The 70595-nt window shown below is 36.9% G+C and overlaps 5 protein-coding genes and 4 non-coding genes across 18 annotated transcripts in view; 2 read left to right on the top strand and 7 right to left on the bottom strand.

The window, feature by feature from the left end:
• LOC145044910 (uncharacterized) overlaps window positions 1–1583 on the top strand; it is a 4606-nt gene extending 3023 nt beyond the window's left edge. For all 4 annotated transcript variants that reach the window (XM_078993265.1, XM_078993264.1, XM_078993261.1 and 1 more), the window contains 4 exons: window positions 1–637; window positions 727–837; window positions 939–1073; window positions 1150–1583. The exon at window positions 1–637 is cut by the window's left edge and continues 185 nt beyond it. In XM_078993265.1, coding sequence (XP_078849391.1) covers window positions 506–637; window positions 727–837; window positions 939–1073; window positions 1150–1155 — 384 coding nt within the window. In that variant the 5' untranslated portion in view covers window positions 1–505 and the 3' untranslated portion in view covers window positions 1156–1583. The remainder of the gene's footprint in view (window positions 638–726; window positions 838–938; window positions 1074–1149) is intronic.
• A 1439-nt stretch (window positions 1584–3022) lies between these two features.
• Window positions 3023–12884, bottom strand: LOC145045319 (protein FAR1-RELATED SEQUENCE 5-like). The gene is made up of 5 exons (XM_078993656.1): window positions 12728–12884; window positions 11461–12295; window positions 11133–11356; window positions 10540–10958; window positions 3023–3148 (listed from the first exon to the last, which is right to left on the bottom strand). The coding sequence occupies exons 1-5, from the start codon at window positions 12882–12884 to the stop codon at window positions 3023–3025; spliced, it is 1761 nt and encodes a 586-aa protein (XP_078849782.1).
• Window positions 12885–15231: 2347 nt separating this feature from the next.
• On the bottom strand, window positions 15232–15338 carry LOC144999255 (small nucleolar RNA R71). The gene has a single exon (XR_013660772.1). It is a non-coding gene; the product is annotated as a small nucleolar RNA R71 (small nucleolar RNA).
• Window positions 15339–19034: 3696 nt separating this feature from the next.
• On the top strand, window positions 19035–26503 carry LOC144997817 (homeobox-leucine zipper protein ATHB-8-like). 2 transcript variants are annotated; one of them, XM_078957682.1, is made up of 19 exons: window positions 19035–19438; window positions 20271–20489; window positions 20897–21056; window positions 21206–21306; window positions 21381–21471; window positions 22251–22346; window positions 22597–22710; window positions 23152–23235; window positions 23345–23500; window positions 23652–23726; window positions 23873–23979; window positions 24084–24279; window positions 24385–24570; window positions 24656–24739; window positions 24860–24994; window positions 25156–25457; window positions 25574–25679; window positions 25826–25975; window positions 26058–26503. In XM_078957682.1, the coding sequence occupies exons 2-19, from the start codon at window positions 20275–20277 to the stop codon at window positions 26202–26204; spliced, it is 2505 nt and encodes an 834-aa protein (XP_078813808.1). In that variant the 5' UTR covers window positions 19035–19438; window positions 20271–20274; the 3' UTR covers window positions 26205–26503. The 2 variants fall into 2 exon arrangements, with proteins under 2 accessions (XP_078813808.1, XP_078813809.1); XM_078957683.1 differs by lacking the exons at window positions 19035–19438; window positions 20271–20489 and adding an exon at window positions 20629–20647.
• Window positions 26504–26766: 263 nt separating this feature from the next.
• On the bottom strand, window positions 26767–26876 carry LOC144999310 (small nucleolar RNA snoR97). Its single transcript, XR_013660823.1, has one exon. It is a non-coding gene; the product is annotated as a small nucleolar RNA snoR97 (small nucleolar RNA).
• Window positions 26877–27007: 131 nt separating this feature from the next.
• On the bottom strand, window positions 27008–27123 carry LOC144999287 (small nucleolar RNA Z278). Its single transcript, XR_013660800.1, has one exon. It is a non-coding gene; the product is annotated as a small nucleolar RNA Z278 (small nucleolar RNA).
• Window positions 27124–27168: 45 nt separating this feature from the next.
• LOC144999278 (small nucleolar RNA Z223) lies at window positions 27169–27259 on the bottom strand. The gene has a single exon (XR_013660792.1). It is a non-coding gene; the product is annotated as a small nucleolar RNA Z223 (small nucleolar RNA).
• A 5862-nt stretch (window positions 27260–33121) lies between these two features.
• On the bottom strand, window positions 33122–38663 carry LOC145047228 (casein kinase 1-like protein HD16). 2 transcript variants are annotated; one of them, XM_078995471.1, is made up of 17 exons: window positions 38535–38663; window positions 37850–38442; window positions 37174–37305; window positions 37010–37083; window positions 36843–36912; window positions 36708–36763; window positions 36440–36511; window positions 36245–36339; window positions 36084–36150; window positions 35873–36002; window positions 35567–35785; window positions 35312–35454; window positions 35054–35228; window positions 34872–34962; window positions 34636–34793; window positions 34291–34479; window positions 33122–33474 (listed from the first exon to the last, which is right to left on the bottom strand). In XM_078995471.1, the coding sequence occupies exons 2-17, from the start codon at window positions 38267–38269 to the stop codon at window positions 33415–33417; spliced, it is 2151 nt and encodes a 716-aa protein (XP_078851597.1). In that variant the 5' UTR covers window positions 38270–38442; window positions 38535–38663; the 3' UTR covers window positions 33122–33414. The 2 variants fall into 2 exon arrangements, with proteins under 2 accessions (XP_078851597.1, XP_078851596.1); XM_078995470.1 differs by having other exon boundaries at window positions 37850–38662.
• A 23184-nt stretch (window positions 38664–61847) lies between these two features.
• On the bottom strand, window positions 61848–68057 carry LOC144997358 (NADP-dependent malic enzyme-like). Of its 5 annotated transcripts, none has more exons than XM_078957246.1 (21): window positions 67954–68040; window positions 66829–66876; window positions 65504–65655; window positions 65274–65394; window positions 65114–65188; window positions 64892–65043; window positions 64705–64810; window positions 64517–64582; window positions 64312–64407; window positions 64115–64186; window positions 63958–64041; window positions 63782–63880; window positions 63617–63664; window positions 63470–63523; window positions 63273–63371; window positions 63050–63139; window positions 62859–62936; window positions 62664–62738; window positions 62454–62544; window positions 62206–62334; window positions 61848–62117 (listed from the first exon to the last, which is right to left on the bottom strand). In XM_078957246.1, exons 1-21 carry the CDS (start codon window positions 67996–67998, stop codon window positions 62029–62031), a joined length of 1869 nt encoding a protein of 622 aa, XP_078813372.1. In that variant the 5' UTR covers window positions 67999–68040; the 3' UTR covers window positions 61848–62028. The 5 variants fall into 5 exon arrangements, with proteins under 5 accessions (XP_078813372.1, XP_078813371.1, XP_078813374.1 ...); XM_078957245.1 differs by having other exon boundaries at window positions 65504–65697; window positions 67954–68036; XM_078957248.1 differs by lacking the exon at window positions 66829–66876 and having other exon boundaries at window positions 67954–68057.
• Window positions 68058–70595: the final 2538 nt, after the last annotated feature.

Below are 70595 nucleotides of genomic sequence, written 5' to 3'. Positions count from 1 at the left end.
GTGGTATGATAATGCGGCTGAAATTGAACGTACGCTGATTCTAGCAACATCTCACAAACAGTTTGACAACTCCCCGATAACAAAATGTAGTATTCAGATGTCACAGGAATATGCAAACTTCGTGAATAGATCTGGAAGAAAATCTTTTCAGACTACACCACCATCTAAAATGAAAATGCCAACTCATTTGTCTGTAGTATCATTCAACAATGATGAAAAGGGGTCTAATAGAAGAGGGTATAGGCGTAGCATGAAATCCGAATATCTGAAATCTCCTTACATTATACGGGCTGTTGATATCATCAAAGGAGTTCCACGACAAGAAAAATGTGTAGCAGAATGGATATTCTCTCTCCATGGAGAGCCAAAATAAGTTGCATTTAAAACATGTTTAAAATAACTTATTTTTGTTGGTTTCTTGTTAAAAATAGTATTAATTGGTCACATCTTTTGCAGTGATATAGTTTTCCACACTTTGGATGGTTTTTCTACTGAGAGGTTTCACATGGAAAGTTTTTTTCCAGCATGTGAAATATTTGGTCATGTGATTGATTGTTCGAGTCAAGTGTTGAATCTTGATGAAAGTAAGCGTGCACCTAAATCGCCTCTGAGAGTTTATTGCAAGACAGATGTGACGGTATAATTTAATATTGTTCAATGTTGATTATACTACTTTTTAAATACAAAATACAAATAAGCTAATGAGTTTTTAAAAATGGATTACAGAATTCGTATCTTGAAAGTGATTTAACAGAAAGTCAAAGTAAAGATAAATTAATTGAGAATCTGGTGCTTTCTATTGAAGATATAGATGCAAGCCTACATTACGTTGGATTGGTAAGATATATATCTGAACAGTTTACTTGTGTGTTTATTTATCATTAATCAAATATAAATATTAAATAAAGTGAATACATGTAAATGAATAAACGTTGCAGCTTTTCCTACCGGTCATCCGTTCCTTCCACATTTTCCTTTTTGTGATCAATCTACAACACCTAGAGTTTGTAATCATTGACAACAACAAAGTTGATCATATTGATGAGAGATATGGTCGGTTGCCCCAAATCATAGTAAGTGATTAATAAAAGTTACATTACATAGTTAATAAAATTTCATATGTGTTGACAATCTTTTTTACATTTTCAGAAATAGTACATAGTTGATTACTTAAAATCTCAGAATCATCCAAAAGCTGAGATGTTTCACCTGTGATGCCACATAGACTGGAAATACCTTGGAGAACAATAAACAACCACATTGATTCTGGTGTGTTTACGATGCGTCACATGAAAACGTATATGGGTGGAAGTATGAATGAGTTTAAAGCTGGGTTCAAGAACGAGTCTTCTACACAAGATGATCAACTTGTTAAACCGAGGACAAAGTATTTATACAAAATTATCACTCATGAATATAATGTGCAAAAAGTTTATATGCTCCAAAAGGTTGATGAATTCCACAAGATTCCTTAAACACAATGTTCTCAACTGTTGGCCATTGCAAAGGAACAAATTCACACGAGTTTGGATGATTTTAGTTAATTATGTTAAAAAAGTTATTTTAGTTGTGACTTCGATGTTTTCTTTTGGATAGTTTTAAAACAATGGTTTTGTATGCTAAGGATATTTACTTGGGTTGCAAAACGTACAATAGCTCCTTTTGGTTTGCTAATACAAGTAATGGAATGGTGATATTTTAATAGTTATAATTTTACATTAACTTTTGAAAAATGAAATTATGTAAAAAATGATGATTAACATGACTGGTATAATTTTAATATATATTCATCAATGATTCTTACTAACAAACATTTGTTAATATGCTATACTACTATGACCATACAATCAAAAGTTTTAATAATTTAAATGAATATATCTATAGTCTATAATGATTGTTGTTGTTTTTATATCTTAAAGTATGTTGTAATTCAATATTGAATAATAGCATAAAAAGCATGAATTATTCATAACATATTATACTTTAAATGCAAATTGTTTTAACTTAACAGAGGAGTATTTCACAATTTTCATATCATTAATATGTTGAAAGTAATTAATGTATTTATGACATTATTCATTATTGACTATAACAAAGGGTTTAAAGTCTACTATGGTTAAACTTATGACTAAAATATACCCAAAAGCAAACATAAATCAATATATGATGTATAGGTGTTTTAAAAGTTAATCGTACAAACATTTGTTATTATGATATACCACTAACAACATACAATAAACTATGAATACTGCTTGAATTGTATATGACTATAGTCTATAATGATTGATGTTTTTATAATTTCAACAAAAGAAAAATATATCTATTCAAAGTGCAAACTGTTTTAACAAATAACAGAGGTTTAAATGCCTGTTAATATCATTAATTTGTTAGGATTACCATATTTGTTTATGCTATTATTCATTGTTGAATAAAACAAAATGCTTAAAATAATGAAGATGTTTTAAGATAAAATAACATACTAAATCATAGAAACATATTCTTATTCATAAATCTAATAGAAAAGTAAAATCTATTGGGCAAACGAATGGGCCATTTTAAGGTTGTTTTGACTCTCGTGCAAGTCTGACTTTGCAAGTCCTCCAATTATGGTTAACATACTGATTGCAACCTGTGCAAATTTTGGTTTTTTTCTTTGCAGTCGCAACAGCTTTCTCAATAGCACTAACCATTCTTTTCTTAGTTCCACTACCTTTGGTACGTATAGATGAAGGTGAATGGATGTTTATTTCATCAGGAATGTTGCGTATTCCAAGCATCCGAATAATTTCTTCTTCATCATTATCAGATGATGTTTGGTTTGAACTGCCAAACTCCATTGCTGCCTGCTTCAAGTTACGTGCAATTTCTCCTTGCTGCTTTTGAAATGATCCAAGCAGTATTCAATATTGTTGTATGCCTTTGTTAGAAGTTTAAAGGTGTCATCTTCTGTTTCCATGGCAACATGTTTCATGGCAAGCAAATGGCCGGAAAATGTATCCCTTCTCCATCTTCTAAGAATATACTACTCTGGAATCTCTTCAACATGGTTGTTTTTCAATACATCAAAAATATGACGACACAAAATGCCAGTACGTATGAAGTGATTGCATGAACATTTAACTTCTTTTTCAGGCAACTTTAGTTCAACCTACATTGTATAATAAAAATTATATATGTTAGTAACTGATTGAATTAACATATTAGTTGGTGGTTATTGCATAATATTGAAACAAGTATATGTAATTTAAAAATAATGATATAATTACTTGTATGATCACTAATGAATAGCGTTTAAACGATGAATATAACCTTGCATTTTATCTTCAACTGTTTGCTCTTATCCGTTTGTGTAATCATAACAACTTGCCACCCATCAATCATTTCAACATTGTCAATAGAACAGTACCAGGTTGCTTTAAATATTTCCTTTTTGACCTCATAGAAAACGGTTTTAGTGTAACACCCCAAATTCCAGAGGTATTTTTGAAGGGCTTAAATTGTAAATTAAGGAAAGGGACTCGATGAGTAGGCATGCTTACTTGCCGAGTCGGAGTGGGATTTGTCACGGGTTTAAGTGGCCAACTCACCGAGTCGGGGCTTGTACTCGATGAGTTGGTGCTGAAGGGAGAAAACCCTAATCTCGGGGTTGTGCCCTATATAAAACACATTATAACCCACCCTCAACCTATTTGCTACCCTTTTGAGATCTAGATTCCCTAATTTCGTTTGTGAAGGAATCTTGAAGATCAAGAAGCTTGGATCAATGAGACTTAAAGAGATACAGATTATACTTCAGTGGGAGATCACTTCGGAGGTAAGGAATCGTTATCCTTGGCCTTCTCCTTTCTAGTTTCATTTTCATGGAGTTTTAGGGTTTGGTTGGAGAAATATTGATGAGATCTTGAAGCATGATTTGGATCTAGAGTTGAAACTCTAGATCTAAGTTCTATATGTATCATTGATGCATAAAGCCTTTCTAGTTGTTATGCAAAAGCCCTTCCCCAAGAGTTAAGTCCCTTTCTAGCTTGTTTTTTTTGGTATTTTGGGGCAAGAAGCACATAATGGTGGAAACTTTATGTTGCTAATGGACCCTAGAGACCCAGATCTATTGTTTGGAGAAAAGGAGTAGCTCGGTGACTCGAGATTATGAGAATGCACGTATGGACTCGCCGAGTCTAGGAGATGACTCGGCGAGTCGTCCTAAATATCAGACATTGAGTCGCATAGTAACTCGACAAGTCGCATGGGCGACTCAGTGAGTCGTAAGATGATGAGCTTGGACTCGACGAGTTGGAAGAACAACTCGGTGAGTCTATTGAAGATTGTCTTGAACTCGACATGTCTGTTCTTGGACTTGGCGAGTTTGCTCGTAGAACCTAACCTCTTTCAGTTAAAGCCTTGGATTAGTGATTCGGTTGGGGACTCAGTGAGTTGGTCAGGATGGAACTCAGAGATCGTTGGACTCGATGAGTCTTGGGGCGACTCAGCGAGTTAAGTCGTGCTATGAGAGTTTTGTGGATATGAGAACTCGGCGAGTAGACGGGTTGACTCAGTGAGTAGAGTTAACCAGGAAGGTTGACTTTAACCGATGACTTTGAATTTGACCTTAAGGGGTATTATGGTAATTTGGATATTCATGTCAATGGTTATTGATAGATATAGGTATTGGAGTTTGAGGCGGTGCTTCGGGATTGTGCTCTTGTGATTCAGTTCGACAGTTGCAAGGTGAGTTATCCTCACTATACTAAGGGGTCTAAGGCACCAAGGCTGGCCCATTGGATTTGATATCCCAGTAGTTATTGATATGATAAGTTGAGTCAGTAATGTATGCCAATTAATATGCTAGTCGGGTAGATCTATAGGACTACCTGTGACATTGATTGATTATCTGTATGTGCATTTATCTGTTACATGTCGACATGTTATGTGGGATGGATTGAGGTTGTACTGCTCCGTGCGGTAGCCAACAAACCCTAGAGTATTCTAGATATGAGCTGAGGGCCCGGTAGGCATTCCAGGCTCATACTGAGGACTCGGGAGCATTCCAGATACGAGATGAGGGCCCGGTAGGCATTCCAGACTCATACTGAGGGCTCGATAGCATTCCAAATATGAGCCAAGGGCCCAGTAGGCATTCCAAACTCAAACCGAGGGCCCATGGGGTTGTCCATCTTGAAGAGTTGTGGACCCAGTGCATGTTGTTCTATTCAGTTTGTAATGTTATGATATTGTTGATTTTGTTATGTGGACTGTATGTGTATCGGTATTTTAGGGGTAACTCACTAAGCTTTCGGGCTTACAGTTTCAGTTTATTGTTTCAGGTACTTCAAGGGATCGTGATAAGGCAAAGGCGTGATCGTGCAGCTCCTCACTTTTTATGACTTTGTTTCTGGGATACTCTGATATGATACATTTTGAAAACAAGTTCGTAATGGTTAATGGATTTGAAATGTTTTTAAAAGTTTAAATTGGCTTAAATTTTTGGGTGTTACAAGTTGGTATCAAAGCCTTGGTTTGAGTGAATTGGAGGAACACTCGTATGAATCCAGTCTCAAATCAAGGAAAAAGATTTTAAAAGGTTTTCAAAATAAGTAAAGGAGGATGCAGAGTGTACGATAAGCCGGAGCCAGTAAGTAGACCCCAAATTACCATACCGTTATTTGATATTGTGATATGTTAGGACAAAATGCTAGTACTAAGATAGGGAACCTCAGGAACCATATGATAGGATTTCCTGATCTTTGATGCCTTATCTTATGTAGAGTACCTCATTGATTGTTGTATGACTCTTTCACTGTCACCAGCCAGGTCATTTCAGGCCTAGTTGTCCTGCATTGAGGATGGAAGGAATTCAGATTCCAGTAGTCATTGTTCTTTAGGAGTTCAAGGTCGAGCCACAAAAGGTCGCTGGTATGTAGTTGGAAAGCCCCCATTCTGTAATAATATTATGGTCAAATTGTCCATGATCGGTTTTTATTTTGTCTTGGAATATTGTTGAATGTGGACAAGCTGTAATTTCGGGTTAGTTTCCTGTTCTGTTTGATTTATGTGCCGCGAAGTTTAATGAGTGGTTAGGCCATTGGAGGTGTTAGGAGAAATTTATTATCAAAGGATTGTAGGTGATTAGAGATCAGGGATTCAAAAAAAAAAAGGGTATTATGTGGGAGGTTTGTGGATAGGGTTCCACAAGATGGTTATTCGACATTGTCAGGATTCAATGGTTTTTACTAATCATTATTAATTGGCGTATGAGATCGCCAAGGGAAATAGCTTGTTGCTGAAGTATTAGTAGAGCATCTATCTTTGGACTTGAAGATTTGAGAGTGGGATCATTCAAGCATCAGGGATTGTCAACTTAACTATGTTGGGCTTCACACCAGTGGGTGGTGGTTAGTGTTCTAAGTGGGGGAGAATTGGTAATTCTCAGGTTGAGCATCAGCCATTGAAGGTTTTGTTTGTTACTGCTCAGATTATGTTTTCCAGAATGGTCGGACAGATTTTAAGTTGTGAACCCTCAGGGAGCAGGAATTCGCCGAATGGGATTCAATAGGCGACAGTTGCGATGCTAGGATCGTTCCACCCATTCCCTTATGCAGTGTGTTTATGTTCCCAAAGTCTTTGGGGTATGTTTCTCCCCAATGGTGAAATAGAATTTTGATTTGTATTAGACTCGTGTTGCGGTAACCTTCGGGATAATTGTGGAAGTCTTCTCGGGCTAGTTCTGTATTGGTAGAATCGGATCAGTATCGATCCAGTATGGGCTTTGTGTCGAGTGAATGTAAAGTTAAGGACTCCTAATTATGTTCATGGTAGTGGTTCTTCATGTGTAATGGTGGGTATTTATGATGGCATTAGAGTTGATTCGATGTACGTGTGATTAGTTATGGGTTATAGTCTGCAAGTTGGATCTAAATTTCATCTATCATTCTATTCTGGGGTCGAGTGCGACCAAGGGTTGCAGGATTTTGCTTGGATAAGCAACTTGATCTATAGGTGGATCATGCATAGTGGGATTTCAACATGGTAGTACAGGTTGGTGTTGTAAAGTATGTTGGTTAGGTTTTCTTTTGGACAAGGTTGATAGTTTATCATGAGCATTCCAGTCATGAGCTGAAGGCCAGGTGGGGTATACATGACTCATGTTGTGGGCTCAGAGGCAATTCAGACCTATGCTGAGGGCCTTGTAGGGGTATTCCAGTCATAGGTTGTGGGCCTAGTGATCCTAGTAGTTCATTATTCTGTTGGAGCGCTTTCGGAATGGAAATATTGTTGAGGTTTGGGCAAGCCGTAATCGGCTGCAAGGAATCACAAGATTTGTGCGAAATACAAGGGTAGGTCCTTGAACTTCAAGTTATGAGTTTAGACCCGAGTTTCACATATAATGGTATTATGATCTTAAGGAACGGTCCAGACATGCAGAAGGTTCTGAGAGTGGTCCAGATAGGCTGAAGGCCTGGAAAGGCGGTCCAGTCATGCTAAAGACTTTGTATGTGTTAGTGGATCAGTATGAGGAGAATGAGTGAATATGTCACCATGCAATGGTAATCGAGATAGTCTGGCCCCAAGTATTGATCATGATGATGGAGTTGGCTGCAGGCCATGTGTGGGCCTAGTTAGTATGTGATCAGATTCGGAGTATTTGAGAGTTCGGGAATAACAGTTGCTCTACATAGATAGTGTAGAGTGGAGTTTTAACTCAATGGAACTTATAAGTGCGGTAAGGGTTGCTGAGTAGATTTCCTGGAAAGGAAAGGTATGTAACTCCGGAAAGAGTGTGGGTCCTCTGAAAGGAAAGCAGTAGTGTAAATGGATAATCAAAAGTACTTTAGTTGGTGATAGTAAGCACTAGGGTTGTACAAGATATATGGAAGCTCTTACGGGTAGGATGCCCGTTGAGGCTGTGGTAATGTTGGATGATACGTATGCATGTTTTTAGTCTCCTTGGAAGAGGAGGAGGAGGATAGTGGTTCCAAATTGGAGTAGTCTGGACCTATTATGGGCGTGCCCGGTATTACAGCCCGAGGCTGATTGGGCCAGGTACAAGTGGTTACGCGAGATGTTGGTTGATGGGTTATGGGAGCTGAAGGATGCGGTATCCTGTCAGCGCGTGAGGTATAGAATCAAAAGGGAAAACAGGGTTCGTTCCAGGTTGCAAGTTATCAGGGTTATCACCAATCATGGGCGAAGGAAGATGGATTAGTGTCTTAACAGGCTCAGTGGGTGTTTGTGGTATCTAGCGTTCGCAGGGCGCGAAGGTGTGTTCTTGATTTGAAGGGATGGTATCATCGGGTGATATGTGACTGATATGTGGTGATATGGAGTTGAAAGACCGATGGTTGGCTTGGAATAGTGGCAAGGATGCCACGTGCGAATAAGCCATTTTAAGAGAGATACAGAAGTAGGATTTTTAAGAGCATGAGTTGATTGAGAAATCGGAGTCTGTTGTCCAAGGGGTTTGTTCTGAAGCGTATACTGCAGTAGGCTTCGAGGACGAAGCCTAATTTAAGTGGGGGAGAGTTGTAACACCCCAAATTCTAGAGGTGCTGTTGAAGGGCTTAAATTGTAATTTAAGGAAAGGGACTCGACGAGTAGGCATGATTACTCGCCGAGTCGGAGTGGGATTTGTCACGGGTTTAAGTGGCCAACTCGCCGAGTCGGCAGATTATACTCGACGAGTTGGTGCTAAAGCCCATTATAACCCACCCTCAGCATACCCTTTTGAGATCCAGAAACCCTAATTTTGTTTGTGAGAAGACTTGTAAGCAATTTGGTGTGATTTGTGAAGGAATCTTGAAGATCAAGAAGCTTGGATCAAGGAGACTTGAAGAGATCTGAATTATACTTCAGTGGGAGATCATTTCGGAAGTAAGGAATCGTTATCCTTGAGCTTCTCCTTTCTAGTTCCATTTTCATGGAGTTTTAGGGTTTGGTTGGAGAAATATTGATGAGATCTTGAAGCATGAGTTGGATCTAGAGTTGAAACTCCAGATTTGGGTTCTATATGTATCATTGATGCATAAAGCCTTTCTAGTTGTTATGCAAAAGCCCTTCCCCAAGAGTTAAGTCCCTTTCTAGCTTGGTTTTTGGAATTTTGGGTCAAGAAGCACGTAAAGGTGGCAACTTTATGTTGCTAATGGACCCTAGAGACCCAGATCTATTGTTTGGAGCAAAAGAGTAGCTCGGTGACTCGAGATTATGAGAATGCACATATGGACTCGGCGAGTCTGGGAGATGACTCGGCGAGTCAGCCTAGAGATCAGACATTGAGTCGTGTAGTAACTCTACGGGTCGCATGGGCGACTCGGCGAGTCTTATGATGATGAGCTTGGACTCGACAAGTTGGAAGAACAACTCGGCAAGTCCATTAAAGATTGTCGTGAACTTGGCGAGTATGTTCTTGGACTCGACGAGTCTGCTTGTAACCTAACCTCTTTCAGTTGAAGCCTTGGATTAGTGATTCGGTTGGGGACTCAGTGAGTTGGTCAGGATGGAACTCAGAGATCGTTGGACTCGACGAGTCTTGGGGCGACTCAGCGAGTTAAGTCGTGCTATGAGAGTTTTCTGGATATGAGAACTCGGCGAGTCGACGGGTTGACTCGGCGAGTAGAGTTAATCAGGAAGGTTGACTTTGACTAAGGACTTTGACTGTGACCTTCAAGGGTATTATGGTAATTTGGATATTCATGTCAATGGTTATTGATGGATATATGTATTGGAGTTTGAGGCGGTGCTTTGCGATTGTGCTCTTGTGATTCGGTTCGGAAGTTGCAAAGTGAGTTATCCTCACTATTCTAAGGGGTCTAAGGCACCAAGGCCGGCCCATTGGATTTGATATCCCAGTAGTTATTGATATGATAAGTTGAGTCAGTAATGTATGCCAGTTGATATGCTAGTTGGGTAGTTTTGTAGGATTGCCTGTGACATTGATTGATTATCTGTATATGCATTTATCTGTTACATGTCGACATGTTATGTGGGATGGGTTGAGGTTGTACTACTCCGTGTGGTAGCCAACAAACCCTAGAGTATTCTAGATATGAGCTGAGGGCACGGTAGGCATTCCAGGCTCATACTGAGGACTCGGGAGCATTCCAGATACAAGATGAGGGCCCGGTAGGCATTCCAGACTCATACTGAGGGCTCGATGGCATTCCAGATACGAGCTGAGGGCCCGATAGGCATTCCAGACTCGTACTGAGGGCCCAGTGGGTAGTCCAGCTTGAAGAGTTGTGGACCTAGTGCTTGTTGTTCTGTTCAGTTTGTAATGTTATGATAGTGTTGAGATTGTTATGTGGACTGTATGTGTATCGGTATTTTGGGGGTAACTCACTAAGATTTCGGGCTTACAGTTTTAGGTACTTCAGGAGATCATGACAAGGCAAAGGCGTGATCGTGCAACTCTTCACTTTTAATGACTTTGTTTCTGGGATACTCTGATATGATACATTTTGAAAACAAGTTCGTAATGGTTAATGGATTTGAAATGTTTTTAAAAGTGTAAATTGGCTTAAATTTTTGGGTGTTACATTTAGTGTAAACCGCAACTGCATGTTCTAGCAATCCACTTGGAAGCGTCATTTCATGCTTTGTATTTTTTGTATCATGTTCTAGTTTCTGTTGACCATTTCGTTGCTTTCCAATTGCGGTGTCGTAGTTTATCAAGAAATAGATAAGCAAACTACCAGAATTAGAGTATTTATTAAAAAATGAGTTGACACTTTCAGACCTTGAAGTAGTTTTCATCAAACCGTGTAGTGGCATGTCTTTAAAATAGGTTGGAATCCAAAGCTTTCGATCCCTGTACATGTCTTTGAACCATCTTTTGTCTAGTAGTTCGAATTTTCTCATAATCAGTTTCCACCTTGATTCAAAGACTTGAGGCTCGATGTAGACATTCCAAACAAGCTTAGTAAAACGCTTTCGAAAATCAGTGTTTTTCAAAAAAAATTGGCTGAAACCTAAAAAAACATTAGAATTTTATAAGCTTATCGATGAATAAACAATATCTATGCTAATAATTTTTAAAAATACGTAAACTGTGTAAATCATTGCTGAATAAAACATGTTGCGTGTTAACTTTAACCAAAATATACACACCTTAGCTTGTAGTTTTTTCATAATGTGTCACATACATAAAGGGTGATTAGAACTAGGAAATATTGCTTCAATGGCCTGTAGAATTGCTGGATCTTGGTCTGTTAACACTAATTGAGGGTGTTTTCCATGTGCTTTCAAAAAAGCTTCGAGCAACCAACGATAAGATTCTATTGACTCGTTGCTTAACAAACCTGCTCCAATGTTTATTGAACGTTTGTGGTTATCAATGGCTGTAAACGGCACAAAAATCATTCCATACCTGTATTAAAAAGGTAATTAAAAACAAATTGAACATTGATTATAAACTCAAAAAACATCAATATTCATATTTAAAGAAAAAAATAGATAACTATAAGAGCATACTCATTTGTTCGGAATGTAGCATCAAATGAGATCACATCTCCAAACTCCTTGTAATATAACTTATCGGTTTCATCCACCCAAAACATTGCGTTTAACACGCTATCAACACATTTATACTCAAATGTGTAGTTAGGTAACTCATCTTTCCTCATGCTCATTTTGTCAACAACCAGCTGTGCATCCTTGTCACCTATAATGTTTCCCATCTTCCTTCTAAAATTTTTATAATCAATTGCTTCATGGCCAATGTTTTCATAACCTCCTTGCAAACTAGCTTGTAACTTATGTGCCTTGGTTGCACCAATGTTAGATGTTGAAGAATGCACTATAAACTCCTTGTCTTTATAACTAAGTCGTCGTGCACGTTTGGAATACCGTCTTTCTTCTTTAGTTTCTAGGGGGTGGTTGTGCTTCTCTTCAAACTCATATATTTTACAAGCATTAGTTCGCATATGTAACCTTTCAAACTTTATCAATGCCTTGCAGTCCGTGATTCTGAAGTTTGAGTTTTGTTTATTCCTTCCAGTTCCCTCAGGATCCAAAGTGTCAGTTGATCTGTTAGGTATTTTACCCATTTTGTTGCACACTACATACCTTTTTTTAATGGTTTTGTCACCAAACCTCGTTACTGTATTTAACCTGACACCAAAACCTGCTTTATTTGCATATAATTTATACATTTCAACCGCCTCCTCTAATGATTGATAAGTAGCATCCACATCTGACATAAATTCTTTATGAACAATAGGTTTCCACAACTTGGTTTTCCCACCGGGCGAGTCAACAACATTACTATTGAATGATTCCTCTTCAGAATCAATTCGATTTGTACTTGCTTTTTTAGACAACAAAAAACAATAATGCGACACGAGAGACATGATATAAATTTAGATCAATTACGTATTCATAAACTAAACAATTTTCTAATCATAATCAATGTGTGTGAAATAGTAATCAAAGTTGAAGTGTTTACTCATTTTAAAATACACATAACTATGTCAAAAGATTTAAATCATTATCATATATAATTGTATTAACGCATAATCACCAATGCTTATCAAACTTAAGAAACATTGTATTAAACTTACGAAACAATGTACAACGATTTCTGATATACACCAGCATTAACTAATTAATACATAAAACGTATATGATTAATCGTATACAAATATGTACAGAATAAATGACACGTCTTATTCATCATATACATAAATTCAATACTGATTTTAATACATGAACTGTATTTAAAAGATGTTGATATTGTTACCTTCACTCGCATAATCAGATAATTGAATTCTTCCGCTGTATTGATCACCCGAATGATATAAATCGTCTTCATCATATTGATTATTGTCGAATGCTTCGTCACCATATTGATCATCATGTTCGGTATCATCGCTACTGTAATCAAAATAGTCCGACATCGATATTTTGGGTTAACAAATTCCTACGTTGTTATCTTCAACCATAAACGATGTTACAGATACAAATGTCGATTGACTGAATCATGAATCGTATACTGTAAATCGTATCTTCAATTCAACGATAACTATGGAATATCCGTTAATTATAGGTAAATAATAATGGATAATATATTGATTATTAATTGTATTATATTAATTAAAAATTATATTAAATAGAAATTTACTTAAATACCATAATAAAATGATTGGCTGATAAGTGTTTTCGCATTCTCAACCTTTTAGGTGTTCTCATTTGATCCTACTCCCATATATATATATATATATATATATATATATATATATATATATATATATATATATATATATATATATATATATATATATATATCGGTAAATATAACAATATGAAAATACCCCACACTTGTCTTTTACTTTCCCTCAAGCAAAACTGATTTCATTATTATCATATCAAGACATTAGCTACCAACATTGCACAAGATAGTCCATTTTGAGCTTTCCATTACTCCAAGATTGCACTGCATGTATTTGTGTCTAAATTTTCCTAAGAACTTCCCCAATCCTAAATACTCACAATCTTCATAAACACTTCCCCACTTATTTTGAACAACACTCATTTTATGCATCATTCCGAATCCATCCCCATAAAACTTTCTTAACCTCAAGATATTTTTGGTTAAACACTCAAGCATACATATGGAAAAATAACCTAAAAATTACAAATTACAAATACCTGGCAAATTTTTGCATTATTCTTGAGTCTTTGATAATTTGGAGTCTTTCTTCATGATATTTCTTGATCTTCATAGCTTTGTGAATCTTATTCTTCAAACTTTTGAAACTTTTTAATTTTTTTTTCTATATATATATTTTTCTTTTCTCACTTTTTTTCACACAAAACTATAAATCCTATAAAACATATTCTTAAACAAGGGGACTTAACTTCAACCCTTATTCGTTAGAGGTATTATTCTAAGGTGCAATGACTACTTTAGCTCCCATGGATACATTTCTGGTACACAATGTTAAACATATGATGACCCTCAAGCTAAGCAATGTCGTGTTTTTGTTCCATGATTTCACTAGGATAGGGAAGCTACAAATACACTATAACATATATTGGTTCAAATAAACATTGAAACCCGCATCGGATCATCCCACACAACACTAGCAACCTAGATCTCAATATAACAAATTTTTAACTAGGTTCAATTTTAGATTATTATTTCAAATATTTCTAATAATTTTTAAAAATCCTAGTCATTTTTTCAATATTTTTATCGGTATGCTTGCATTCCTAAATTCATACCCTATCCCACACTTAAATGATGAAATGTCCCCATTGCATACTTCAACAATTAAAGAACATATAAATAAATAGGAAGAATTGGAACAGGCTCCCCTGAGGTGGTAGTGGCGAGATCGAATTCTTGAAAATGGTGTGGAAAAGCTTAAACATATTGAATTTCTATTGGAACTAGACTTTGGCAGCTACTCATAAATTTTGTCGAATAAAAGTGTGAACCAAAAACTCGCAACTCTAAAAAGTGTGGTGCAAGAAACTTCAAGTCAATACATTTTAATGTGGTAAAACATGCGCCACATTTTATGGCTTAAAGAAAGATCAAAATCACGTTTTTAAGATACCTCATGTCATGAGTATAAAGAGCCACGATGTGAGTCAAGAACTAAATGCTCGAATTGTGTATAAAAACTTTGATCACGACGTGAAGTAGAGAGCTCATGTCGTGAGAATTGGATGTGATCAAAATGTGTTTCTTCTTCAAAAGCAGACAATATTTTGATATGTGCCAGTGGAGGATGTTATAAATGGTACCAGAGTTAGGACACGAGTCGATGTGTTTGATAGGGACATCAAACCCTATAATGGGGGGGGGGGGGGTGAAGATGGATCACACCTGATCCCACATCAGCTAGGAAGGAGAACATCATACTCATTTTAAGGAGTGTGGATACCTTCCGTACCATAAGGCGTTTTAAATTTGTGAGGGAAACATATCCCATAAGAACACTACAGTTAAGCATGTCCGGGCGAGCAAAACCAGGGTTGAGTGACCCCCTGGGAAGTTTTCGAGCCCCCAAAGCTGACAATATTGTGATACGTGTCAGTGGAGGATGTTACATAAGAGGCGGTGGGGATTTTAAATTATTTTAATGAATCAAACGTGGGTGAAGATGTGGTGATGCTTCGACTTTTTCCGGTCACATTGAAGGGTGAAGCTAAGGAATTGTTAAAAGTGGTGAAGTTTAAAAGAAACATACAAAAATTATGTTCATAAACCAATTTACCCCTCCTTCAAAAGTGGCAAAGCTTAAAAGAAACATACAAAGTTTTCAACAATTATAAGGGGGGTCATTATATGGATATTGGGAATGTTACAAGAGATTATTACAACATTGCCCTCAACTTGTCTTCAATGTGCAACAAGAAATCTCGATAATTTATGATGAAGTCAATGTGTGCACTCACCAATTTCTAGAATCACAATGGCCCATGAAAAAGAAGGATCCAGAAACAAATAAAGCTATGATTGAAGAATTTGCTAAGAATTCAAGAGAATATCACAACCCAAAGGAGGATTTCACTAAAGAAAAATCAAGTAAATATCGAGGTCAAGATGCTATCAGTGCTGTAATTTCAAAGCTCAACGCAATGGAAGAGAAAATCACGAAATTAGGTGGATCAATTCAAGATAGATGCGGAGCTTGTGGGGGACCCCATTCTACTAAGGATTGTGAGTTGGAATACAATATAGATCGAGATGCAAATGAACTTAACCAGCTAAAGCACGATCTCTACTAAAAAGAACGAGTCCAATTTGAGAAAATGTCTGCTCTTGAGTCAATGTTATTTAAATTTATGGAAGCTAGCAAAAAATGACATGATGTTACAGATGAAAACACTTAGAATAGAACAAGAAGCTACTTTGAGCATCCACATACAAGTCGGGGAATCAACAAAGCTTATTGTGTTTAAGCTAAAGGTTTTAATAAGTTAATTTTTTTTTTTTAGTGTAGAACTCTCTTTGTAATTTTAGAGAGATTACAAGTTGGTATCAAACCCTTGGTTTGAGGGATTTGGGCGCCAGGGGTGTTCATGGGGTAGTTCGGATCAGATAGTAAAAAAATTGTGAACGGTGATAGCGGGGTGGGTACCTTGCTAGCACTAACCGTAACCGAACCAAATTGCTAAAAAACCGAATCGAACCGAACCGCATAAAGGCAGGTAACCATGGTTCGGTTCATGGGTATCCGTTAAATATAAAAAATAGAAATCAATCAAACTACAGTAAAAAACCAAATTCCATTTCAACAAAAAAAATCTGAAAATAAAAAACTAACAAAAATCAGAAAAAAAAAAAATCAAAGATTGCTAATATACACATACATTTAGATTTACGCATGAAAATGTATTATAATTAAACTACAATAATTTTTTATATTTAAGATACAATCAAATTAGATTGTATTTATGGTTTAATGATCGAGAAACTGCTTCAATTCAAAGGAATCAATTTCGGCTCAATTTTTTGGTTTTTCGGTTTTCTGCACACCCTATTGGGCGCGCCTTATGGTGTGTCTAAATTCAAACTAAAGACTGGGAGATTTTCTAAATTAAGTTTTCGAAAAAGAATGCTTTTATTCAAAGAGACTTAAGTAAATAGTTGGGTCAGAAGCATGAGTTTGGTCTTCTGTCATGTTCTTGTTTGATTGTTGGCTTGAGATTGTAAGCATGGTTTCCTGATCTAACTTCAACTTATAAAAAAGGATGTGGTGCATACAGTTTGTTCGAGCTCATGAAGTGAGTGATTACCAATATACCTATATGATTGTGTATTTGTGTTATGGATTGATATGCATTCTAGATTTTAGGCTATGGATATGTTCAAGAATTGCATGATATAATTACCCGATTTGTATAGATGCCTCGTATACCTTTGATGTGATATTTACAGTATGTGTTTTGGAATCTTTGTCTAATATTGTTGAACTGTTAGTCAAATGTCATAAGGGTTGTACATAACTAGAATCTAATAGCCTTAGAATTTTAGTTTTGGTCTTATTAGGTTGTGGTTTTAGGGTAGAGACACTTATTTGAATGACTATTCCATTCTGGATTGTGTACCGCTGCACATTCGTGATACATTTCTTGTGATGTTAGTTGAGGTTTATTCACCTTGCAAGTTTGTGGGAAGGGAATGATCCTAGAGAGAGTCTAGGAAGAGTAGTATTATGCATATGGTTAGACATATGTATTTGTGCTAGGAGTTTAGTGAAGTGATACGAAGTAACTTGGGAGTATGGAATAGTCCTTGGAGCGAGTATGTATAAATGTGGAAGGTAGTATTGTGCCTATAATAGTGAAAGCACATTATCCATATTTTAGTCAAGGAAGTCTCTAGTACAGACCCAACATGAGGCCTAACTATAAAAGGGCTCCCTCGTCCATCGGAAAGGGAGTTCTCTCACACTCATACATTGAATACAATCATTCTCTCTCAATCCATTAACTTGATTTTCAGAGTGTTTTCTTGGGATTCCCTTCCGGGGAACGACTGACGTTTTTCTTCTCTATGAGATACTAGATCCTCGTCGTATCACTTGTCAAGAAGACCTCCTGGAGATTAATACCACATCATATAAATGGAAAATAAATAAAATTTGAGAACTAGAAAGGACTTCTAGCCCAACGTTATCCAATGTTGACCTCCCTCCTTGAGATCGAGGGTTCAAGTCCTGTTGTGGACATATGTGGAATAATTTAGAAGTAGATTAGTATATTTTCTGTTTAAAAAAAAAACTAATTTTGAAATGCGTTTTTGACATAAAAGTTCGTACGTGTGCCAAGGTTTATCACTTTTATCTCTTTGATGACTTTTTGTTTGTTAATGTCCAAAATCTACTCTTCTTCTTCTTCTTCTTCTTCTTCTTCTTCTTCTTCTTCTCTAATAATAGGGTTTTAGATTACCAAAATCAAACTTTGCAAAAAAAAAAAAAAAAAAAAAAAAACTCTTTTAGCTTACAAAACTTTTTCATTTTTACCTTAAGTATTTTTTTTCTAATAAACGAATTTATACAATGTTTACTTAAAAAAATTCATGTATAAATACATTTTTTCTGTATGAATTATATATATATATATATATATATATATATATATATATATATATATATATATATATATAATACTTAGGGTAAAAACATAAAATATTTATAAACTTAAGAATTTTTTTGCAAATTTGATTTAATGGTATACTGAAAACCTATTGTTACAGATAACAAGAATATATATATATATATATATATATATATATATATATATATATATATATATATATATATATATATATATATATATGTGTGTGCATATTTTTGGATATTAACGAACAAAAAATCATTACAAAGACAAAACCGACAAAACTTATTGAAATTTGGTTATTACTTAACGAAGTTGGAATTTTAAAGTTTTGTAGTTCAAACACACATCATGCTTTTTTGGGATTTACAAAGATTATAATCTATAAAAGATGATAACAAAACTTATCAAATTTAAAGACTTCTATGTCAATAGCCATTTTAAGATTTGTTTATTATTTAACAAAATTGGAATTTTAAAGTTTTAAGGCTAAAAAGTGTCTTGCATTTGTTAATGATGGTAAGCTTAGGTGGATCTTTTTATTGTTGGTAAACACCGCCCCGTGACATCCTTTTTACCGCCGATGGTTCCACCGTTCTTTTTCTTGTTCAACTTGACCCTCTTTTTTTTTTCTTTTGCTGGCGGTAAGCATAAAAGACCACACCCGAAACATTTTTAAAACTTTAAAATTGACAAACATATCCTCCTCAGCTTAGGTGGCCGGCCGACTGTAAGAAGGACATGACACCGTTTAGCCTTATAGTTCATGACATAAAAACGGTGATGTGATAGAGGTGATTAATGACATAAAAAAGGGTAAATTTTATTGGCAAGATATTCAAAGTTGAAACATTTCCATGAGGCATCATTCCCTTTTCCTTTTTTCTTTAGGACAAATTGGGTAAGAAAAGATAAGGGACCAAAGCAACTTAAAATCAGCAGAAGTCCACCTTGTTGAAAGTGCCACTGCCAATTGCCAAACCAAATAAAATAAACATCCACTATCTGTTTCTTTTGTGTGGTAGAAACTGGAAAGAAAGCAAGAAAAAGAAAGAAAAGCAACAGCGCCAAATGGAATGATAATCCAAAAATGGTCTCCTCTTGTCTCCTATTTTGGGGTTCCCCTTTAACACCTTCTCAGCCCTTCAAAATCCTCCCTCCATACACACACAATTTCACATACCCAAAAAGATTTTATCGAAACCACAACTTGGGTTTCTTTTAAATTATCATACTTTTGCTTGGTTTTTATAAATCTCGAGTGATCCGATAATGGAAGATTTTCATTTCGTGCTTGGAGCTGCGTGGTTGTGAGGGAAATTGATTAAGAAAGTAGACAAGAACAAGCGTAAACGACAACGTTGCACATCAAAACAAGGTGCTTGTAATTAATTATGGTTTTTGTAATAGTAATCTCTCTCTATCATACCATTGCTTGGTCAATAAGCATTTTGGAAAATCTGTATTAGCTTCAGACACAAGCTCCACCAAATGCTCAACACTTATCTTTACTTTATGTTTCTATACATATACATGTGTTTATATATATATGGATATATGTATATTTTTATTCATGAGATGTGACGAATGTTTTTTTTTTTGCTTTAATCATTACTCTACACATGTTTTTTTGCTTTTGCTCCTCATAGTTGATATGTATGCTCAACAACCCCAGATAATTCTTTCATTTAAGGTTTTCATTTTCTTTAAAAGTTTCTACAGGAGTCAGATTCTTGATTGGAATTAAGTGTTTTCCATCTGGGTTTTCTAGTTCTTGATTTTTCTTGGAAAATTGAGTTAAAATGTTGATTTTGTGGCGTTTCTAGATGGAAATCTGAGTGCTTTTCATGTGAGGTTTTCTACTTCTTGAAATTTGTTGGAAATTTGAGTTAAAATCTTGATTTTATGAAGATTCTCCATGGAAATTATGTGTAGTTTTCTAATTCTTGAATTTTCTTGGAAAATTGAGTTGGAATCTTGATTTTATGGAGATTCTAGATGGAAATCATAGTAACCCTTGAATTTTCTTGAAAAAGTGAGATGGGATTTTGATTTTACGGGTGATTCTTGAATCTTGATTGACATGTGTGATGAGTTTACTAGTAAAGAAAAGGGCTTTCCGTTTAGACTTCCGATTTCATGCTTAGATGCTTGAATTATCAAAAAAGTTTTCTTTTTTTATACATTAAATTTTGGGATTTTGATTCTAGAATCATGATGACGATATCTTCGCCTTCCAAAGATGACAATTTGGGAATGGATAATGGAAAATATGTTCGATACACACCCGAACAAGTTGAAGCTTTAGAAAGATTATATCACGATTGCCCAAAACCAAGCTCCCTTCGTAGACAACAACTCATTCGTGAGTGCCCAATTTTATCCAACATCGAGCCAAAGCAAATCAAAGTTTGGTTTCAAAATCGAAGGTATCATTCTAATTTATAAAACTTCGTTTTTTTTAATGTACAATTCTTGATTTTTGTGGACCTTGTGATGTGTTAGAATCAACAATCATACACTACATGCCAATTTGTTGACGATGATGCATATTTAGTCTGAAAATCCAACATAAATTGGGAAAAAGGTGAAACTTTGTTGCATAAACGTGCATTTAACCCTATAATACATACAAAGAAGAAGGTGGGTCCCATTTTTTTTTGATGCAAAATGGATAAAATAGGAAATATATTGTGATTTACCTACCCATGATTCTTTCTTTGACTATTTAGAGTCAAACAACAAGTTTGATACCAACTACAAGTCTACAACAAAAACAATCATCTAATGGTTATGGTAGGATAAAATTACTCATATACCCTTATGGTGCATACAGATGTAGGGAGAAGCAGAGGAAGGAGGCATCAAGACTACAAGCTGTTAACAGGAAACTAACAGCAATGAATAAGTTATTAATGGAGGAGAATGATCGATTACAAAAACAAGTTTCTCATTTGGTGTATGAAAACAGCTACTTTCGTCAACAAACTCAAAATGTAATAAAGATTCCACTTTCAACATTTTCTTTTTCATAAAAAATTACCTCATTTCACTGACTTTCTCTATTAAGTCGTTTTTTCTGTATCAAGTCAAAAGGTAACAGATCATTTTGGTGTTAAAACTTAAAATCATATTTTTTTTATAGGTGACACTTGCCACCACAGACACGAGTTGTGAGTCAGTGGTGACAAGCGGGCAACACCACTTGACACCTCAGCATCCACCAAAGGATGCAAGTCCTGCAGGGTTAGTTGTACTTTATGCTTTACTTTTTGTACCATTTTTGTTTTTATTTTTTATTTTTTTGGTATATTTTGTAGGCTTTTGTCGATTGCTGAGGAGATTTTAAAAGAGTTTCTATCAAAGGCAACTGGGACAGCAGTGGAATGGGTCCAAATGCCTGGGATGAAGGTTTTGTTTTGTCACTTTTTTTAAAAAAAATTAATTTAATCATCATTCCATTAAGGATTAATTAATATTATCTTCTAATCCATTAATTTAAAATAATGTTAAAAGAAAGGTGGTAACCTTCTAAAGCACATTAGAATCTCATCATTTCACTCACTATCCCCACATTCCCACCTTGAGTCCCCTGAAGTTTGCAACATTTGTTTTTTTTTTTTTATTATTATTATATGAGTTTTAAATAATTAATGTATTAAATACTAATCCAAAAACTATATTACTACAAGAATAATCTACTTCTATTGTTCTACATTAACAAAATGTTCTATGAGGTTGTAAGCATTTTACATTTAAATACAAGTTTTGACACGTTAGAACCCATTTGACTTGTTTCACTTTTAGCTAAAATTTTTTAGCAAATATAGCCTAAATCAACCTAGTTTTAGATAAATGAGTCAAATGTTCTTGTTTGGTCTTTTAATAATTACAAAAAAGGAACTTTCTTTACCCAAAACGAGTTCATAAATTCTTTCTAATCAAGAAAAATGCATATTTAGTGAGATTCCAAAATGGAAAATGTTTCATGAGAAAAAGTGTTCGATAATTTTTCTTCCATTTGCAATCATGTTGTCATGCAAGCTTTAATTGATTTCCGAGATAAAGAAAGATTATAAATGTAACTTTAGAAATGAAATATTTTTGTAACTAGCTTATATTTAATTATTTAATTATTAATATTTAATATCTTCTTTTATCTATAAATATAATCTTGTTAATTTGTGTAGCCTGGTCCGGATTCCATTGGAATCATTGCTATTTCTCATGGTTGCTCGGGTGTTGCATCAAGAGCTTGTGGTCTTATTGGTCTTGAACCCACACGAGTAAGTTTCTTTCTTTGACTTTTGTGTTTGACTTTGAGTCTTTGACCATACTAATCATATCCAAAAATCGATACTCTCGCAACAAGTTGAAACCTTTTTTTTTTTTTCTTTCTATTCATACTGTTCTTCAAAAAGATTAATATGGTATCTGAAACTTTCTTGAAAAAATTAAAAGACCCATGTCGATTTTGAAGTCAAAAAACAATTTGGTTGACTCAAATAGTCAAAAGTCTTGATCTTTTTGTTTCAGGTTGCTGAAATCCTTAAAGATTGGTCATCCTGGTTTCGTGACTGTAGGGCAGTTGATACTCTTAATGTGCTTTCAACAGCAAATAATGGGACAATCGAGCTGCTTTATATGCAGGTTTGAAGAATTTCTTCAATACAAGTCAAATTATGCATAAATGGGTCAACCCATGTAAGAAAATGGGTCAATTTGGGTTATAGTTTAGGGTGGAATGCAGAAAAGTGCAATGTACATTCACCATTTCATCAATTTTTCCAAAAAAAAAAACAAAGTTTGGTGCCTAAACCGATAAAATTGCGATCTATTTAATTACTAATATGTAATTTATCAAAAAAAAAAAAAAAAAGTTAGCTCAAGAAGAATGGGGAAAAGGGTATAAAAGGCACCCGAACTATGCTCAAGTGTTTACAACCTCCAAAAAGTAATAAGAAAGGATTTCTGTTGATCATATTTAATACATTAATTACATATGAAATGTAAGAAAATGGACAAAAAAGATAACTCAACCCATAATGAAATTTGACTTTCTTATATTTATTTTTTCTTTTTCTTTTATAGCTTTATGCACCTACTACTTTAGCACCAGCTCGTGACTTCTGGTTACTACGGTATACGTCTCCTATGGAGGATGGTAGCCTAGTGGTATGTTTCATTATAATCTTTTTAAAAAAAAAAAAAAAAAAAAAAAAGAGAGAGAAATCTAATATTTTGTAATTTGATTTCAAGAAAACTAATGTTATATTGATTTCAGATTTGTGAAAGATCATTGAACAACACACAAAATGGTCCTAGTATGCCACCTGTCCCTCATTTTGTAAGAGCAGAAATGCTTCCAAGTGGTTATTTAATAAGACCATGTGAAGGTGGTGGCTCCATAATTCACATAGTTGATCATGTTGATTTAGAGGTATCATCAAAAGAGGAAACTTCCTTCTACCTTATGTATCAAATTTTGCAAAAGAAACAAACAAAAAATGCCAACATTTCATTTCAATACAAATCAGTCACTTACTTCAATGAAACTTTGAAATTAACTTGTTTTGTTATGTAACATGTAGCCATGGAGTGTTCCTGAAGTTTTGCGCCCTTTATACGAGTCATCCACTTTACTTGCTCAAAGGACGACATTTGCGGTAGGATCATATCTTTGAGGGGTTAAAATGTTAAATTCAATAAATGGCAGTGTATAATTCTATAGTAGAAATAAATGAAAGTACATGATAATAAACCCTAGTTCCTAAAATGTAAGTATTGAATTTATTTTTTGGGTTAAATGCAGGCGTTTAGTCATTTAAGGCAAATTTCACAAGAGATTTCTCAGCCAACAGTCACAAGTTGGGGAAGAAGACCAGCTGCTCTTCGTGCACTTGGCCAGAGAATGAGCAGGTCTGGTTTTTTTTTGGAATTCGAGGGTAGAAAGTGTAAACTTTTTTGTTTTGAAGGGTAGAAACCATAAAAAAAAATATATATATTTTCTTTACTTTTAACAGAGGTTTTAATGAAGCCGTGAATGGTTTCGCGGACGAGGGATGGTCGGTGACGGAAAGTGACGGCGTTGATGACGTCACCGTTTTTGTAAACTTGGCTCCGGCAAAGGCGACGGGTGCGAATCAGATGTATGCCGCCCATGGGATTCCGGTGGTCAGCAACGCAGTGTTATGTGCTAAAGCCTCGATGTTATTGCAAGTAATAATGAAACCCTAAAAACTAAAACGAAACTAAAATTTCGATTTAAAAAAAAAAAAAAAACATAAAATATAAAATTAATTTGTTGATATTTTTGGTACGTAGGATGTGGCTCCTGCGATACTTATGAGATTTTTAAGAGAATATCGATCTGAATGGGCGGATAGCAGTATGGATGCTTACTCTGCTGCTTCAATGAAAGCGGGTCCCACAAGCTTGCCTATGGCTAGAAATGGAAGCTTCGGTAGTCAAGTTATTCTTCCATTGGCTCATACCCTTGAGCACGAAGAGGCAAGTTGACTCAATGCTTTAGTGATTCGTTTTCTTATGCTAGTATAAATGCCAATTTCCAAGGCTTAATTTTTTTAAGATGCAGTTCATGGAAGTTGTTAAGCTTGAAAACATGGGCCATTATCAAGAAGACAACATGATGATGCCTGGTGACATCTTCTTTCTGCAGGTAACCCGCGTTTCAGGATTTCTTTTTAAGTAAACATTTTGGTTGACCAAATTTGACTAAGGTCAAATGATTTGTTGTTGACCTAATCAAAATCAAATGCTTGTGTTTTGTGTTTATTAGCTTTGCAATGGAGTTGATGAGAATGCAATCGGGACCTCTGCAGAACTTGTTTTTGCCCCAATTGATGCCTCATTTACCGATGACGCCCCTCTCCTTCCATCTGGTTTTCGTATTATTCCTATTAATAACCGACTGGTAAAAGTTTCACCCTTCTCAGTTCTCAATTCTCATCTGCGTGTTTGACAAAAAATACAGAAACGCCCTTGTACTTTCTCTATTTTATCAATTTAGTCACTTTTTTTTTTTTTTTTTTTTTTTTTTGTAATTCCATTAAAACTTTATGATTTATACAACAGACTCAAAATCCAACACGTGACCTGGCATCAACACTGGAGGTGGGGGTGGGCCCACCCCGGAATCAAAGAGCTTCCAATCAAGCGGGGCCCACAAAGTCAGTTATGACAATCGCGTTTCAGTTTGGTTTTGAGATTCATCTTCAAGAAAACATTGCATCCATGGCTAGACAATATGTACGCAGCATCATATCATCTGTTCAAAGAGTCGCTTTGGCTCTTTCACCTTCTCCTTTTGGGTCTCCGAGTTTACAGGGAAACCCGGAAGCTCACACACTCACTCATTGGATCCAACAAAGTTATAGGTATCAAATATTAACTTTTTTTTTTCTTTTCGGGTAAAGAAAATAGTAGTAAAATGATGCTGATTATTTCATTTTGCCCATTTTTTGAAGTTTCTTATTGTTTTTTTTGTCGACAGTTGCTTTTTAGGTGAGGAGCTTTTTAAAAGTGTTGATGGACGAAGCGAATCTGTTCTTAAAACACTTTGGAATCACTCGGATGCCATAACATGTTGCTCTCTCAAGGTATATTACATTGATACTTTATTTTCTTGTTTATTGTTTTTTAATTTGTAAAATGTTTTACAAAATAGTTAAATGCAAGAAAAATATTGTGTGATTTTCATAGTTTAATATCCTAATAAGAAAAAAAAAATATTATGATTCTGTAGACTTTGCCAGTTTTCACTTTTGCTAATCAAGCGGGGCTTGATATGCTGGAGACAACGTTAGTTTCACTTCAAGACGTTTCATTGGACAAGATTTTTGATGAAAATGGAAGGAAGAATGTTTTTTCAGAGCTCCCACAGATTCTTCAACAGGTTACAAATTTTACTACTATTTAATAATTTTTGATGAAAATTTGTTTTATAGAAAACGCTAATAATAATTTTTTTTGTTTAGGGTTATGGTTGTCTTCCTGGGGGTGTATGCTTGTCAAGCATGGGGAGACCCGTATCGTATGAACGTGTAGTGGCATGGAAGGTGTTAAATGACAACGATACCCCTCATTGTATAGCCTTCATGTTTGTCAACTGGTCATTTGTTTGATTCTCCTTCTCTTGGGTACACCATGAGATAGAAAAAAACAAGAAATAGTGGCATAGAAATGTTAAAAAAAAATGAAGATACCCTTTGAAAATTTGAATATCCAAATGGCAAACTTGGTTTCCAGTTCCTTGTGTAGTTTGTTTGTAAATTGTATAGCTTTTTATGCTTGTTGATTAATTTAAAGATGAAGGTTAGTTTCAGGGTTCTACATATGTGCCATGGTTGAATGATTTTTTACATTTGTTGTGTCGAACACAAAAAATGTATTTGCATTATATTCTTTTTGAATTTTAATCTAATTACTATATAAAGTATTCGGCATAAAAATCTGTTAGGATTTGATAAAACAACCGAGACAAAAGAGGCCAAAAGCCCAACAGTTTGAGAAAGTTGAACTCCAAGAAACACATGATAAAAATATCTAAACAATACGTTTCGCATATATCACGCAAAACATCCGATACAACAATACACTGCAAAATACTACGAAAACGATTTACGGGTCTATGATGAAAAAAATCTAAAAATCAACTTGACCAAAAATAGATGATCGAACATGATAAATTCTAGTGCTGTTATTTAACTCCAATCTCGTTAATGTTACGAAAGAAGAAGCTGATAGACAACACATTACTCTATGAGTTTTTTCAGACTCCAAACCCATAATATATTTCATGGCAAGAGTATAGTTTAAACTCAATAAATTGTAGCAAACTTTCAATGGATAAAATTCGAAATCAGTTAAAAAGAAAATTAGATTCGAAATCAGTTAAAAAGAAAGATTAGTTGATAAAATACATAGAACCTCAGTTAAATCCGGTATTATCGTTTGAAATACAGCTTCACCAAGTGGTTCTCCTTGTAAAACAAGGTCTTGGATCCACAGCATCTCATACATTTGGATTAAATCATCATCGGCATACAGATCTTTAGATTTTTTCTCTAAAATAAAGTCTTTTAAACTATAAACTCAGAGTAAATAACAGCTCTATCAATCATGAATTCTCAGAAGCAGAACTGGCTTAAAGCTGTGTATTTAATCATCACTGTAAGATTTCAAGATAAAAACTCAACAGAAACTAAATCAAACAACAAAATCTAAACATAAATCATTTTAACTCGATGTGGGAAGGCATAAAATGCGAGATTATGAACTAATATCTATATTTGATTTATTGATTATCTATATTCGTCGATATGACGCAGAAACAGCGATTGACAAAAGATAGACAAATGTTGAACTGCAACACTAGACGACTGTATATCTGATTTAGATCGAGCCTTTTCTTCAGCCAATTCGCTTTTTGAAAGAAGTCTGGTGTTGATACATGTAAGACTAAAACCCTAAAACTATACTGCTGAAGTAGATCTGAGCAGATGATTTGATTTTATAGGCAAAACTGCTGTAGTTTGAAAATACAAAACCCTAGGCCGCCGATGGGCAAGGTCGCGAGAAAGAAGGAAATACGCCAAAAATGAAAATGTAGTTGAAAAAGTAAAAACCTAAAAAAATAAATCTTTTGTGAGATGGGCTAATTTAAATAAATAAATAATAAATATATGCATAACTATCAAAATATTTAAGAATTTTGAATTTATCAATCATTTTCTACCAACTCATACACCACATCACCTGTTAACATCTCCTTATCGGTCCAATCAAGAATAGGTTCGTTTTGGTGGTCAATGTAAACATTCATTCTTAGCTCGTTCTTAACCATGTAACCATCTTCAATAAACTCAAAATAATTAGCATAATTGTCGATTCTTCTAATATCCTCTGCCAAACTTTCATGAATACTACAATAGTATAAATTATCATAGCTTCGTCTTGTCAGCTTTGAAACCCACAACACAACTTCTCTATAGTTCATGCCACCAAAATCAACATCATGAACTGACATTCTCATAGGGTCTTATTAGATAATGCCAATCTGCACCTGTTAATGTTATATTTATCTTGTAATTTATAGCTTATCCTTTGTTTTTGTAATTATTCATTATATGTCCAAAGCTCACACGAGATTATGTGTGTGGTTCTTTTAATCTATTATCACATGGTATCAGCCTAACAAACTCTCTTATTATCTTCTTCTTCATCCTTCTTGTTCTTCCTCAAACCCTACCTCTATTTTTTCTTTCCCTTTTCTTTTCCTAGTAGCTTCGTTATGTCTACTTCGCACGACAGTAGTTTTACCATGAATACCCTCTTACACATGATTCCTATCAAACTTTCTTCTACCAATTATTTGCTCTGGAAGAATCAAATGATTCCCCTCTTTTCTTATCAAAATCTTACTTCCCATATTGATGGCACATCCATTACCCCATCATAATAGATTCAGGTTTAAGGTAAATCCACCTCCAACCCTGACTACTCTACATGGCCAGAACTAGATCAACGTGCACTAATCCTTCTAAATTCATCTCTCACCGAAGAAGCAGCAACCAAGATCCTTGGTTTATCTATAACACATGCCATTTGGTCTTCCTTAGAAAAAACATACAACAACTCCTCCTGTTGAACGTATTCACTCTCTCTGTGACTCTCTACGCACCATGACCAAAGGTACTTCTTTAGTTTATGATTATAGTCAAAAGTTTAAACATTATTGTGACAAACCTTCTACAATTGGATACCCGAATGATGACATGGATAAAATCCATTGGTTTCTCTGTGGATTGGGTGCTTCTTTTGAGACCTTTTCCACCGTCATACATAATACCAAAACTGCACCAAGTTTTTGTGATCTTGTAGCTCAAGCCGAGGGGCATGAATTATTTCTTCAAACTCTACACGCAACCACTACTCCACCGGTTACCATTGTTTCTCAACAATCCAAATTCTCTAGCAATCGTGGTTGTGACAGTTCTCGTGGTGGACACTCTCGAGGGTTCTCAAACAGCGGACGAGGAAGAGGAGGTCGTCCTCCTCCTCACTGTCAGCTTTGCTGAAATAATGGGCATTATGCCTCCTTATGCCCAAACTTGCACACTTATGCCAATAATGCCCCTGTGAATGATTCTAACTTAGCACATGTGTTCACCTCTCAATGTCATGTCAATACTGGAAGTCCCGATTGGTACGTAGACCTGGGCGACAGCTCACATGACACCCTCTACTCAGCATATATCTCACTCGGCTCCTCACACGGGTAATATGAAAGTTATCTTTAGCAATGGTCATCATTTACCTGTCTCTCATATTGGTCACTCATCTATTTCGAACAATCTTCTATTACGTGATGTTCTTGTTATTCCCAAATTGACCAAAAGTTTATTATCAATTAGCAAGCTTAACTTGGATCACCCGGTTGATGTCTTGTTTTCTCAACCCTTCTTTCACATTTAGGATAGGAAAATAAAACAAGTGATCGCACAGGGCCTATGTGAAGATGGATTGTATGTTCTTCGAGACACTCCAATGGCTTTCATGGCAACTTCTGGTGTTTCGAAGAAAGCTCATTTTGAATTATGGCACAATCGTTGAGGAGATGTCTCTTTTGAGTTTATTAGCTTACTAAATAAACTAGGTGTTTTACATGTTACTTATGTCTTGCCTAAACCAATTTCATGTTAACCTTGTCGACTTTCTAAAAGTCAAAATTTATCATTTGATTTAAATTCTAAACGTTCATTACACCCTTTGGATTTGATTCACTGTGACTTGTTGGGGCATGCACTAGTTATCTCTGATGGTTATTTATATTGTGTAGTCTTTGTGGATGATTATTCTCGCTTCTCGTGGTTTTAACCTCTTAAAACCAAAAAATGGATTATATGCCGTGTGGAAAGCTTTTATCACTCTTGTCCAAACTCAATTCTCTCGAAAATACAAATTTTTTCCGAGCGATGGAGGAACGGAATTTGTAAATAATACAATACGCACAATTTTTGAAGAAAATGGAACTTTTCATCGTCTTTCATGTCCGTATACACCTCAACAAAACGAACGGGCTGAACGTAAGCACTGGCACATTATTGAAACCGGTTAATCCATGCTCTTTCATGGCTACATACCAGCCTCTTATTTGGTTGATGCTTTTAGCTCCGCAACCTATATAATAAACCGTCTGCCCACAAAAGTTCTAGATGATCACTCTCCATTTGAGCTCCTTTATTCTTGGCTTCCCACCTACACCAACCTTCGAACCTTTGGATGTCTTGTGTATCCATACCTTCGTAATTATTCTTCACACAAATTGGCTCCTAGAAGTATCCCTTGCATTTTTATTGGGTACAATAATCAAATATAAAGGATATAAATGACTTGACCCGGAAAGCTCTCGTATATATATCACTCTTCATGCGAGGTTTAATGAATCCACATTCCTATTTTTGACTACTGCATCTCATGTGCCTGTTTCTACACTCGAACTCAGCTCATTTCTGGATGATGGGCTACCTCATGTTGCCTCCGCACCAAATGCCTCTTCTCCAACGACCCAGCCGACGCCATATCAACCCACGATTTTACAAAGGCCCGCTATGTCATGTGGGCTTTGTCCATCTACTACCCTTATGTTTCCCTCGCCGGTCTCTGGACACATCAACAACCCAACTGCCTCTTCTCCATCATCCGATAACGATGCGTCACTTCCCTCTTCTACTGTGCAATCTGCTCCTACCGACTCTGTCTCAACTCACCCAATGCAAACTCGTTCAAAATCAGGCCTTATTGTGACCAAACATACTCTTGATTTTCTATCTCTTGTATTGCATGCCTTACATGTTGCACTTCTCTAAGATATTCCACATAAAGGGTACAAATCGGCAGCTAAACACCCTCATTGGATGGCATCCATGTGTGACGAGATGGAGGCTCTCATCCAAAACTTCAAGTGGCGAACTTTTTTACCAAAAGTCTTCCACGATCTTAGTTTGAGTTCTTTCGATCTATGCTACATCTTGGTCCACCACTCATTAGCTACCACCCATTCACTTGAGGGGACATATTAGATAATGTCGATCTACACCTGTTAAATGTTGTATTTATCTTGTATTTTATAGCTTATCCTTTGTTTTGTAATTATCCATTATATATACAAAGCTCACACGAGATTATGTGTGTGGTTCTTTTAATCTATTATCACAAGTTTAAGTTGTAACATCCGGAATCCCAGGTATATTATTTAATATTTATATTTTTGAATTATGAGAAGGAACTCGGCGAGTTGATGCGTAGACTCGTCGAGTAGGGTCGTGATTGGTCATCCGGATTTACTTTGGACTCGGCGAGTCGACGCTGTTTAATGAAACCCTAAATCCTCCGGGGTTGGAGCCTATTTAAGGGTACTCTTAGCCTCCCATTGCGGCTACCAGTACCTTGAGAGCTCCCTTAGTAATCTATATCGTTTGGAAGGAAGAAGAAGCTTGTATTGATCTTTCTTTCCTTGGTTTGGCAAAAAGGAGGTGATTAAGAGCAAGAGAAGGCTGAAGGAGGTGGTTCAAGTGGTTTCAGAGTCCAAAGATTCCAACTTGAGGTATTCATTCGACTTTTCTTTAGTTTTGGTATTGAACCTAGAGATTAGGGTTTTCTAACCCTTTTTGAGGATGTTTTTGCGAAGCCATTGGTCTCCTATCGAGTCTATGCTTGGATCTGGACTCAAAGAGGTTCAGAGACTTCCATCTAGTATGCTTTATGGGAGGCTAAGAGTACCTTAAATAGGCTCCACAAAAACTCGGCGAGTCCAAAGTAAATCCGGATGACCAATCACGACCCTACTCGGCGAGTCTACGCATCAACTCGCCGAGTTCCTTCTCATAATTCAAAAATATAATTATTAAATAATATACCTGGGATTCCGGATGTTACATAAGTACACTAACAAGTTTGGTGCAAACATTCCGTTGTAGTAAAAATCAATAGTGAAAATTTAGGGCTGTAAACGAACCAAACGAACACGAATAAGGTCTTGTTCATGTTCGTTCGTTTAAGTTAGCCGAACAACAAACGAACACGAACGGATAAACGAACGAGATTTTCTTGTTCATGTTCGTTCGTTTAACAAATTACTTTGTTCATGTTCGTTCATTTATGTTCGTGAACATGCTAAACGAACATAAACGAACAAACATAAACGAACAAAGATAAAAAAACACAATTAAACATATATGAACATAAACGAACATATAATATAGCAATATAATAAAAATAATTAAATATAGATGAATATAAATAAACTTAAACGAACGAACATAAACAAACGTAAATGAACATCGTAAACGAACGTTCACGAACATAAATGAACGAACGAGGCCATTGTTCATGTCCGTTCATTTAACTAAACGAACGATAATTTTTGTTCATGTTCGTTCATTTATTAAATAAACGAACATAAACGAACTTCCCGCCGAACAGTTCACGAACGGTTCGCCGAACGTTCAGTTCGTTTACAGCCCTAAGTGAAATACATAACATTAGATGATTCCATTGTAGCGTGTACAGTCGACGATTTTCAATTCCAACTTTATTTCCAAACAATGAACTCCTACGATCAAGTGATTTCTCAAAAAAAAATAATAATAATTAATTGTTAAGAGCCCTAATTAAATGATGTCGACTCACCCTAATTAAATGAAATGGAATTCGGACAAAATATGTAACATAAACATCATATACCACATATTTTCTTTTAAATTAGTTAATTTGACTTACCGGTTAAAATTGATATTAACTGATAGTATTGATGTAATTTAAACAAGTAAAACAAGATAGTTGTTTTTTTATGTACAAAAAAAAAGAAATTACTGATATATGAACATGGATAAAAAGTAATTACCCTCCTAAATCATTTTTCCTTTTATATTGGTTTGGAGTTTTTGTATTTTGTATATTTAGTTATTTTAAACTTGGCAAGGAAATGATTTTCATATGTCGAGCCAGGTATGTTAGAATCAGTTCAAATCCAAACAAGGAGAAAAAAACATATAGCATTCATTCATGATCCAAAAGAAAAGATAAAAGATAAGACGTACGTGCACACTCAGTCCATGTGCGATTGTAGTCCAAAACCAAAACCAAAACCCTTATCAATATGTACAAAATTTGGTAAAAAAAAAAAAAAAGAAAGAAAGAAAAAACTTGCTTTTACGTTAGTTAGTAAGTAGTAGCAGCTTCTAGTAGAGAAACATCTGAATTCACAACTCTAGGCCCCAGATAGATAGATCTGTATGTAGATGAACGTAAAACTAAACCGACTGTGACATCTCATGACACCGTCCGACCATAACAAACTGAAGCAATATACAGATTCTTCCCCCATTTTTCCTGTTGCATCATTATATTATTTATTAGTTATTAAATCAACTCAAATAAATAAATAAGCTAAGGTCAATGAGGCAATATTTGAAAATTTTGTGTAAATGAAAAAGATGGAAAAGACAAAAACACCCTTCTCCATATCATGAATCATCATATATCATGACAAGGGATGAAAGATGAAAAGAGCATTTTCAGCCTTTGCACATACAAGTAGGGTTGTAAACGAACTGAACGTTCGGCGAACCGTTCGTGAACTGTTCGGCGGGAAGTTCGTTTATGTTCGTTTATTTAATAAATGAACGAACATGAACAAAAATTATCGTTCGTTTAGTTAAATGAACGAACATGAACAATGGTCTCGTTTGTTCACTTATGTTCGTGAACGTTCGTTTATGTTCGTTCGTTTAAGTTTATTTATATTCATCTATATTCAATTATTTTTTAATATATTGCTATAATATATGTTCATGTTCAATTGTGTTTTATTATCTTTGTTTGTTTATGTTTGTTCATTTAGCATGTTCACGAACATAAATGAACGAACATGAACAAAGTAATTTGTTAAACGAACGAACATGAACAAGAAAATCTCATTCGTTTATCCGTTCGTGTTCGTTTGTTGTTCGGCTAACTTAAACGAACGAACACGAACAAGACCTTGTTCGTGTTCGTTTGGTTCGTTTACAGCCTTATATACAAGAGATGAAAAGCAAAAACTCTTCCCACCTTTTCAGATTAGAAATTGCAAATGTATGTATGTCATGCATAAGAAATGATATTTATTATTATCGTAAAAATAAAACAGGAAAGGTGAGTGCTGACCTTAACATGTGTACTAGGAAACGCGGAAGTGCGCAATGTTTCCTGTGTCTCATCTGCAGGCTTTCTTCTTGGGACACTAAGAACAAAAGCAGCCTGGTCCCAGGTTGCAGCGGTTGATGTTATCCTATATCCACCATCCCATCTTCTATGAATACCTTCACTCGGATACAAAAAGTCCAGCTCCACCACCTGCAATCAAATCAATTCACTTATTAAATATGTATAAAAATACCAATCAACCCACCAACACTTTTGTTAAATCAACACAGTAACACTATTATTAAAAAACTAGGACTCAAATTTTGTAAAGGAGCTGTGTTTTAAATCTGGAAGAAAAAAAAAAACCTGATCAGAAAATCCAGCACCACGGGACATAACAATTGCCCATTTACTTCCTGCAGTTGCCATAGCAGTCACATGAAACCCCTCTCTCCATTTTTTATTTATCCACTTAAATGGAAACGCTTCACTCACTTTATACGACTGCTGAATGTATTGAGTACCTACTTACACACACACAAACATAAATACAAGAACAATTATGACTTAAAAAAAGATAAATATAACAATTTTGCCCTTACCCCTCGACATTACAACCAAGGAGCTCCCATTGTTGGCACCTGCTATTGCACTTATGTAGTAGTTCTTCTCCCATTGTTCCATAATCCAATCCTTCATTAACATAATAATGAATCGTTTATGGAAAAAAAACAAACAAACAAACAAACAAACAGGACCTAAAAACAAGGAATGCATGATGAACCTTGTTGAGAAACATGGGGGAGAGTTCATAAACTTGATGAGTGAATCCAGTTCCAGCATCCATGATAAGAGCCCATAAGTTTTGACAAGAAGCCACACTGCTGATGAATAATCCATCTTCATTTCCTTTCTGAATATGTCCATGAAGTCTCACATCTGCCACGTTATAATGATACCTACAACACACAACAAATTTCTCAAAAACTTTTTTACGTGCTTTCCACCACACACACACACACACACACAAAAAGAGTCCTACCTCTGTTTCATTGGGCGACGTGCATTGTAAACACTTATCCATTGAGTTGCAGGTGTTCCCATTCGAACCTTCTTCTTTGGTTGTTCTTCATCTCCTTCCTCCATTGTAAATCTTCCTCTCTTGTGCCCAACTTGATACATAAGCTGTAACAGCATACATACAAACATGTTGCTGAGAAGGGTATTCTCAACTTTTCACACCAACAGAAGTTAAATGCCGCCTTCATTCAAACATACGTAAATTTTGAACACATACCTTTTGAGCACCTTCGGTGTTGATGGGCCTAATATCAGGATTTGGGCCAACAATTCCATCAAAAAGTGAAATATATTTTGCATAATTCGGTTCCTCATCAAACTTCAAATTCACAACATATTCAACAAAGTGGCGAAATGGAGCAGGACAGAAGGCACAGAGTGTTTCTGGAGGAGTTGCCATCTTCTTCTTGCAAACTTGGAACCCTTTGTTTTCTCCCTAAATAAAATAAACCACCATGTAAGAAGAATAGCAAGATACTTTCCAGAATACAAAAGTCAAAAAGTCAAAAAGTCAAAAGTCAACCTGGAATCCTTGCCATGGTAGTCGACCACGAAGAAGAAACACAAGCGTATAAGCAAGTGACTCCAAATCATCCCTTCGACTTCCTGTTCTTCCAAGATGAGCATGTACACTTGCATACCGAACAGTTCCCCTGAATAAATAAACTCAAATTAAAATTAAATGGAAAAAAAGAAAGATAACAGGAAACAAGAAAAGATCATCACAAACGTACCTAAAAACATCTGGTCTTTGATCATATTCAACATGAGATCCAGATGAAGTATCTCGCCACTTGGTGGCTGAAATATAAAATTATGTTTTAGTTTTTTGTTGCATTGATTAATATATATATAAATGTTTGTGAAAAAATACCCAAAAAGATTAATGATTTACCTAAACCAAGATCAACAAGAAATAGTTTCTTCTCATCTGATGTTCCTGGAGAACCAAGCAAAAAATTCTCAGGTTTAACATCACCATGTACATACCTGCAAATTGCAAGACATCGTTAACTTTAGATTATATCATTATAGATACCATACTGTGTTGAAAAGTTAAAAATTAAATAAATAAATAAATAAAGACTACCCTCTAGAGTGGATCTTTTCTAATATTGAGATGGCTTCAATGGCAATGCATGCAACCATTTCAGTCGACATCCTAAAAAAAATGAAATAGTTAATAAAGTATCAATAGATTGTAACTGGTTAATGGTTAAAAACAAAGCAGAAAATTTGGACTAAAAAATGAAACAAGATTCATTCTTGAATCAAAACTAAAAAACAATACTAAGCACAGGGACCAAAAATGTAGTTTATTCAATCTCTTTAAAAGGCATAGTGAAATGGGAAATTACGTGTGTGAGTTGTTATTCCAGACATCCCATAAGCTAGGTCCAAGCATGTCCATGACCTTAAAAAAAAGTATAAATGTTAGCTAGCATCCAATAAAGAGTGAATATTGTACAAAAAGAATGAAGTTAAATACATACCATTATGTAGTATTCACCTTGCCTACCCTTAAAATGTACACGTGGTACACCATGACTTCCACCAAGAGCACTGAACATTACACACCAATAAATCATCAATTTAGCCATTTGAGAACCAAAAATGTCAAAGCATACAAAAGTTGAAATGGAAAAACGAATTGACTTACTTGTAAACCTGCCATTCATATGGTGGCCCATAGTTACATCCTTTGCTGCTTCTGTGTTCAAATTTCAATGCAACCTTTTGAATCACATGTAATAGATTAGATGACATTATTCATTCTTGCAACTATTATATGAGAATATGCAACCAAAAAATACTATGTGATACCTCTATTGCTCCAGGACCAGTTCTTTCATTAGGAACTGGTGCATTCATGCGTCTCCCAACATATACCTGCCCAAATCCTCCCTTTCCAAGTTTTCTCTCAATCTTATATGATGGGGAACTACCAACTTGGACCTGTTGTTGATGAAAGACATACACATTATTAAGCAAAGTGGACAGAATGAAAGATAATTTTAAAACCCATATAGACAAAAATGCCTTGTTTAACTGAATGTACTCAAAACATGCTTCAGGGATAAGACTTCAATCCACATCTATTGTTCATATACAAAAAACTTCATTTTTTGATACTCAATAACAGCCAAAATTAATCAACTGTTAGATTAAAAAAGCTGTAGAATATTTGAAGGGGATATGAAACCAAAATCCAAAAACACAATGAATAAACCAAATAAACACAAGCTTGACTTTAAGCAATTAAATCCCTGAAAAGCAATGTAAGAGAATCTATAAAGCTAGAACAGACCATAAATTCCATCAGATGGGATAAAATACTATTAAATTACTCAGGCATCAAGCCATTGAATATTAGCAAAAATCCAATCCATGATGACAGAAGCAAATGTCTAATCATATAAAGTGTTAGGATATATAACCTTCCAGTTATTATTTTAATAGATAAAATTAAGACTTAAATTGAAAGAGAATAGACTTTTACCCTTTCAGGAAGTGGCGCAGTGCTGCCTTCTTCTTCAGCACCCAAATTCTTATCGGCGCTCAGGCCTGCACTATCGTAGTCATCCATCTCCTTTTCCCCAACTTCCTCCTCTTCTTCTTTTTCCTTCTTTATCTCCGCCGCTGCTAATCCTTCGTTTTTATCTTTCTCTTCTTCCTGTGGCGTCGTTCTTACTGCATTCTTCTCATCGGCGTCTTCATCGCTCACCACCGCCGCTTTCTTCCTTCCCCGTCCGTTCTTCTGTACGACTGGATTAATTTGTCCTGTTTTCCTATTAGCTTTTCTCCCTTTCTTGATCGTTTTCTTCTCTTCCTCTTTGACTGGCTTCGGTTTGGTATTATCAGCAGCAATCGGTCGTTTCGATGGTCTCCCTATGCGTACTCCGCTACGCAATTGAGGCATTATCGATCATCCGTAAATCAAAATTGAGTAAACATAAAAACCTAATTCCATCATGACGCCGTATCGATCACTATATGAAATTCAACCAAATACGCTATGAAAAAATCGAATCAGTGTATGTACAGTGAAATTTTACTCGAGTTACGGTTCCGATTGATGAATTTTTCAGAGATCTGTGGAGGGAAACGAAAAAATGCTTCAAAATTAGCTAAAATCGGAATTCATAAAAAAGAAAATTTCACAATATGCATAAATAATTGTTTACGCATCCTAGGGTTTATGCGTGTGAATTATATTGGAGAATTCTAGTGAGATTTCAGCGAGTGTAGAACAAGGTGTTTCAATCGCTTTGTTGGCGAGTGTGGCGGTGATTTATTCGTGTTACCATAAGCAAAAAGAAATTTCCAGAACAAATAGGGTGGAAACTAGAAAGGCATCGTCACATAAGTTTGCAATATTTGCAATTTAGCCACTAAGCTTTATTTTCTTTAACAATTTGAGAAAATGTGTGAAACCCCACCCCAATTCGAGTTTAAGTATGGTTCCACATGAGAAACCGAATATAACCTACATGTCCAATTGAACTACGAGCTAGAAGTCTTTTTACTTTCGTATGGACCATGTTATCAGGTGTTGTTTGGTTCACAATGATGGTGGAAGAAGTGGAATTGAAAACGGAATCTGTCAAGAATTTGAATTTAATTCTATGTTTTGTTTGATTTAGGGTTTAGGGTTTATGAAACGGTTGGCTGGAAAATAGAATTGGAATTTATGTTAAATGACAAAATTATCATTTTGTCTCGTCATTTTACTTTGTTTTATAAGTTATATGTAAACATATATTATATAAATTATTAAAATAGTAAAAATTTAATTTATTGATTGAACATTCATGCCAATATATTACGGAAATCATATTAATAAACATCATAACTTAAAGTCATTCAACTTCGCATCATAATAATGTTACCAAAAAGCATAACAATATTTCGATACATTCCTATCGAAGATACATAAAACTTAAAAATACAAAATATCAAGCAACATCATAATAAACATTCTAAAAGAACTTAAAAATCCAAAATCCGAATTAACATCCTAATAAGCATCCTAATTAATAATATTATCCTTCCAAAATGTATTTGACCCAAACCTCTCTATCGCCTTCTTCAATTTGCCAAAAATTTTGTACGTTTATAGGATCACTTCTTATCTTGGTCAAAGCCTTGAACTTCTCAGCTTAACTTAATGAATTCATCTTTAAAATCTCCGGATGGATCTTCTCACTCAGTTCATTGATCTTCATGTCAAATTTAATACCTTGATTCAAGTCCTTTGATATTTCTTTAAGAGTTTCAGTAATTAAACCAACGCATTATGGAACACATCGTAAGTACGAAGTTTCCTCTTATTAAAGCGAACACTTGGTGAAATTTCCTCAATTTGCATTGTTGTATTATGGATAATTTTATGTTCATACAAATTCATATCATATTAAGGTTGTAATGTAATTTTCTACAAGTAAATATAACATTGAAAGTGTAAACAGGAAGCATTTTGCTATTGTTGTTAAATAGCACCATTCGTTTTCACAAATGTTGTTGTTAAAAAAAAGATGAACAAAATCAGGAAGCATTTGTTGTTGTTACAAACTATTTTCATTGATTAATGGAGAACAATCTGGTTTTCAAGAAGATAAACAATATTGTTTTCACATAAACAATAGATTTTGAATAAGCATCGATCTTCACTGGATTCGATTTGTTGTTTTTACATACTCGATTTTAACATAAAATTGACAAATTCAATTTTCACTTAATCGATTTTTAGGAAGATAAAAAGCCCAATTTCGACTTTCACATATTCGATTTTCACATATATGGATTTTCACAGCAAGAAACGGGGTTCAATCAATAGAAAACCATCGATTTTTTACAGCAATTTAAGAGGGGGAGAGAGAGAGAGCGCCAGATATTCAGAGTGAGAGACATCGAGATCGATAGTTGTAGCGATACACATACCTGGCAAAGAGATGGATAAGATGAGTTGAGTGTGATGTTAGTTGCAATTCAATTTTGACGGAGATATGGAGTTTCGGCTGCAATTGATTTTGACGAATAAGTAAGATAGGGTTTGGTTTTTAGAATTGTTTTGTTAAAATGTTTCACTTTCCTTGATAACATAAAATTATGTGGTATACTAGTTGATTATGTGGTACGTGATATGCTAGTTGTCTTGTGATACTTGCATTGAAGATCTCGGGGGAAGCCCGTGGCACTTGGATGTCAGACCATGTGGGGGTGCCTATGGCTTTCCAGGTAAAGATCATGGGAGTGCCCATGACACTTGGTTATAAGACCATGTGGGGGTGCCCATGGCTTTCCAGGTAAAGACCATGAGGGTGCCCATGACACTTGGTTATAAGACCATGTAGGGGTGCCCATGACATAGGGGTGTTGAATGGGTAATTTTTTCGAGTTTCGGGTAATTCGGGTTTTTCATGTTAGAAAAATTACCCGTTACCTTACCCAAACTAGATTCGGGTAATTCGGGTATCGGGTCGGGTTTGGGTAATTCGGGTATTACCCGAAATATATAACTTTTTTTTTTTGAATTTCACCTGAAAATAAATTTAATAAAATAAATACGTCGTGCTTTATTAGTCTTGTTTATATAAACTGTAGCACCTGGTTCCTGGTATGTAAATTTTATTTGAGTGTTTTCCATTTTTAGCCTTGGACTCGGCGAGTCATAGGTCCGACTCGCCGAGTAGAGCCGGGACCCGGGACACGTTTTAAGTTGGCGACTCGGTGAGTCCATATCCTGGACTCGGCGAGTCACCGCTGTTGGATGAAACCCTAAGTTTCAAGGGTGTTTGCACCCTATTTAAACTCTCATTCCGCCCCAATCTCGCCCCCATTCACCCTCAGAGCCCTATACCTTATTCAAGAGTTGTTTCTTTGTGAGTTTGAAGCATTTGGTGTGCTCTCTTGAAGTTTTGGAGTGAGAAAAAGAGTAGATCAAGAAGAAGAAGAGGATGTCAAGCATCTTTGAGCTTTCTCAGTGTGTTCCCTAAGGTATGACTCGATTTTCCCCTTGCTTTCATGCTTATAGTACCTTATAGCTCCATTAAAGTCTTTCTTGAACCATTTCCAAGCTTGTGTATATTTGGGGGTTCGTAATAAGCTGAGTAACCTCTAGATCTAAGCATAGTTGAGCTCCAGGAGCTCAGATCTACTGTCTTTATGGACCCATGTTGCATGAAAACCTTAGATCTACTCTTTTGGTGCATTTTGAACCCTAAAACCCTCATAGATGGATATTTACACGTAAAGTTAGAAACTTTACGTGTTATTCATGCTCTAGGAGCCCAGATCTACGAATGACATGGACTGGATTCGAGCAAAATCGCGTTTATGGCTCTTGCATGAAGCAGACTCGGCGAGTCGCTCATATGACTCGGCGAGTATAGTCGCGAGTCTCCGAGATTGTCCCCTTTTAGCTGTGTCGAGTTGTGTAGTGAGTCCAGGGTAGACTCGGTGAGTTGGAAGCCAAAACTCACCCATAATGGAACTCGGAAAGTCGATGCCCAGACTCGGCGAGTTCAAGGCAATCTCCTTAGATCAAGAATAGACTCGGCGAGTTGTTCATACAACTCGGCGAGTCACAGTATAAATTGTTCATCGGATGAAGATGAACTCGGCGAGTTGTTCATACAACTCGGCGAGTAGGATGAATGACTTGAACATTAGTTTAGAAGGAGAACTCGTCGAGTCAACGCCTAACTCGACGAGTAGAAGCAGAATCCAGATCAGTCGTTTGGACATGGACTCGGCGAGTTGGCAAGCCAACTCGGCGAGTCGGGTCAACTGAAAGTTGACTCTGACTTTGACTTAGGACATTATCAGGGGTAAAATGGTCATTTTACCCAAAGGACAGTTAGCAGTATTTGACTAAGTGTTTGGTGGGAATTTCAGCCGGAGGATTTTCGGAGCAACAGCAGCAGACAGACTATTCCCACACAGATCAGCAGCTACTACGAGGTGAGTTACCTTCCAGTAGCGGTGGGTCTAAGGCCACAATGTTGGCCCACCGGTAGGAGATGTGTGATTAGATGATTGTCTTTGTGATATTCATCTAGGGTTGCTACTACCTGTGTTATGTTTATATGTTAGTGACAGTAGGGGGAGATAGTCCCCCAGAACACCGGTCGATAGGGTCGAAGGGGCGATCATGCCCAACCATGCTAGATAGACTATGTGATATATGTGTTATGTGGTAGTAGTAGGGGGTGAAATAGTCCCCGGTATCCAGTCGAGAGGACCGAAGGAGAGCCAGCACCCAGATATGCTAGGCAGTATCCGATCGAGAGGACCGAAGGGGAGGTCAGCACCCAGATATGCTAGGCAGTATCCGGTCGAGAGGACCGAAGGGGTAGGTCGGGCACCCAAATATGCCTAACAATTTATGTATGTTATGTGATTGTATGGTATGTGGTACAATGGGGGAACTCACTAAGCTTTGTGCTTACAGTTTACAGTTTTGGTTTTAGGTACCTCTTCATCGAAGGGGAAGGAGCTGGCACGGTAGCGGCACATCATGCACACACGCTGGTTTCCGCATCTATTAGATTTCTCTGGGATTTATACTCTGATATTTTGATTGGTTGTATGTTTGGCTTTTAGACATGGTTTACGATGTGATGTGGTTGATCAAACAATGTTTTTAATTATTAATGTTTTCTAAAGTAATGTTTTAAAAACGAAATTTTTGGACGTGAAAATTGGGTCGTTACAAGTTGGTATCAGAGCCCTGGTTTAAGGGATTCGGACACACCTTCGGGGATGTTTGAACTCAAATCGAGGGATTAAAAGATTTTGGAAAGAGAAAATGTTTTCTAAAAGGTTAAGCAAAGGGTTTTAAGAAAGAACAATGTGTGTGATGTGCGCGACCGGCCAAGCTCAAGTAAGTATTCCCCAATGTACCCATACAAGTTTATTTATGTTTATCAGTTTCTGTAGAACAACATGCTAGAATAGGACTAAGGATCTAGGAGTGATGCCTTATGTGCCTACTTTATGTGCTTCAGTAAATGAAAGAGTTGCATGCTAGAGTTGAGCAGACAGCAGTAGGGTAGCCTGTTTAGGTTATTCCTGATAGTACGAGTTTCGCATTGTATGCTAGTTCAGTTCTCTCCACGAGGATAGAGTTGCTTGAGATTTTCTTTCTTACGTCCAAATGTTGTTTGCTTTGTGCTATGTGGGCTTGGAAGTGATGGGAGTTAACTGTTAGGTGAATAAGTTAAAGTCACATGTGATCAGGGTTGAATAATCTCAGAGTGTTGGATTTGACTCTATTGCGTAGCTCTTGTTTGAGTCCTAACCATTGTAGAGATGAGTCCCTTACTTGAAGGATTATCCGAGCCTCAGCACATGTGATTGTATTCAGGTAATAGTTAATTAGCATCGCTAACAGGCCTTCAGCAGCTGATGACTGGGTAGGGTGGAGTCAGAGGTTTCCTAGGGTAAGCCTAGGATAAAGAGTAGCAATGATCAGCGGTAGGGGAAGGGACCTGGTTGAGTCGAGGCGGTCCTTGGGGAAGGTACGAATAGATGTGGAAGGTAGTATGGGCCCGTACTACTGAAAGCAGAGGATCCGTACCCGAACTGAGGAAGGCTAAGATAATACTAGGGAACTTGTAGTGGGTGGTATCCCTCCAGGGGTACCAGTATCGCTAACAATTGTTATTTCTTTGTATTTCAGAATGGTGGTACTACGCCCGAGGCCAGCAGTTGGCAGTTCAGGAGAGGGATCGGGTTCGGGATCAGGTTCCGAGCCAGTAGATGAGAGGTTGCGTGAGTTCATCGCATCGGAGATCACCAAAGGTATCCTTGAGTCGACCCCCATTATCTTCGGTCAATCAAGGATGGGATATTGGAGATGATGGAGGATCGCCTCCAGGCATTCAGGAGTGACATGGCATCTGGCCAGTTGGGATCTCGCACGTTGTCCTTTAAGGACTTCAGGGGCAGTGGTGCGCCGGATTTCCACGGGGTGAAGGACCCCATTGTTTCCAGGCAATGGATTGCAGACATCGAGTCTGCACAGTTGACTAGCTTCTGCCCCGAGGGATCGAAGGTGAGGTATGCAGCAGGGTGTTTACGAGACCGAGCTCGAGATTGGTGGGAGTCAGTGGGTGACTCTTTGGGAGCCTCAGCTATCGAGACTATGACCTGGTTGGACTTTGTGACCAGGTTCAGGGTAGAGTTTGCGCCAGATGTCGAGCTTCAGCAGCTGGCCAGGGAGTTTTTGGACATGAGACAGACGACGGAGACTGTGGCGGAGATCACTGCCAAGTTCCGGGAGAGGATATTGTTGGTGCCCCAATATGCGGACGATGAGGACATGAGGAGGACCCACTATCATGACATGCTCCGGGCTGCTATCCAGGAGCATGTTAGTTTTTTCAGCTTGCCCCACCTTGGACTCCATGATTTCCAGGGCGAGGGAGAGGGAGATAGATTTGGAGCACATCCGGAAACGGAAGGCGGGGGAGGGATAGCCAGGAGGGGCTTCGGGGAAGAAGCCCAAAGGATCAGATGGTAGGCCGAAAGGCCAGTCAGGACCGAGCCGCTGCAGGAAATGCAGCAAGACGCACGAGGGGGCATGCAGGTTGGGATCATCAGGCTGCTACAAGTGCGGCAAGTCTGGGCACTTTAGCAGGGATTGCACTTCTTCGGTAGCAATTATTCAGGCGTCTGAGTTGCTGTGTTTCCACTGCAACCAGAGGGGCCACAAGAAGGCCAATTACCCCCAGTTAACAGTTTCAGCGCCGGTAAAGGCGCCAGCTCCAGCGACCCTGCGGATCACAGATGGCCGGCAGGGCAAGGTAGAGGCTCCCGTGGTGAGGAGCCGGGCATTTCAGCTGACCGCCGAGGAGGCACGCGCTGCACCCGATGTGGTGACGGGCATGATTCCTTCCTTCTCATTTATTTATATGATGTTATGATATTGATATGTGCTCGGTTTATGTATATATATGTATTAGGATCGTTCCATGTGAACGATATCCCAGACCAGGTGTGGTTCGACTCAGGTGCTACCTGATCGTTTGTTTCCCTTGCGCTTAGCAAGAAGTTCACGGAGTCTTCGGGCATGTTGGATTGCCCTTTAGAGGTAGAGATTGCCGATGATCGATCGATTCAAGCATCAGCAGTGTTCAGGGATTGTGTTTTGAAGTTATTTGAGGAGCGTTATTTGGTGGACTTGGTTCCCATTCCGTTGCGTGGGAACAAGGTGATTATAGGCATGGATTGGTTGATCCCCAATGGGGCGGTGATAGATTGCACGCAGCAGCTAATGTGAGTCAGGACCCCAGGTGGGGGAGAGTTAGTGATTCATGGCGAGAGGCCACAGTGTGGACCCGCGGTATGTTCAACAGCGAGGGCTAGATGTTACCTTCAGCAGGGGTGCGCAGGATATGTCGCGTACGTGATGGATACCCGGGAGGCGGGTAAGGCGACAGTGAGCGAGGTTCCGGTGGTGCGAGATTTCGCAGATGTTTTCCCAGAGGAGCTTCCTGGGATACCTTCGGAGCGACAGGTGAAGTTTAGGATTGACCTCATTCCTGGTGCGGCTCCGATAGCCAAGACACCGTATCGATTGGCTCCTCCCGAGATGCAGGAGTTGTCTGCGCAGCTGCAGGAGCTGCTAGACAAGGGATTTATTCGTCCGAGCAATTCACCCTGGGGAGCCTCGATTCTGTTTGTGAAGAAGAAGGATGGGTCGCACCGAATGTGTATAGATTATCGGGAGTTGAACAAGGTAACGGTGAAGAACCGTTACCCACTCCCGAGGATTGATGATCTCTTTGACCAGCTTCAGGGAGCATCTTGGTTCTCCAAGATTCATTTGCGTTCGGGTTATCATCAGATGAGGGTCAGGGAGGAAGATACGCAGAAGACAGCGTTTCGGACGCGCTATGGCCACTATGAGTTCGTGGTGATGCTGTTTGGGCTCACCAATGCTCCTGCCACGTTCATGGACCTCATGAACCGCGTATGCAGACCGATGCTGGATCGGTCTGTGATAGCCTTTATCGATGACATCTTGGTTTATTCCAAGACGCAGGAAGAGCATGAGGAGCATCTGAGAGAGGTATTGGAGACCCTGAGGAGGGAGAGCTTGTATGCCAAGTTCTCCAAGTGTGAGTTTTGGTTGCGCGAGGTGCAATTTCTCGGACACCTTGTCAACCAGAACGGGATTCTGGTCGATCCGGCCAAGGTCAAGGCCGTGATGAGATGGGAGGTTCCGAAGTCTCCATCTGAGATTCGGAGTTTCCTAGGATTGGCTGGCTATTATCGGAGGTTCATTCAGGATTTCTCCAAGATAGTTGTACCTCTGACACGATTGACAAAGAAAGCCGTGGTCTTTCGGTGGGGACCCGAGCAGCAGGCAGCGTTTGAGACACTGAGACAGAGATTGTGTGAGGCACCAATCTTAGCCCTGCCAGAGGGCGTAGAGGATTTTGTGGTTTATTGTGACGCGACTATTTCAGGGTTGGGTGCGGTATTGATGCAGAGGGGGCATGTCATTGCCTACGCTTCGAGGCAGATCAAGCCTCACGAGGCGAACTACCCGACGCATGATTTGGAGTTGGGGCGGTGGTTTTCGCCCTCAAGATTTGGCGGCATTACCTCTACGGGGTTCGGTGTACCATTTACACGGACCACACGAGTTTGAGGTACCTCATGGATCAGTCGAATCTGAACATGAGGCAACATTGGTGGTTGGACGTGGTGAAGGATTATGATTATGAGATCCTTTACCACCCGGGAAAGGCCAACGTGGTGGCCGATGCGCTTAGCCGCAAGGCGGCGCCGATCAGGGATATTTGCATGAGGATGACTGTAGTGACTCCCCTGTTGGAGCAGATTCGGGAGGCTCAACAGGAGTCTATCAAGGAGGAGCATCGAAAGAGAGAGCGTGTGGTGGGTCAGGTTTCCTCCTTCGATTATGATAGCCGAGGACTATTGACACTACACCGCAGGGTGTGGGTGCCGTATCATGGAGGCATGAGCCAGATCTTGATGGAGGAGGCGCACAAGTCCCGATTCTCTATTCATCCCGGGGCGACGAAGATGTATAGGGATCTTCGTCTAGACTATTGGTGGCCCTGCATGAAGCGGGATGTGGCATGGTACGTCGAGCGGTGCTTGACCTGCAGGAAGGTCTAGGCCGAACATCAGAGACCGCATGGGAAGATGCAGCCGTTGGACATCCCGTTGTGGAAATGGGAAGACATCACGATGGATTTTATCACAAAGCTTCCCACGACTGCGCGTGGAGTAGATTCGATTTGGGTCATCGTGGACCGATTGACCAAGAGCACCCATTTTATTCCGATCCAGGAGAGCATCTCGGCCGAAAAGTTGGCTGATATCTACATTAGGGAGATAGTAGCGTGGCACGGGGTGCCAGTGTCAGTGATATCAGACCGAGACGTGTGTTTTACTTCCAGGTTTTGGAAGAGATTTCATGACGAGTTGGGCACTCGTTTGCATTTTAGCACCGCCTTTCACCCGCAGACGGATGGTCAGAGCGAGCGGACCATCCAGACTTTGGAGGATATGTTGCGGGCATGTGTGTTAGATTTCGGTGGTAGCTGGGATACCTATCTTCCCTTGGAGGAGTTCTCATACAATAACAGCTACGACGCGAGTATTGACCGACCCCCATTCGAGATGTTGTACAGACGGAGGTGCAGGATCCCGATATGCTGGGGTGAGGTTGGCCAAAGGGTCATGGGAAGCACCAAGGTGGTGCTCAAGACGACAGAGAGGATCCAGCAGGTTCGGAGCAGGCTTCAGACTGCTTAGAGTAAGTAGAAAAGTTACGCCGACAAGCGTCGATCCGACTTGGAGTTCCAAGTCGGGGATATGGTTCTCGTGAAGGTGTTGCCTTGGAAAGGCGTCATTCGATTCAGGAAGCGGGGCAAGTTAGGCCCGAGATTTATCAGACCATTCAGGGTTGTAGCTCGGGTGGGCAGGGTGGCGTATAGGCTGGATCTGCGAGTCGAGCTCAGCCAGATCCATAACACTTTCCATGTCTCTCAGATGCGGAAGTGCTTAGTGGATGATTCAACAGTGGTGCCGTTGGAGGATATTCAGGTTGATGACAGCCTGAATTACATTGAGTGCCCAGTCGCAATCCTCGACAGGAAGTTGAAGGATTTGAGGAACAAGAGGGTGGAACTAGTGAAGGTGCAATGGCAGCACCGCAAGGGTTCGGAATGGACTTGGGAGCCGGTGGAAGAGATGATGGAGCATTACCCCGAGCTGTTTCAGGATCGAGCAACAGACTTCGAGGACGAAGTCTAAAATAAGTGGGGGAGATTTGTAGCACCTGGTTCCTGGTATGTAAATTTTATTTGAGTGTTTTCCATTTTTAGCCTTGGACTCGGCGAGTCATACGTCCGACTCGCCGAGTAGAGCCGGGACCTGGGACACGTTTTAAGTTGGCGACTCGGCGAGTCCATATCCTGGACTCGGCGAGTCACCGCTGTTGGATGAAACCATAAGTTTCAAGGGTTTGCTCCCTATTTAAACTCTCATTCTGCCCCAATCTCGCCCCCATTCACCCTCAGAGCCCTATACCTTGTTCAAGAGTTGTTTCTTTGTGAGTTTGAAGCATTTGGTGTGCTCTCTTGAAGTTTTGGAGTGGGAAAAAGAGTAGATCAAGAAGAAGAAGAGGAGGTTAAGCATATTTGAGCTTTCTCAGTGTGTTCCCTAAGGTATGACTCGATTTTCCCCTTGCTTTCATGCTTATAGTCCCTTATAGCTCCATTAAAGTCTTTCTTGAACCATTTCCAAGCTTGTGTATGTTTGGGGGTTCGTAATAAGCTGAGTAACCTCTAGATCTAGGCATGGTTGAGCTCCAAGAGCTCAGATCTACTGCCTTTATGGACCCATGTTGCATGAAAACCTTAGATCTACTCTTTTTGTGCATTTTGAACCCTAAAACCCTCATAGATGGATATTTACACGTAAAGTTAGAAACTTTACATGTTATTCATGCTCTAAGAGCCCAGATCTACGAATGACATGGACTGGATTCGAGCAAAATCGTGTTTATGGCTCTTGCATGAAGCAGACTCGGCGGGTCGCTCATCTGACTCGGTGAGTCTAGTCGTGAGTCTCCGAGATTGTCCCTTTTAGCCGTGTCGAGTTGTGTAGTGAGTCCAGGGTGGACTCGGTGAGTTGGAAGCCAAAACTCACCCATAATGGAACTCGGCGAGTCGATGCCCAGACTCGGTGAGTTCAAGGCAATCTCCTTAGATCAAGAACAGACTCGGCGAGTTGTTCATACAACTCGGCGAGTCACAGTATAAATTGTTCATCGGATGAAGATGAACTCGACGAGTTGTTCATACAACTCGGCGAGTAGGATGAAGGACTTGAACATCAGTTTGGAAGGAGAAGTCATCGAGTCAACGCCTAACTCGACGAGTAGAAGCAGAATCCAGGTCAGTCGTTTGGACATGGACTCGGCGAGTTGGCGAGCCAACTCGGCGAGTCGGGTCAACTGAAAGTTGACTCTGACTTTGACTTAGGGCATGATCAGTGGTAAAATGGCCATTTTACCCAAAGGACAGTTAGCAGTATTTGACTAAGTGTTTGGTGGGAATTTCAGCCGGAGGATTTCCAAAGCAACAGCAGCAGACAGACTATTCCCACACAGATCAGTAGGTACTACGAGGTGAGTTACCTTCCAGTAGCGGTGGGTCTAAGGCCATAATGCCGTCCCACTGGTAGGAGATGTGTGATTAGATGATTGTCTTTGTGATATTCATCTAGGGTTGCTACTACCTGTGTTATGTTTATGTGTTAGTGACAGTAGGGGGAGATAGTCCCCCAGAACACCGGTCGATAGGGCCGAAGGGGCGGTCATGTCTAGCCATGCTAGATAGACTATGTGATATATGTGTTATGTGGTAGTAGTAGGGGTGAAATAGTCCCCGGTATCCGGTCGAGAGGACCGAAGGGGAGGCCAGCACCCATATATGCTAGGCAGTATCCGGTCGAGAGGACCGAAGGGGTAGGTCGGGCACCCAGATATGCCTGACAATTTATGTATGTTATGTGATTGTATGGTATGTGGTACAATGGGGGAACTCACTAAGATTTGTGCTTACAGTTTACAGTTTTGGTTTCAGATACCTCTTCATCGAAGGGGAAGGAGCTGGCACGGTAGCGGCACATCATGCACACACGCTGGTTTCCGCATCTATTAGATTTCTCTGGTATTTATACTTTGATATTTTGATTGGTTGTATGATTTGGCTTTTAGACATGGTTTATGATGTGATGTGGTTGATCAAACAATGTTTTTAATTATTAACATTTTCTAAAGTAATGTTTTAAAAACGAAATTTTTGGACGTGAAAATTGGGTCGTTACATAAACAAACGAGACATAAACGAAGTTACTCAAGTGTTGAACATTGAGATTTTTTAGTCAATAATACATGTGTAACATCCCAAAAATACGACCCAAAGAAAATTTGTTTAATAGTTACTGAAAACATCATGTCAATATCATAAAATAAAACTCATACGTCAATATCTCAAAACCATAACAAAGTATCATGAGAAAACTGTATCAAGACTGTATCAAATCACATCTATGAAAAACTAAAACAACTCTCAGGACAAACTGAAGCAGTGGTGTGTGCGATGCCATCAACCCGAGCCCTTCCCTTTACTTGTGGAAGTACCTGAAACCAAAACTGAAACTATAAGCACAAAGCTTAGTGAGCTCCCCCAAACTACCACATACCATACCATAACATATAACACATACTAGGCCTTGCCCACTGCATCGGATCGAAGTCCGGAAATTGCATCGGACTGAAGTCCGGAACTAACCAGGGCCTTGCCCTCTGCATCAGACCAAAGTTCGGGACTAACTGCATCGGATCGAAGTCCGGAACTGACTGGGACCTTGTCCCCTGCATCGGACCAAAGTCCGAAACTAACTGCATCGGACTGAAGTCCGAGAACTATCTGAGCATAACATAACATAGCATAAACATATCAACTAGCATGAACACATGAATTGCACACTGCATCGGGTCGTAGCCCGGAATACATAACACATAAACACTGTCTGAGCCACGTAGGCATCAAACATTCTAACTACTGCATCGGACCGAGGTTCGGAAACTACTACTAATTAAACGGGCCGATATTATGGCCTTAGACCCGTTCCTGAATGCTGACTGCTGAACTCCTAAATGAGAAATCCCTGACTGCTGCTCCGGCTGCTTCCTAGCTATCATGGGAAATAAAATACTAAATCAAAATAGGGATTCCTCTGTGGTTAAAATGACCATTTTACCCCTACTATGGTGTGGGGCACAAACATGGCCCAAATCCTTAATTCCTTCTGTAAAACCCTGTTTATTTATTAGATAAATAAATAAATTAATGAACGAATCATAAGCCTAAGATAAATAATTGAAAGTTTAGGGGGTTAAAAATATGATTTCCGAATTATTATAAAGAATTTTTGGAGTTAGGGACTCCATGGTAATTATTTGGGATTTATTTTAAAAGAAAATAGAGAAGGAGGGACTGTATGTGTAAACATGGGAGTAAGTTTGTAAGGAACCGGGTATATAAACCCGATTATACACAGAAACCCTAGAGATCATGTGCAGCCGTCACCCCACCTTATACCTCCCTCCAGCCGCCACCATTCACATCTTCAATCTCCGGCGCCGCTGCTACCTCCGACCACCAAGGTTGGGAACAAGAACCGGTAGCGTGAACCACCGAGTTGCCGCTGTACTCGTTGCTGCTGCCTTGCGTAGTCGTCGATGAAGCTGGAACCGACGCCATCAACCGTCGTTTGCATTGTTGAGCTCGACTATGATCGTCTCCGCCGCTGCAATGCTTCTGTGAAGAAGACGAAGTCAGTGCCCTTCGCCACCTTCGTTCGCTGCCGTTAGCCATTGCTGGTGCCGCCTTCTCAAATCGGTGTCGTCGCATTTAGCCACCAGGTGGGTGGTTGGATTCTTTTTCGAGCAGGAGATATGGGTGTGTGTGGTTTGTATGCTATCATGGCGTGTGCATCACCGTTCCATCGTGTTTGTGTGTAGGTTTTGTCGAATGGTTGCTGTGAAGAACCACCATGGCAGTCGCCATGGTGGCTGCTACCTCAAGGACCGACATAGCGGTTGTGTATGCTGATGTATGGGTTAATTTCGTGTGTGTGTTTATTTCCTTAGTGTGTGTTTGGCCGGAATTCTAGGTTCAAGGCACCACCACCACCGTGAGCTGGTGGCTGCCACCGTGTACCACCACCGACCACCACAGGGGGGTTGCGGGTGTGTGTTCATTTAGTATAGTGTGTGTGTGTGTTTTTAGTGAGTTCCTTGTAAATTGTAAAAGAAAATGGAATAATGAGGAAGAAACCATAACCACCACCGTGAGGTGGTGGCTGCCGCCTCCTTCCGCCACCAACCGTCGTGTCGGGTGGCGGTGCGCTTTGCCTCTTGTGATTGATTCGGTTGGGCTTAGTGAAACCCTAATGGGCTCAAAGGAGCTCTAATGGGCCTAATGAAGCTTAATGGACTCTATTGGACCCAATAAAACCCTAATGGGCTTAATAATATTTTAGTGGGATTAATAGGCCCATAAAGCCCTAATTGACATAAAAGGCCAATAAATTAATAAATGGGCTAGTATTTGGGTTGGAAACCTTAATGCCATCAAAACCCTAATTTTGGGGAATTAATCGAGACACACGAGAATTATGTAATAACTTGGAATATTAAATAATAAACTTTGGCAGGAATTAATCTAAGCAATAATGGACTTAATGGATTAAGTCCTTAATTGATTAAGTCCCTAGTGTGTTAAGTCCTTAGTGGGTTAAGTAAGAAACACTTAACCTTAGTTATCATTTGATGTGAAACCCTAATTTCACTTGGGCTTTGTATTGGGCCATCCGAGAATAATCAAATGGACTAGAGTAATTAGTTGGGCGTTAGGGTAAGGCCCATATGAAGGATTGGGCCCAATTTGGAAAATTGGGCCATAGATGGGCCATAGTTGGGGCCTAGATGGTTGTATGATATTGGGCCCTAGAATGATACATGTTGGACTGGACTGATCAATTGGGCCATATGATGGACTTTGATCCCTAGTTTACTTTGGGCCTATGGATTGGGCCTTGGGCTTGGGAAAGCCAAGCTAGGGGTAATGTAGTAATTATCCAAAGCATGTATTTTTAGTTATGTGTTAGAACCCAATTATTAATTGGGTGTTATTTGGTGTTGACAGTTCGGGAATCTGTCAGCCAGCAGCTGGGGTGGAGTCTGCGGGACTTCAGCAGTGTGGGATTGTGTCTGCGGGACTTCAGCAGTGTGAGGTGAGTTTCCTTCCAGTAGAAACGGGTCTAAGGCCACAATGTCGGCCCGTTTAGTAGCAGTAGTTTCCGGATTTTGGTCTGATGCAGTTGTTAGTTTGTTTGATGCCTTTGTGGCTCAGACAGGATTTATGTGTTAAGTGTTATGGGCTACGACCTGACGTAGTATGCAGTATATGAGTTTATGATCATGTGTGTTATGCTATTTGATATGTGTTTTTGCTATGCTATGCTATGCCCAGTCAGTTCTGGACTTCGGTCCGATGCAGTTAGTTCCGGACTTCGGTCCGATGCAGTTAGTCCCGGACTTCGGTCCGATGCAGGGGACAAGGTCCCAGTCAGTTCCGGACTTCGGTCCGATGCAGTTAGTTCCGGACATCGGTCCGATGCAGGGGACAAGGTCCCAGTCAGTTCCGGACTTCGGTCCGATGCAGTTTCTGGGCTTCGTCCCGATGCAGTGGGCAAGACCCAATATGTGTTTATATGTTATTGTATGGTATGTGGTACTTTGGGGGAGCTCACTAAGCTTCGTGCTTATAGTTTCAGTTTTGGTTTCAGGTACTTCGTGTCTAAAGGAAAGGAGCCGGCTTGATCGCAGCGCATCACACTATGGTTTTCCGCAAATGAGATCTTTGGGATTACCCTCTGATATTATTTTATGATAATACGTTTGATTAATTCTACTTTGGTTTTGACATGACATGATATTACGAATGTTTTATTACACTGTTGGTTTTATCATGATGTATTTAAAAATGAAATTTTTGGCCTGTATTTTTGGGACGTTACACCTTCTAAGTCCATCTATGGCCCCACTATAGGCCCACTAATGGCCCAATTTGCTATATTGGGCCTAGAACCCTTTTATTAGGTCTTACTCAAGCCCAATACTAAATCCTTGGTCCTTAGAAACTGAATTATGATGGGCCATAAAGGCCCAAGGACCCTAAGCCTGAAACCCAGCCCACACCGAGGCCTAACACTCGAAGCCCAAACTGGTAGCGTCGCGGGGCGTACACCAAGGTACGTTGAGCGTACTGGCTGCTGGCTTGTACGCGACACGTACTTCCTTGTATGCCCAACGTACAACTCTATTAAGCCAACATCTCATTAAGTGCTTAATAATTCGATCTAGAAGCTACAAATCCATATCCTAAGCTTATTCAATGACTTAAGCCACAAAGTTGCTTACTTGATGGCTTACAAGTCTCATAAAGGCTCAAACTTCCACAAATAACATTATACTTCCATAAAAACACTAGATCTCATGCATGGTTCCATATAAGCCACAAAGATCGAAACTTTACTGCTATGGGGACACTTGAGCTTCACGGATAGCAATCCCAAGCTCCAAAAACGAAGTTGCATGATAAAGGTCCTTCCTTTGGACCTAAAAGTTCCAAACTTCCGAAAACTCCTAGATCTAGACTTACAAGAGGAAAGTTGGAAGCTTTATACCTCTTTTGAATGCCAAAAGAAAAGATGATCCCAGATCTATGAGCTCAAGGTGCTCAAGTTCTTCTTCTTCCACTTCTCTTCTTCTCCTTCTTCACAAAAATAAGCTCAAAGATCAAACACACACAAACAAGGAGCAAAGAGGACGAACTAGGGTTTCTCTGGAGTGAATGATAAGTGAGGAGGCCAAATGGGAGGCTATAATGGGGTTTAAATACGCCTCAACCCCTAAAATTAGGGTTTGCCACCTGGTTGCATATGTTGGGCGTACCATAGGGTACGTTGTGCGTACGCTCAGCCTCCCTCGGAAACGATCGTTACAAATCTCCCCCACTTGAATCAGACTTCGTCCTCGAAGTCTGCGACCATAAGCTAGAATCTGCCTTATTTCAGTGTATTATGAGTTGTAAGTTCGTAAAAATCCAGTCTTGGGCGTCAATATTAAGTCAAGCTTGAGTTAAGGACTTAATGATGAAAGAGATTAAGAGTTTGGAGAGGTTGGTGGTCTTTATAGCCATGCAAAGGCTTAAAGGTTCCAACTTTATGGCTTAATAGGCAGTAGAGGGCCTAGATCCAAGAAATGGGCTAAGGTCTTAACGGGTTAAGACCAGGGGAAACAGATCTAGCAAACTGAGAGTACGCCCCACGTAATTTTAGTACGCCCCGCGTACCGGGTTGAGGTCCCCGATCAGATTCAAGCACGCTGGAGTACGCTAAGCGTACTAAAGGGGTACGCCCCGCGTAACCCTTCTGTAGGCTTTTGGGCTAGACTTTGTGGTGGGCCTTAGATGTTGGACCTGAACCCTTGGGTTGTGTAATTGAGACTATGAGTAGAGAATGTTATAATTAAGCCTTGGACCCTTGTGTTGGGCTTATCTTGTAGATTGAGGTTTGGGCCTCGGGGGAGCCCATTTATTATTGGGCCTTGGTGGGCCCAATGGGCTTAGGGCATTAATGGTCTGGTAGATGGTCTATCTTTAGACCCAATAAGTGAGAGGTTGGTCTTAGATCCTAATTGAGATAATTGTGGGTTTGGCATAAAGTTAGAGGCCGGTGCGTAGCAGTAGTGTTTATAGGAGTTGTTCTTCATCCACGGTGTGTCTTCTCACTATACTTTACCTAGAGTGGTAATTAAAGTTATGTGACAAAGTATTTTGTATGCTCTTTATATGATGTGATACACTACATTATTTCTATGTGATTTATGCTATGTATGTTTAAGAGTTCACAAAGTTAGGATCGGAAGGTCCACCGAGTTAGGATTAGAGGGTCCACAGAGTTATGGAACTGGAGGGTCCCACTGAGACACATGGACCAAAGGGTTAAACAAAGTTATAACCTCGAGTGGCTAATATGTGTTGTATGTGTATTTTGGGGAGCTCACTAAGCTTCGTGCTTAAGGGTTATGTGTTATGTGTTTCATGTTAGCGGGACGACACCGACTTGATTGTACACACCAAAGGAAGAGTTATGTTTTGAGGATCCTGGATTATTAATTAATCAAATATGGAGTTATGTTTTGAAAATTGAAGAAATGAGATTGTTTTACAAATGTTATGAAAAGTATGCATTTTAAAAATGAAAATTTTGTTTTAAATTTTCACGTCGTTACAACTTATATATTTGGAGTTTGTATAAGTTACAAATTCACCATTTTAAACTTATATTTGATTATTTCAAAATTTGACGTTATTAACGTTTTATTAATAACGTTTTTTATAAAACCAGATTTTATTTTAAAACAATAAATTTGTTACATCTTATGTTCACATTATAAATTTTGAAAACCAAACTCTATGTGATGTTTATTTTGTCCAAAACACGTGAAAAACTAATTTATCAACCACACATAATAATTGCATAAAATTATATGGGCATAAACATAACCAACTAGTGATATTTTTTGTGAGATAACACAAAAAATACCAAGTCCATTCCTAAAGGGACATTTTAAGGGACCAAAAAATATTCTTGTAATGTTGTTGTAGAAGTCCTCACTTAAGTAAACACCATTTTCTTGCAAAAGATTTGAAGAACTTCTTGAAAGTTAAAATTTAACAATTGTTTCTAAAAGTCCAACAACCCTTTGTAAACAACATTAGTGACACTTTTCAGAAACTATCACTAACTTTATGCATGTAGTTAAACTCGAAAATTGTCTTGTTGTCTTAAAAAAATAGCTCCAACTTTATTTCTTGTTACATTTTTTTGTACAAATAATTTATTTCTAACAACTACTCTCTTACTTATAAAAAAATAAACTAAGAAAACTAATTTATTTAATTTATTACATACCATATGAATAAACAAATTATTACAACCATTTTTATAAAACAACCAACACAACAAACAATGGTTATTGGCTAGTTTATTCACATCATACATATCAACATACACATAAATAAACCTTTGTTTTTCTAAGACAACTGTAAATGACAAATGATGCATGAAAACTTTTGTCACATAAAATAACAATTATTAAAGTTCTCATAGAAAATATGTATGAACTTGTTTTTATACAAAACCAAGTTATCCATATTCTCCAAAAACTAAGATTTCCAAAATTAAAAAATCTAACCAAACTTACAAGGTGACTCTGATACCAATTGTTGAGTTTTTATTAAAAAACTAGTTTCAAAAACAAGAAATTTAGCAACAGAAGACTTGATAATTTTTTAATAACATAAACAAGTTAAACCCACCAAGGATCTTCTTACAAAGTTTGGGAAGAAAACAAACACAACCAAATAAGAAGAAGAACAAATAACAACCTTTGTAGTTTTTTGGATCCTCTTGGGAGGCTTGGAAGTTGATGAAGAATGACGAACTTTAGAGATACCAACAAGAAGCCAACTTGATGTGGATGCTAGTCTAAAACTCATAACTCTTAAGCCTTGAAGTTCATAACCAAAGTATGAACTTCAAGAGAGTATAAAAGTAATTAATATCTTCATGACTTAAGAATAAAATGATATATATATATATATATATATATATATATATATATATATATATATATATATATATATATATATATATAAGTCTTTAAGCATTAAGCACTCATGCTTCTACTAGCTAGATTTGTTTCCCATGCTTCTCATTATTTTATATTAAATAAGTATAATATCATGCCCTTCTTTTGAATAAACATTTGAAAGCACCATGCATCTCATTACTTTACATGAAATAAGTATAAGACGATGCTATTCTTTTGAATAAACAATTAAAAGCACCATGTCTCTCATTAATTTACATTAAACTATCTTAAAAGCCACACTCTTCCTTTTTTACTCTTATTTTATAAAACAATAAAAAAAAAGACAAAATCTTTATATTTTATAAACCAAGTTTATAAAATATAAACTTTAACTTTTTGGTAAAAGACAAAAATAATCCATCTAGTCCAAAATGTTGTGCATGACTTATTAATTCATACCATATGATTTATATTTAATGTTATTTGCTAATGAAAATTATTATTTCCTAAAAATAAATAATTTCCAATTTAATTATAAGAGTTAATTGAATATTTATTAAAATCAATTTCTAATAAACAATCAATTATATCCAGTTGTTGTTAGTGTGACTCTGTAGTATCATATGTTAATTAACAATATCACTTTAATATAATTTTTGAGCATGTTAGATCTTTCACAAACTCCTAGATCTTTGAAATCCATTGAATTTTATCAATGACACGTTTAATCTCGTTTAATTTCAATTACATGAAACTGCATCGCAACTGTCGTCATCCCCCCGGTCAACATAACAACCATTTCCACCGTCGGAACCGCCAACCCCGAAAAATACCTTCGTGCACGTCCTACCTAGCTCGCTCACCTTTCAGCCATTTGACAAACATTTCCCCCCTTTATCTACTCTTCGAACTGACTTCCAGGACCTTGAGGACAATGTCCATGTTAAGGGGGAAGGAATTGATACGTGTCTCGAGCCATACCGAAGGCCGCTTCCATGGCCAGACCCATCAAAGATGTTGTACATTAAATAGGCAAGCCTTTTATGATACTCTTGCAACACCTTCCGTATTGTCATTGTCATTAAAGCTTTGCATGGATATGCACGTTTGGAGTCCCACGATTCCATGTTACTACTTTATAGTTTTTCATGCATTTTCTCATTACTAGGAGATAGATAATTATTAGCATTAAGTCCATTACTCCATGTTTCTAAGTTTTAACTAGCATTTTCATTTCTTTTGTTATATAAATTGGTGTATGTTGCATTATGGAAAATGTAGAGAAAATTGATCCAAATTCTAGTATCTTTGGAGACTAGCCATCTTGACTGTCTTTAAATCGACGAAGAGGTATTGACAAGATCTTCAACTCTTATTTAGATTGTTTTTCATAACAATAAACTGATCTTAATTTCGGTTTCTGTGTCGCACATTGCTGTGCTGCAACTTCCAAAAACCATAACTTTCTCTTATGAACTCAGATTTGAACATTCTTTATATGCATGCTCTCGGTTTTGAGATTACTATAACTTTTGTCAAGACTATTTATTCTAAATAATCTTCTATAAAAAGCGTTTATTTACATGGCTGATCTTTTATACTGTAAGGTGAAAATGAGATGTTACAAAAGTCAGGTTGTAATGTCCTATGCATATAATCTAACAATTAGGCTATGTTTGGCGCGCCATAAGTTAGCTGATAAGCTAGCTTATTTTCCAAGTTTGTTTATGTTGTTATGTTTGGTAAGCCAAACAGTAACTTATAAACTAGCTTTTTAAAAAACTATTTAGACTAGTTTTTTAGGAGTTTTTAAATTTTTTTCCAAATATACCACCTAATTAATTATAGTAACACATTTATTTAAAATGACATTTTCTGTATTTCAGTTAACTTTTCAGTTATCAGCTAGTTTTTCAGCTAGTACGCTGTAGCCTTAGGCTGTGTTTGGCACGCCACAGCTAGCTGATAAGCTAACTTATTTTTTGAGCTTTTTTATGTTGTCGTGTTTGGTAAGCCAAAAAGTAGCTGATAAGCTAGCTTTTTGAAAAGCTACTTAGATTAGCTTTTTAGGAGTTTTTTAAAATTTTTTCAAATGTACCCCTTAATTAATTATAGAAACACATATTCTTACATGTCCTTTTATGTAATTTTACATATTTCAGCTAGCTTTTCAGCTAGTTTTACCAAACGTTATTTTTTATCAGCTAGCTTTTCAGCTACCAGCTAGCTTTTTATTTAACAACTAGCTTTTCAGCCATCAGCTAGCTTTTCAGCTAACAACTAGCTTTTTAGCTAGTCCGCCAAACATAGCCTTAGTGCTGACAAGTGAGTACTGATAGGAAAGGAACTTGCATTTAAATTAACATGATTCACAAATTGCATCCATTAGTATCATGATTTTGAGAATCTTGCATTCATAATAATCATGATTTTGAGAATGTTTGCATTTTATTTTAAAAAGGCACAGTTTATGCAATAAGTGGAGAAAGGAAATAACACAAAAATGTTTACACTGAATTTGACAATGGGTTGTGGGATATGTCATGTCCTAGGGGTGTTGAACGGGTACTTTTTTGGGTTTCGGATAATTCGGATCGGGTAATTCGGGTTTTTCATGTTAGAAAAATTACCCGTTACCCTACCCAAACTAAATTCAGGTTTGGGTAATTCGTGTATCGGGTCGTGTTTGGGTAATTCGGGTATTATCCGAATTTTTTTTTTTTGAACTTCACCTGAAAAATAAATTTAATAAAATAAATATATCGTGCTTTATTAGTATTGTTTATATAAACAAACGAGACATAAACGAAATTACTCAAGCTTTGAACGTTGAGATTTTTTAGTCAATAATACATGAGATATCAAGTAATTTTTTAACAACTTAATCTAATCTAATAAGATGTTAAAAAAACAAATACCTAAAGATCTTAATTTAAAAGTTTAAAATATTTAAGATAAATGTAGCCATAAGTTTTGCCATGTTCTGAAGTTTCGTCAAGATCATGAGTTTGTTAGTTGCAATAAAAACTATAATCTAGAAAACAGTTAAGTTTTAACGAACGTGATGATACATACAAATTACTTTTAATATTGTTAGTGTCATATTGTCATAATAAATATATTTATGTTTTACAATAATGATAGTTTAAGCGTGATCAAATACCTGCTATATAGTACAAGCTCTACAAAAAAAGGATTTTTTAAATAGTTTGGGTAATTCGGGTATACCCGAAACCCAAAAAATGTACCCTTTACCCGACCCGAAAAAATGGGTAACCTGATTACCCAGAAAAATTTACCCGATACCCGAAAAAATCGAGCGTGTAATTCGATTATCGGGTATTTTCGACAGGACTATCATGTCCTATGTTATTCTTAGCATTTTACTCTCTTTCGGGTCGTAAAGCCTCACACTTGTTTTAATAATGGGATACATCTCAATATTTGCTTGAGGATGATTTCTAGAAATACAAAAGATTTCTAAAAGACTATCACTATGTGTACTAAAAGTCTCGAGTGGAGGATAACCATCTCCATAAAAGTTGGTATATGTTTAATAGAATTTTCAAAATATAATGTCAAAAAAAAAAAAACAACTAAAAATACAATATGTAACCGGATAGATTTATCAAAAGCAATGTCTTGATAACAAAAAAGTCATAAGTATAATGTCGCACCACAAAGCATGAAGATATAACGCTATGGCACAAATAAATGAAAATACATTGCTATTTTTTGTATTTAGCCATTCAATATATGTAAAACCTATAACGAGAACACTTATATCATCATTCAAATAACAATGTACAATTCTTGAAACACATATCATTACTTTAATCCTAAAAACAACTACACACAAGGACATATCAATCAAATTTAACCTACAAACTACAGAGTTAACGATAATGACGATAGGTTGGAGAATACATGCAACTCTCTGCGAATTTAACGAGATCTTTAGGACGAGGAAGATTAGATGCCAACCCTAAAAGTAACAAAAATACAACAACATTATTAATAACAATTCCCAAATGAACATTTCATTAAGCATTTCATAATGCAAAAGTACTTACCAAGTTCATATGCCCTAGAAGCTACCTTAGCAGCAATAACCGCTGAAATCTTTCTAATCTTCTTGAAAGGTGGATATATAATACCCTTCGCGTACTCTTCTTCTGTCACTTGAGATGCCAAAGCTTCCGCTACACAAGACACGATAAATGAAGATGAGGACCCACAAAATACGCTCTATAACTTACCCATGTGGGGACCACATAAAAGAAAAAGTCACATCAAATTATGTATTTAATTTTCGACTTACCTGCCACCAAAAGGAACTCATCATGCACACGAATTGCACCACACATGATCAATCCCAACCCAAATCCAGGAAATACATATGCATTATTTGCCTGAATTTAAAAAAAAAAAAAAGCAACATACAAAAGTTATTCGATCAAGTATATTCAATTAATCCCAAGTCATTAATTGAATATTCTGTGTATAAGAATTAAGATAAGATTTAGATGACCTGGCCAGGCACGAACTCTTTGCCATCATACATGACAGGGTCAAATGGGCTTCCACTAGCAAAAATCGCGTGACCCTGAAAAAATTCCAAACGCATGAGGATTTAATTTCATCACTTTAATCAAGGGTTCATAATTCATATTCGTTTTTGGTCTTTTAGAAGTAAAAATGATGCACACAAATTAATTAAACTTACTTGACTCCATGTATAAGCTTCCTCTGCTGTACACTCGGATTGTGAAGTCGGATTAGAGAGAGCCAGAATGAGAGGTTTCTACATGTCAAAAAAAAAAAAAAAAACGTATTAAATTTCAAATTTTATGTAATCAATTGTAAATAATCGACATTTAATTTTGTGTCAATGCAAGTTAGCAAGAGAGAACTAACCGCATTAATAGATGCCATCGCTTCAATAACTTCTTTTGTAAATTGTTTCCCAACTCCAGATGTTCCTATTAATATCGTTGGCTTGATTGCCTGCATTAACACACTTAATTAACAGAAGCGATTTCATAGTATAAAAAAGTTTTTTTTTTTTTTTTTTTTTTTTTTTTTTCATATAACCAAAAACAAAATATAAAATAGTATTTTTTTTTTCATATAATCATACTTTGACGGCTTCCAAGAGTCCTTTCACGGGTGCATGATCATGAGCCCATGGTAGCTTAAAATGTTGTAGGGAATCTTTACGCGATCTCACTATCAATCCCTAAATCAAAGGAAACACACACACACAAACACACACATTTAACATTCATAGTAAATCATAGAAACAAGAGTCATGAATCATGATCGTTTTTCAAGTACCTTTGAGTCAACAAGCCAAATTTTCTTTCGAGATTCTTCCACTGTAACTTTTGTCTACAAATAGCAATTTTTTTAGTCCAATTTTCAAAGGTTATTATGTTGCTATATATTGTCGTTTTAGATGAAAAAAATCATGGAGTTATTCACCTTTTTCAATATCTCAAGTGAAATAAGCTCTGCTATACCCGTGCCAGCCTTTGCAACAAAATAAAAAATACGATGAAAACAAGCCCAATTATGATGAGGATGAGGGTATTTATGTCTTTTTGCTTAAATGTGAGAAATTGGTTGAAGAATATATATGATGCTGACCTCACCAGCACCGAGAAATAAGAACGTATGATCAGATAGAGTCCCACCGATTAATTTCAAAGCCGAAAGCAAACCTCCCAAAACGACACATGCAGTGCCCTAATTACAGAGAGGGGAATACGTAAATCAGAAAACGAAAATTAGAAGACGATTTTTGTTCAAAGGAATTAAGTTACCTGAATATCATCGTTGAAAACAAGATGAGTTGATCGGTATTTACTCAGCAACTCGAACGCATTGTGGTTGGCGAAATCTTCAAACTAAAAAGACACCGTGGATTCTCGTTACATAAATTACTAATTTGCTTTTATTTACTTTTTCCTCAAACAATACCTGAATGAGGACTTTTTCTCCATAGTTCTTCTTCACTGCTGTCATAAACTCCTCTAACAATTCGTTATATTCCTATATTTAACAAAAATCAATCACCTTTAGCCTTTAAAAACTGTAATTATTAGAATTTCTGGAATAAATATTCAAATGGTAATTAAAAAAAAGAGAAATTAAGTTAAAAATTAAAAAGACGACACCTCGCCGGTTGCTCTTTTTTGTTTGAGACCGATGTAGAATTCATCCTTCAACAATGCCTCGTTTTTTGTGCCCACGTCAATGGTTACTGGCAAGCACTGTAACAAAAAATCAAATCATGAACATGGTCACTACTAGAAAATTACAAATTTACCCCATTTTCAATGTAAATTTAATAGAATTGTATAAAAAGTAAAAAAGACTTACAACAGAAGGGCGAACGCCTCCAAGTGCGGTATATAAAGAAAGCTTTCCAACGGGTATCCCCATCCCCTGTGATTTTTATATACATTGCAAAAGTTATTAATAATTAGAAACAGAAAATACATTAAAAAAAAAAAAAACACAAACTTTGCAATTACTGAATTACAGCAGTGAAAAATGTTAGATTTTACCTGGCATCCAAGGTCACCAAGCCCTAATATACGCTCACCATCGGTTACAACAATAACTTGAATATTCTTCTCAGGCCAATTTCTCAACACCTCAAGAATCTTTCCCCTGATAATTCAATTCCACAAAGGACACAATTGTAAATTTACCAAAACAAGAACGATTTGAATTTTGACCAGGTCAACATACTTGTCTTTCAAACTGATATAAAGTCCCTGTTGACGCCGATAAATGCTGCCGTATTTCTGACAAGCTTCACCAACTGTTGGTGTGTAAACTACCGGAAGTAATTCATCAACATTATCGATCAGAAGCTTGTAAAATAATCTTTCATTCGTCTCCTGCACAAAAGTCGATGTTAATTTTGACTTATTAAATCATACGATTAGATGATTGAAAAACAGAGGTTACCTGAAGATCCATCATGGCTATGTATCTATGCAATGGAACTTGGTATTGGCGAAGTAAATGCAAAGTTCTTTTTTCCTTCAAAATCAAGAAATTAAGAGTCAACAAAAATAGTATAAACAGTTTTTTATTGCGATTTCTCAAACTACAATGGTGAATTTACTTGAAGTTCCTGAGTGAATACTGCAGGTGGCAAAAGGCCTCTCAAGTAATGCGCGTCTCTTTCTTTTTCACTGAAAGCAAGCCCTTTGTTATGTTGTGGGCTCCTCAACAAAGCATGCCCACTGAAACACAATGTTTATATCATTATATGGATTTCGTTACACTTTGAATTTCGGTTTTTAACGTGGTAAATTGTAAAATAGTGATGAATTTATAGACTAAAATGATGACCTGGCAACAGAGACATTCCAAGGGGTAAATGGTTGACCATCGTCATCATCGTCATCATCAGTTGCTGCATTGTCATCATCTTGATTACCCGCCATTACTGATAGACTACTCTTTCTCTCTCCTTTATCCCCCAAAACTCCTAACAATTGTCTCTGCAAATCAGACAAGCTCAACAACACTATGCAACAACAAAACTGCAATTTAACCAAAATTATAACTCAATAAATACAGGATGCCCACAAACCATAAATCAAAAAGTAAGAAATTAAAAGTACTTTAAATCAACAATTAATGTATGAACTACGTACACACTTATAAAACCTTTCTACAACATGCAAGAAAACAAAAGGTTTTATTAGTTGGGTCAAAATTGAAAACTTCTGTACATTCAGACAAGTTCAAGAACAAAATGCAACAAGAAAACTGCAAATTGAACAAAATTACAACTTAAAAGATGATACCCATTTAGATTGACAAATATCGGCTAAATTGAGAAGGGTAAATTGTGATAAGTAACAAACTACTTCCACTTTACTCTTTTTAAAAATCGTTAGTTTTCGTTATGATTATTTTTGGGTAATTTAGACAAAAATATCGTAATATGTCGGGAATTTAAATGGTTTATTTTAACAGTTTTGAAAAGTTGGATGAATTTTGTAACGGTTATTAAAAGTTTCGTAGTTTAAGGAACATTTTCAAAGTCACGTGACCAAATTAGAATTAAAGTAAAAATGCATTGCTGTTTATTTTAATTTGCCGCCACTTGAAAATGAGAAGCTTTTGATGTTTTTTAACAAAAATTAAGAAATATATTTCCTACCCAGGTAAAAAAATCAAATCTTTTTGGACTTATTGTACACAAATTCAACTTAATATAAGTGGGGGTTGCAAAATTAAAGAAATATTTACATTTTGCAAATGAGATAAGCTCAAGAACACAAAACAAGAAGAACAATGTCACATCGAAAACATCAAGAAACATAGCCCAAAAGAATACGAAATTAAGAATTAATTAATAACATTTTAGATTGATTGTTTAAAAGGAAATGTATGACCTACGCATTATAAAATATCAAAAGTTTTGACTTCAATTCTTCAACTCCAAGAAATGTATCATTTACACCCATGAAAGAAAATCAAATTTTTTTTTAATAACATTTTGTACACGTTTCAAGGAATGTACGCCTACCCACAACAGAAAATTACGATTTTTATATTTTGTGTGCAAATTCAACTGTTTTATGAAGTGGGTTTGGGTCAAAATTGAAGAATCGTTAAAATGTAGATCATCAAGAACAGTAAATTTGAAGAAAAAGAGGTCGTACCAGAGAATTGATTCTCTTTAAGGATGACGATGAGGCCAGCATCAAGAACTGTTAAGATTTTTCCAAAATTTTAATTATTTTGTGTATGTTTGGAAGTAATCTCGTAGCGTATAGAGAGAGAAAGTAGGAGAATTTGGCCCTAATATAATAAAACTTCAAGGGTTCTTCCATTTCTTTCTCCTCCTTTTCTTTCTCTCTGTCTCTCGGTAGATAAGATTTTGCATAGAGAAAAGGGTTGGACCATATGTTGGCCAAGTGTAACTTTATCCTTTTTGCCCTTACCTTTTTATCCATTTTATATTTTCCTTAAAAATAGTTTGATCACAGTAATTAAATATTTACTAGTAATTCTTCAATCCCAACACAAAAATATTAGGAGTTGTAATATCTTATTGCTTAGATTTCGTTATTTTTATTGATAGATACTTCTAATACAACACGGATGTTATTGAATTTTTTTACTATGAGGATCAAGGTTCATATGAAGGACAAACATTTCTATAATAATTATGCAAATCATTTACCAATCTTATTTTATTGATACAGAATACAATAATCCAACAATAAATTTCTATATGTCAATATTAAGGGTATGTTACAAAACGAGTAGTTAAAAGCCCGAAGTCGGAAAGCTTTAGTTTTAATTTGTGTAGAAGTATTTGGTAAAAATAATTGTAAGCTTTTGAAATAAGTAAAACTACATACAATATAAAAAAACTAAAAGCTTTCGAAAGCTACATAAAATAGTTTTTGAATTATGAGTTGTTTGTTTAATATAAAAATTACACTATTATATCCATTTTTTTAAAACTCGTTGTCAAACAAACCCTATTGAGTATCTTAAATGATAATAGATCAGAGCCTAAGATATAGGAAGAACTATGTATTTGTATAACACATATATAGATGTGTATGTTATTCTTCTAAGTTAGTTATAGTTAGATTAAAACACACGATTCTTTCAAATATATATTTAGAACGATCAATAGAGCCATAGAGGGATGTAATATCAATCTTTTCTAATTATTTACTACCATATATCAACTACAAATAGTTCCCTATAATCACATACATAGGTTGTTACCTTCTAATTTCAACAATTACATGTATGAATTGAGAGAGTACCTCTAAGAGCTGCCGTATGCAATTGCTAATAAGTTGATAAGACATTGCGATCAAAGAAGGAATTAAGTGTGTGATAATATTGGTGATTTGTGAAAAAGGAATTATTAGAATTGATGTGTTCAAAATCTATGTAGATCGTATGCTATATATGCACGAGTATTGGTTAATGGAAGATGGCAAAAGGCAGAACATGGAGTATAGAATGAGAGTTATTATGCCAAAGTAAGGAACATTGTTCCTTCCTTTTCTCTTTTTATATATTTTCATGGGGTCAAGTTTGATCTACCAAATGGGTAAGAATTACTTAATAGGATTATAATCGGGTTTTATAATCTTGTTTATCTCGTTTGCGTGGTGTGGATCTTGAGGAACAAATAATAAGGATGGATGAATGTGGAGATGAATAAATTTGAAATTATAAACGGGGCTCAAAAATCCGAATGGATATAACAAGTGTATCTCAAACTGTGTATTTGTTTCGTATGTGTGTTTATATATGTGTACATGAATGCTTAAAACATATCTTATGTTTGTGTTTTTTTATGTGTGCTATAAAACTTAATATTTAAAATTTGTAATTGTAATGTTACGAAACAATTCCAATTCTTTGTATTTTAATATGTGCTTTAAAACCAGTAATTGTAGAATTTAATGTGTGCTATGAAACTTAACAATCATCGTTACAATTGTAATGTATATGTCTGTATATATTTGTGTTGGGATCACAATAATGTTCAAGTTAAATATTTATTAAGAAGTTTAAGAGACAAACATTTTTCTGGAACAACTCGAAAGCCTCCGGCAAGACATTAGAGAGCAAAGAAAAATAAATCTTTCCTCCAAACACAAGGTCATTTCTAAAACATAAAAATACCCACCAAGCGGTATGATTCTATCCATCGCCTTTTTCTTCTTGTTATTTAAAAACGAGGAATCAACCCCCGGTATGAAATTCAAAATTGACACCAAATGTCCAAAATAAGGTGAGTAATATCAATCCATTTTGAAAAAATCTCATTCCATGCTCTAATCTTCACTTCACATTTCAAGAACAGATTTTTCATGTCTTCTGTATCACCCAAACAAATTTGACACTACACCATATGAACATCAATTCATATATCAACTAGATTTTGTCTAAAAACCAAACGGTCTAGTAATAATCTGTAACAACCAGACAAGTTAATACAAAGTACATGTAAAAAAAATTATTTTCAATTTATAAAACAACTTGGTGTATATTTATATTAACCAATTGTATACAAGTAGTTACCAAAAGGATCGTATACCATAAAATTATTTGTAGATCCAAACCGAACATTATCATTCATCTAACAACTCTTCCATCTCTCAACTACTTGTTTTATACTATTATTGGGTTTACTTGATCCTAAAACAGCACACCAACAAATAAAGGTTAAGCTACAAAAGCTTAGTGAGTAACCTACTCATCATACACATACAACATCTACATCATCATAAGATTAAATCAACATCATCATAAGATTAAATCAACATCAATATCTATAACATATATAAAGCCTTTTAAGATTTTTGGTCATGTCAATCCTTTGAACAATATCACTTATGTGGTTTTAAGCCACTATCTACTACTATTTTTATTAGCAAATTACTAACCATGGTTTCACCATGATATATCTATAGTACCTTGCTATAGTTTAATCAAAATTAATTAATAGTTATCAAACATAGGTCTCAACACAAAGGCTTATTTAATAATTAATCAACGATATCCATCTATGATGTTACAGGTACAAAGGCTACCATTTCAGTTAACAACAATAGCTACGGTATTACGACTGTAAAAGCTACCATTTAATTCAGCAGCTATCAACAACGTCTTGCTACAAAGGCTCATTGAATAAATTATCAATGGGTCTTGCCATAAAGACTCACAAATTAAATTATCAACTATCAGCAATAACCAACGACAATTTCATCTATATAAGCTTAGCATACTATCAAACAATAAACAACTATAAATTTAGCTTTACAAGCTCAATATATCATATCATGAAAATCACCTATAGTTTATCAACTATACCAACTTACTTCATCACATAGCAAATAATCAGCTATAATTTCATCTATGCCATCTTACTGCATCATATAAGAAATGATTAGCTATAATTTTAGCTATACCAACTTTCTACACCATATAACAATTAATTAGCTATAAATTATTAGTTATACCAAATTACTACATCATACATCAATTATTCGATTATAATTTATCAACTATACCAGTTTACCACATCATACAATATATAACCAAATATAAATTTAAGTTATACCAACTTACTACATCATGCATCAATTAATCAACTACAATTTTTAAACTACGCCAGCTTACAATTTTTCAACTACGCCAACTTACTACATCATACATCATATAATGAACTATAGTTTATCAGCTATCAACTATGGATTCCAACAAATTGTCAGCTATTATCAACAACATCTTTCACTAATTATTAGCTTATCATTATACTTTTATCAATTCATATATCCCAACAAATTCTCATACAATAATATCTACATGTGTAGATAATTACTAGCAAGGAGTGATATAGGGTTACTTACCATATATATATATATATATATATATATATATATATATA

Source organism: Lactuca saligna, chromosome 5 (genome assembly GCF_052625555.1).
Source record: "Lactuca saligna cultivar CGN05327 chromosome 5, ASM5262555v1, whole genome shotgun sequence".
NCBI classification, from domain to species: Eukaryota; Viridiplantae; Streptophyta; class Magnoliopsida; order Asterales; family Asteraceae; genus Lactuca; species Lactuca saligna.
This window is presented reverse-complemented; position numbering and strand designations above follow the sequence as displayed.

What these genes read in the sequence shown, in the direction of transcription:
- LOC145045319 (XM_078993656.1), bottom strand. Translation starts at nt 12,884, where the DNA reads ATGTCGGACTATTTTGATTACAGTAGCGATGATACCGAACATGATGAT. An exon ending in ATCTGATTATGCGAGTGAAG is followed by an intron (nt 12,296 to 12,727) that starts GTAACAATATCA and finishes TGTCTAAAAAAG; the next exon opens with CAAGTACAAATCGAATTGAT. An exon ending in TGCTAGAACATGCAGTTGCG is followed by an intron (nt 3,149 to 10,539) that starts GTTTACACTAAA and finishes TATACAATGTAG; the next exon opens with GTTGAACTAAAGTTGCCTGA.
- LOC144997817 (XM_078957682.1), top strand. Translation starts at nt 20,275, where the DNA reads ATGATGACGATATCTTCGCCTTCCAAAGATGACAATTTGGGAATGGAT. An exon ending in TGGAGGATGGTAGCCTAGTG is followed by an intron (nt 23,236 to 23,344) that starts GTATGTTTCATT and finishes TATTGATTTCAG; the next exon opens with ATTTGTGAAAGATCATTGAA. An exon ending in TGGATCCAACAAAGTTATAG is followed by an intron (nt 25,458 to 25,573) that starts GTATCAAATATT and finishes TTTTGTCGACAG; the next exon opens with TTGCTTTTTAGGTGAGGAGC.
- LOC145047228 (XM_078995471.1), bottom strand. Translation starts at nt 38,269, where the DNA reads ATGCCTCAATTGCGTAGCGGAGTACGCATAGGGAGACCATCGAAACGA. An exon ending in CTGCGCCACTTCCTGAAAGG is followed by an intron (nt 37,306 to 37,849) that starts GTAAAAGTCTAT and finishes CATCAACAACAG; the next exon opens with GTCCAAGTTGGTAGTTCCCC. An exon ending in TATGAATGGCAGGTTTACAA is followed by an intron (nt 36,913 to 37,009) that starts GTAAGTCAATTC and finishes TGTAATGTTCAG; the next exon opens with TGCTCTTGGTGGAAGTCATG.
- LOC144997358 (XM_078957245.1), bottom strand. Translation starts at nt 67,998, where the DNA reads ATGTCTTATCAACTTATTAGCAATTGCATACGGCAGCTCTTAGAG. An exon ending in GAGAAAAAGTCCTCATTCAG is followed by an intron (nt 64,042 to 64,114) that starts GTATTGTTTGAG and finishes GTGTCTTTTTAG; the next exon opens with TTTGAAGATTTCGCCAACCA. An exon ending in CGATGGCATCTATTAATGCG is followed by an intron (nt 62,937 to 63,049) that starts GTTAGTTCTCTC and finishes TTTGACATGTAG; the next exon opens with AAACCTCTCATTCTGGCTCT.